Source organism: Prinia subflava, chromosome 9 (genome assembly GCF_021018805.1).
Source record: "Prinia subflava isolate CZ2003 ecotype Zambia chromosome 9, Cam_Psub_1.2, whole genome shotgun sequence".
Classification (NCBI taxonomy): Eukaryota; Metazoa; Chordata; class Aves; order Passeriformes; family Cisticolidae; genus Prinia; species Prinia subflava.
The window spans coordinates 16,255,679-16,327,767 of NC_086255.1; the positions used below are offsets into that span (position 1 = coordinate 16,255,679).

General features: G+C 39.6%; 1 protein-coding gene across 1 annotated transcript; it reads right to left on the bottom strand.

Annotated features, from left to right (window-relative positions):
• Positions 1-16,968: 16,968 nt before the first annotated feature.
• On the bottom strand, positions 16,969-51,020 carry HECTD2 (HECT domain E3 ubiquitin protein ligase 2). Its single transcript, XM_063405649.1, has 21 exons — positions 50,223-51,020; positions 45,874-46,003; positions 41,527-41,665; positions 40,003-40,105; positions 39,064-39,153; positions 38,451-38,515; positions 37,393-37,438; positions 36,224-36,333; positions 34,676-34,824; positions 33,179-33,302; positions 32,338-32,434; positions 31,366-31,473; positions 29,395-29,527; positions 26,450-26,538; positions 25,284-25,442; positions 24,922-24,996; positions 23,950-24,037; positions 23,595-23,701; positions 22,319-22,434; positions 21,559-21,702; positions 16,969-19,517 (listed from the first exon to the last, which is right to left on the bottom strand). Exons 1-21 carry the CDS (start codon positions 50,448-50,450, stop codon positions 19,397-19,399), a joined length of 2,421 nt encoding a protein of 806 aa, XP_063261719.1. The 5' UTR covers positions 50,451-51,020; the 3' UTR covers positions 16,969-19,396.
• Positions 51,021-72,089: the final 21,069 nt, after the last annotated feature.

Below are 72,089 nucleotides of genomic sequence, written 5' to 3' on the forward strand. Positions count from 1 at the left end.
TGCAAATGCACTTCAGTGATGATCTGCAAGATAGCAAAGATAATTACCTTTGTATCTTTATATAGCTACCCATTAAAGTCACCTGCAATGGGAATAAACATTGTCTTCTAAGTTCCCACAAACATATTTATGCTTCATAGCAGGAAATGAGTTACATTCAGGGCTAGATTTGTATCTTTAGTCATAGAATGTCAGCTGTGATGAAAGTATTAGGGATATTAGTACCCAATTGTCAGTCCCAATGTACCAGTGGATGTAACAGCCAGCTGTTCCTAGGTGGGAATTTAATGCCCTGCTAGGCTGACATAACCACAGTGTCCAGCTGCTGGGAAGGACAACTTTGGTACCTCTGTGCTTCTCTCAGAGAAGGCAGACACACAAAATGTACCAGAGCCTGAGTTTAAAATATGGTATAATTTTGTAAATTGTGTTATCCAGACTTATCATGCAGGTATCAGCTTTGAATTTAATCTCAGCATTAGTTGACTATTCCCCAGAGATGTACCTTGCCAAGAAGATGTACTTTCATTACTTTCCTATTTGGTTTTTATAATACTAATCCTGAGGCAAGCTTGAAAAAGCAGAACAGTGGTTAAAGCTCCCTCTGGTTTTGCAGAAAGTTTGTGGAGGTTGGAAAAAGGCTTAGGAAAGGATAATTTACAGCAGATAGATAGCTTTCAGATCACATTTAGCAACATGACAAGCCTTAGGGAAACAGGACAGGCCTTGCTGCTGAAATCCTTGAAGTTTTATTGCTGTCACCTTACAATGACCTTACAATTTGCATGAGATGCTGCCTCTTGTCATCGGCTGTTCAAGAGGCTGATGCTCTGCCCTCAGCAGTAACCTGGCACCAGAGGGGCGAGCAGGCTCCTATGACGTGCTGTGGCTCATGTGGAAGATAAACCATTTCCATTTGGTAATTAGTTGTTGTTGTGGTTGTTGATTATTATTTTTTTTCCTGGCACCTGATAGATGAGTTGGCTTTTGTAATCTTCTAAATCCTGTGATCACTCGTCTTACTGAACTGGTAACAACGCAGGACTTAGGAATGCATGGGGGAAGAAAAGGGGACTTCACCTTGTCTGCCATTTCCCTTTTTCTGTCTGTTCATGCTCAGAATTCTGACTACAGCAGAAAGAAGTGTGTGAGCCTTGGGGAGTGGGCTCAGCCAAATACCTTTGCTCGTGGAGGCTCGGGGCAGTTGCTGTCACAGACAAGGCCTAATGCAAACCTCAATTCACAAAGTCAGAATCTTTAGGTAAAAAGAACATCAACTCTGGTTTCTTTTGCTTCACTCCCCATCTCTTTGCAAGCTGCTGTGCTCACCTTTGAGAGAAGTGTCTGCAATGAGTCCTGACAGTGAGAGCACTGGAAAGGTGCTCAAGAATAGTCTGAAACGGCGTTTTTGCTTGCCTGAAGCATGCCTGTGATTGCCAAGGCACACTCACACATACCCCCAGAGCCTTGGTACTGAGAGGGCAGGCTGAAAGCCTTGGCACAAGGAGTTGTTCCTTCAGCTGCAAATCCAGTCCAGCTCACAGACTTTGGCTTCATCCTGGAGAGGCAGTGTTGGGTCCCTCCCCGTGGACTGTTACCAGGAAACTTGAAAGAGCACAAACAAGGGAAATTATCTCCTTCTCAAAATCAGCAATTTCACCCTTGAAGAAGAGAGAGCTCACGTTTTACAAAGCTAAATCAAGTAAAGGTAAATTAAATTCCAGTTCCATTTGAACAGTTTTGCAAAACTGTGGGTCTGGGACCGAAGGCACAGCCCTCTGCCAGGAGAAAGCTCCTGGTGATGAACCAGACCCCAGCAGGGCCAGAGCCCAAACCCAGATTTAAACAGTGAGTGCCAGACACCAGGTTACTCTGTTTCAGTAGTCTGATGTCCACAATGCACAAATCCCATGCAGAGATCCCAGCATTAGGTGAAAACTCTTCTGTTCCTCAAGAATGCATTATTATATTTAAAAGGTAGAGGAAAATAGGTGGTAAATTGGAATAAGATAAAGAAAACATTTCACAGTGGTTAAAAAATTTATAATGCAAGACTGGGTATGTTTCTGCAGAGGAAATACTCTCAGGATTTTGGGGCTTTTTTTTTTTTTTTTTTTTTTTTTTACATCTCTGAATTTCAACACTCTTTTGGACAAACGTTCCCTCACACTGAAGTGAGGATTTCTATGGAGATAAAGCCTAAGGGGCAGATTCCTGCCTAGTGTGAACTTGCATCTTTAGGATGGAGGATGGCTCTGCTTGTTGGAATAGATGTCTTTCTGCTAATAGCTTGGATCACAGCTCTTGGTGCTGACAATATACCTGATTCCAGCAAGCTCTCCTCATGAGCTCCATGCCAATTTATCAACAGCATTTCTTGCCTTGGACCAAGGCAAAGTTCTTCAACAAGTTTAGAGGACAACAGCTCACCTCCTATTGAAATAGAGGGAAAAACAGCAACAGATCAAGTGATTAGTGGAGAAACACCCAACTATTTCAGAATAAATAGAAAAACAGTTAAACTGGAAAAGCAGTCTTTTTTTGTTGTTTTAGAAGTGTTTCCAAAATGTGATTTTGATGAAGTTTAAGGTGATCAGTTATACAAACCCATGTTGAGACACCAATACAAACACCTGCAGAAATTGCAAAGGTTAAACATTCTGGATAATGATTTACTTTATTCATTCAGCCTCATCATTCCAAACCAAACATTCAAAAGTGGTCAACAATTTTACAAGAGAGTGTTTGTAGGAAGGCTCTGCCTGCAGATCAGTGCCAGGTCTGTGCCCCCTGCAGCAGCCACATCCCCAGGGCAACTGCACAGCAGCAATGCAGGGTCCTGGAAGGGAAGGGAATGGTCAAACACCTCAGGAACAATTTCATCTAGAGCAGGAGAGTTATACTGGAGTGTGAGTAGGCACAGTTAAGCCTAAACACAGAATTGGAGCAGCTAATTTATGATACTATTAATTCTCAACTGAATAGGACACATGCAAAAATGTTTAAATGTATGCTGCATAAATACCCATGGGAAACAGACACAAAATTGCTCATGCTGTTTTTCTTTTTTCTTCATAGTATATTCAGAACCACAGTGTTCCTGCAGCTGATTATGGTCTCTCCCACAGATTGGAGAGTTATAGGCCCATTTCAATCTATTTTCCTTGTCTTGAGAAAAATCAGTTCACTAAAAAATGAGAGGTTCCTTGAAAAATATGCAGAATACTTGGTTCAATAGTACTTCAAGGCAGAGGGGAAAACCTACAGGAATGCTATTTACCTGAAAACAAACACCTCCTCAATTAAAACTGAAAGTATTTGTGTTTCAAGGGTTTATAAGAAGTAATTTAATAATAAGGCAATTTAGGAATAAACAGAGGGGATAACAGCTTTATGTGGTTTTGGTGTGCTCTATGCTTTATATAAACATTCACAAAGCATCCAAGTTTGATAAAGGGGAGAAATATTAGAAAATAAAGATTGAAATATGCCTTTTCATTGTGCAGATTGCAATTCTATGCATAAAGTTATGATTTCCATAAATAAGGAGAGAAAGATGAAGTTGTTAAGTTTGGGGAACATATTTTGTAAACCACTGAGTATATAAATAGTTGTATTAAAGTCTTTGCCAATCAAGTTGTCAAATTGAAATTTCTACAGTCAAAACTTGAGTTCTGTAATGACAGCATTTTTACAGGTTGGCAAGTATGGGATTCATCCAAAGCCTTCTGAAATGAGTGAATATTTCCATGGGCTTGAATAAGCACTTTAACAGGATATGCTCCACAATGCAAACCAACAGCATTCTCAACACCTATCTCTGCAAAATTGCTCAAAGCTTTATAATAAAAATGGATTGTTTTCAGCTTAGAATTTTTCAGCATATTAAAATTCAAAGTCTCATTGAAGCTCCAAATGAATATTTTTCAATATAGTATTTTTCAATATAGTATTTTTCAAAGCTTTCCCTATTTTATTTACCCATATGAAAAAAACCCCGGCTAATGAGTAGAACAGAGAATCAACAGTCATGAAATCCAGGTTGGGTTCAAATCTAAATATGATTTTGTGCAAAACAGTCTATTCTTCAGTGATGAAAAGAGTTTCAAAGTGCCATGGGCATGCTCTCCACCAGCATTTGAAATGCAAAGATTTTTCTACTAACAAAATTTGCAAAAAACAATTAAACTTCTTCTGTTTTCAATTATCTGCAACACAGTAGAGAGTTTTGCAGAAAAAATGGCCGAGAAAGCATTTGTAAATTTTCACTGGCTGGTATGGCTCTTGCAAGTACCCACTAAAAATTATATATACAAATCTCTCCATATGTTATAGAAGTGGAATTTTTAGGATGTCTTAAATCTTGCTTGTTCACACAGAAATACTATCCAGTGTGGGATGTGGATTTGAGTATTGAAAAGTAAGTAAGAACTGGTGATAAGGCCTCTTTCTCTCACACAAGAAAACCAAATGGCATGAGGAAATAAATCCCTCAGCTGATGTGAAGGGTGGATGAGTGAGGGATGCAGAGGTTCCCTGCCTGCTCCACTTGGTGGCTATGGAGCTCACAGCCTGACCCAACACCAGAGCTCCCCCGAGAGAAGGCAGTTACTGACTCCAGAGAAAAGAATCCTTTCAGTGCTCCCAAGTCCAGGCTTGTTCAGAGCTTTATGAAGGCTTGAAGGCTAAAGGCAGCCCAAAAATTGTAGTGCTGATATAAGGATAAAACATGTAATTTTCAGAGTTTGATAATAAAAAATGAAGTTAGCAATAAGCTATGTAATAACTGGACAATTTTCCAGGATGGCTTTCACAGTATTCTCTGTAGTTTCAGCCAATAAGGTATTTCTGGCTTGTTATTTTTGCACATTGCTCACGAAAATTGCACACTCAGACATGAAGAAGAATGGCAATTTAGTTTTCAGACTTATCACACTTCCCAGAATATTTTCCCATTCTCAGTCCCTTTTGTCCATGGTTCACATCTGCCTTGTGAGTAGGAGGGAGGGTTTCAGGTATGACTCCTGAGCACAATTAATATTTTTGTTTCCCTAACAAATCATAAGATTTACAGGAAACAAAGATTGTTATCAAATCATAAAATCATAGAATGGCTTGGGTTGAAAGGACCTTAAAAATCATCTGGTTCCAAACCCCTTGACATGGGCAGGGACACTTTCCACCTTCCACTAGACCAGACCCATTTAGCCCAGTCTTGGACATCTCCAGGGATGGGGAGCCCACAACTTCTCTAGGCATCCCATTCCAGTGTCTCACCACCTTCACAGTAAAGAATTTCTCCCCAGTATCTAATTTTACCTTCCCTCCTTCAGCTTAAGGCCATTTCCTCTTGTCCCATCACCTCACACTTGTCAAAGGTCCCTCTCCATCTCTCTTGTAGCCCCTCAGGTACTGTAAGGTGCTGTAAGATCTTCTGGCACCTTCTCTTCTCCAGGCTGAACAGCCCCAACTCTCTCAGACTCTTCATAGCAGAGGTGCTCCAGACTTGAGATGAACTTAGTGGCCCTTCTCTGGGCTTGTTCCAACAGGCCAACACCCTTCCTGTGTTGGGACCCTCACACCTGGGCAAAGCACTCCAGCTGGGGTCCCAAGATAAACCAAAATTAAAGTGCAGTGGAGGCCATTTCATTTTCCTGAGGTGAGGAGGTAGAAAGCCATGGTTCCCACCGAAGCAGAAATGAAGCTTTTATTCCACTTGGAGATGTTTAACAAGAGCAACTGCAGAAGTTAAAAGCTCCTGCAGCACTCATGATGGTGGGAGAACCCTGTTCTCTGTGAGAGACTCAGTGTGCTCACCTGGAGGAGGAGAGGACCAGCCTCCCTCTGCTTGATTCAAACCACAGATTTAGGAACACAGGGGTTAAGGACAACAAAAATTCAGTTCCTGCCTTCAGAATGACAATTTCCCCCCTCACTGGTAAATGCTGTGACCACCTGAGTGTTGAATGGGACAGACAGAAAAGCATAACACCTTCCTCCCTTTGTATTTCTCCCTGCCAAGCTCATCAGTTGAAATTAGCTATTCAATTTTATCAGCAATTGTGGATCAAATGAAAACCTCCAGTAGAGTCTGAATGCACAAGAGATAATTACTAGAGGTTGGAATAGCTGCAAGTATGAAAAAGCCTGTAGCTGTATTTTATGGATGCTCTATTTATAAAATGTAATTTCTGATGTATATTGTATATATATCTGTATTTATCTTACTGCAGAAATCAGACATCTTTGCTACAAAAGTAAGCCATTGGTGAAATAAGCACTTACACTGCTGTCTAGAATTAATACTGAAAGTCAGCAGCAGTTACAAAGTAGAACATTGCCCTAGAGTTACCTCAGTGTTAAATTTCCTCCAGCCTGTGCTCTGCTTATGGCCAGTCTGGGAACCCCACCAATAAATCCACTGAAACAAGATCCAAATCCAAACCCTCTGCCCTTACATACATAAAAATGAACAAATCTTTCCTCTTGATATGCAAGTTGCCAACATGTGGTTTGGTATTTTCTGTAGTTCTGTCTTCACATTCTGCCTATGCTAAAATAGTGAGGGAGATGGGAAAGGCTGCTACCTAATTTTACAAGTTATGATGAACATATAATGCCCAGCATGTTAAGATAATATGAGACTACTTTATTTAACTGCTTTGGGCTGGTAACATTCAATAATTGTGATGAAGCTCTGATCTTAACAATAAATTTCTACAATATTTTTATATCACTGCATTTAGGTTTGATAAAAATGTGAAAAATTCTTTGCTATTACCAATAAAAAGCTCTATGATGGCGTTTGGTACAGATGGTTTGTCTTTTAATCTGCAATAATTCAGAAAAATGAAGAAATGATATCAATGTTGCACATTTCCAGAACTGTCTTGATTTAAAAAACTCAAGAAAAGGCACTAACCAGCTGGTTGACAACTTGGTGGTAGCACAAGCATCTTCTGCTTCCGGGTTTTCTCCTTTGACCCTTGGCATGAAAAGAAACTGGGGTTCAAATCGAGTAATCATAGAGATACCTATATGCACTAATCCTAATTAGGGAAGAATGCTAATGGCAGAAATTTAGCATACCAGGGTTTTGCATTTAGAGTATTTTACAGGACAGATCTGTGATCACATACTACAAAGCATGAGCAAGTGAAACCTAAAAAATGCAGATAGATTGTGGGTTTTTTAATAAGTATGTTCTTCAAAATATATGACTGGTATTTGATCTACTAATCCTATCAATTTGGTAACAAGCCTACATTTTAAACTTATTTGCTTACCTCCATTTATCAATGTCTACAAAACCTGTTTGAAAAAGATTGAGAAATCATGAATGGAGTACAGAGCCAAGAGACTCGGTGAGCCTTAGCTGTGATCTAGGCTTCCCTGATTGAGCGACACAAACAAGTGGGAATGGGTTCAAAGTGAGAAGCTGGGCAGCATTCTGAGCTGAGAGTGCTGCACTGCCAGACCCTGCTGCAGCCTCTCTGCTGGCTCAGCAAATGAGATCTCCCACCACCATTGGTCAGGCTGGCTTAAAAATGGACAGACTCCAGATAGATACTGTGAAACTCTTCAGCTTTCTACATATTGTTGAAAAGGATGGGATTTCACATGGTCCAAGACAAGTTTTGGCTTCTTTCTCACCTCCTAAATGGGGCTCATTTGCTCAATTCTGACTCTCAAAGCAGGGAAAATTCCTGACTAATAGAAATTAGGTAGACATGGGCTATGACAAGATCAGTAGGGAAAAAAGCAAACATCCCCAAGGTATTTCAGATAATAAGCTAGTGGCAACAAAAAGGAAGAGCAGAGTGAGTTACAATGACTGATCTGAAGCTTCTAGAGTAATCCCTCAGAGATTTTTGTCCCAGGATATATTTAATAAGTAGTGCCTGTCTACCTCCTTGAAAATGAGAGAACAGCACAGCAATCTTCTCCACCTCCCCCTGCCACGACCTGGAACCCATTGTTTTTAATCTGCCTTTCTTTTTTTTCTTAAGAGGCAGAGACACATTTACATGTTGCACCCTAGAGACAGGAGTCATTATCCTTTTGCAGCAGCTTTATCTATGTATTCTTCCTTAATATTAGAATCGCTCTGATTTATGAAAATGTGCTGCAAATAGAGGATTGACATTGCATGTAGCTAGGATAAGGACAGACAAGCCAAATAACTCATGAGTGCAGAGACAACTCAGTTCTAAAGTACCTGTCAAATTCTCCTAAGTTACCCTGTGTTTTGAGAAAATACAAAATATAATCTGATACCTAGTAAAGAAAAACCTAAAAACCTAGAAAAAATGGTCAGAAATAGCCAACAGGATGATTTTCTAATCAAAGAAAATTCAAAGTGAAAGCCTCTATTTCTTTATCATTCCACAATTACATATCTACTGCATTATGAATGACAGTAGATGTTGAACACGGTGAAAGGCAGCAGAACTACACAAAGAATGCAGATTGTTGCTATAAGTAATGACAGGAGAAATTAATCAAGGATTGGTTGTGCTGCATGAAAGTAGCAATTTCATCTTCCCAGTACACCTACAAGTATGAAATGCTAACTGAATGTATGATTAAGCATAGCAGCTGTGTTTATGTCATATGGAATTAATATACCCTACTAATAAAGCCAGCAACAAATAAATTGAGAAGAAGTTCAAGGGCAAAGGATAAACTGAGAATACCTTTGCACCATAAAATAGAAAAGCCTTGATGAGTCAAGGTGCCCTGAAGAGGGAAGAGAAGCACAGAAAGGTCATTTTTTTCTTTTGAACCATGATGTGAAAAATGATGCAAGCAATTACACCTTCAGATCCCCAGCTGCAGTGTGCCCACTGCCAGCAGTTACAAATGAAAACCACACACAACCACAGCTACCACACAGGGATGTAAGCAAAGAGATTAAAAAAATTCCAACACTATCACTTACACGTAAAAACTTACTCCTAATGCATCTCCCATGTTTTTGTTACGTGCCTACATCAGTTTACACAAAAACAACCAGGGAATGAGGAACAGAAGACACAGCTGTTGATGTTGCCTCAACACCTTAGATTATAGGATGATGTTTTACGTTTAAAATCCAGTCTAGGAAAATAAAACAGTTTCTAAACTAATTTCATTGAGAGTTTAGTTCTGTACCCGAGAGCTCTTGGACATCATTACAGACTGTTGAATAAAATGGGTATTAAATTCGTCAGTGTAAGAAATACATTAAAACATCCCCTGTAAGGGTGAGAAACCCCAGAAACTGGTCCAGCATGGGCTAGGAGATGATCAATAGGAAGAAAGCAAACATCCCTCTGGTAAATCAAACACAGCTTGGTTGTAATAGCCCAGGAGATTTCAGCCCCTATCTCCAACTAACAAAGCAATGTAAACAATTATTAATGGGAATTCTTTTCACATATTTGCAGTAACCTCCGGTGGTAGAAGGTACTGGAAAGAGTATTCATCTTCCATAATATGCCATTTCATGTAACAGCTTAATGCATTTCAACCAATGTGCAGAAATATGATATTGAATAGATTCTGGATCCTAAAACAAAACCACCCAAACCAAAATGCAACGAGCTTCTTTATATGCAACAGGAACAAATGTCTGTTATTACTTTAAAACTTTCAGTATGAATGCTGACTGCTTTCAATGCTTGGGAAAGCTTTTCTTTCATGGTAAAAATTGTCAGAAAAGTTGGAATTTCAAAGGAAAAATGATGAAAAACACTTTATTAATATCAGTACAACTAGACAATGCAATAAGCACTACACGGAGGTGCATGTAGGAAAATGTTATAGTTTACTCAAATTTTAGCTTTATCTAACACAGTTATTTGAATTCAAGAAAATAATTTTGGTTCTTAAACTCTTTAAGATATTCTACCCTACAAAAATTAAACCTCATCTGCTAAGGAAATAAAATTAGATTTCTCCAACTAAAAAGCAATTCCATCACAATGTTAAGGAAGTAAATTTTTTCTATTCTGCTACTGTGCTCATCTCTATTTTTCACAGGCCACATTTATCTGCTATGGTTAAATAAATTTTCTATTAATAAATGTCAAAGAATTACTATGCATTTAATTCACAAAACATTTCTAGTCAGGGTGTTCAAGTATCTGAGCAGGATACTTCTCCAAACTGGAATCTAGAAAGATTTGGGAAAAGATCCCTCTTGAAAGTAGATGGGCAAGATGACAAAATTAAATGCCTTCTTTGCTCAGTGTGGCACATTACCACTAATTAAGGCCAACTATTAAAGGCTCCAAGCAGTACATCTGCTGCCACCACAGTCTTTGGAAGCCAGGAATGTGAGGTTACATAAATTCACCAGGAGACAATCAAAACCAAGACCCAAATGTCTGATTTTAAACCCCATGGCTTTCAAAAATGACTGTGCTATAGCTATGCTAGATCCAGCTGGATTGATTTTTGCAGAGGACAAAACATAGTTTTTGATTTCCACAGTATTGCTACTGATACAAAACAAACAGCAAAAGAAATTAATGTTCTAGTTCTCTGCCAGAGCAGAGATTAAATGCACACTGAGTAAACTCACCCATTGACAAGATGTTTGAATTACATAACTATCACCGTGGAGGCCCAACCAGGAACACAGACTGGGGACACAGGTCTGGGTGCAACAACAGCAGCAGGGCAGAAGACCCTGCCCTTAGTTTATTTTTCCATTATATACCTGTGGCAAGGTGACCATGGATTGGAGAAGGGTATCGCCACCTCTCCTGTCACATTGGTCCAGGAGGCTGTCATTCAACCTCCCCTTCTCTTGGAGAAAGTATTCATAACATTGCCAATATTTACAAAACATGGTCCTGTGTTTACAATTCACCAGCGTGAGAAACTGCACGTTTCTCCTTTAATATGAACGCTCAGCAAACCAGGAAAATTCATGGCAACATCTCACCCTTTTAAGTATATTAAAAAGAAAACAGAAAAAGAAAAATGAACAATTCTATGACAGGAAAAAAGAAAGAGAAAAAAAACCTGTATAAAGTTCACCGACCTTCATTTAGGTGACGGTGTGAGGGCTACATGTTGGTCTGATTCTGCCTTTGCTACCCAGGGTTTCACCCTGAACCCCTTGCAATAACCTGCTCAAAATATCTCGAGCATAGTCTAACATAATTCAACCAACACCCTCATATTTTTAAATTTTTATAAGATACAAGGGAATATACGGTGCAAAAGGCAGGAGCATTCCAAGAAAAATTTTTCTACTCAATTGAAAATTCTGAACCTCAAAATTCTGTCCCAAAACCACAACCCCCAAACAACGTGCACTTTCCCCACAGAGGTCACAATGGCTACCATACATAAAACTGAGCCGTAGCAAACAATTCCTCTGAGTCCATGATTAACAGTCCGCTGGCTCTCAGCATCACACTGCTTCAGTCAGTCCTTGTCCAGCAGCTCCACAGGATCCAAAGTCTCTATGGAGGCCATATAGGAAAAGAGAAGATGCCAGTCCGTGTCCCTGTTAATCAGATCTCGAAGAGGCTTCTGTGATGGGTGGCACTAGGGTGGCACAGGGTGCACAAGGTTTCAGGATCAAACAGGATCAGTCCAATGCACCTGAGGCAGCTCAGCAGACTTTCAGCGGCCACCTCCATGGCAAAGATCCCAGAACCTGAGGATAGAGAACTTAAAAAACACAAATTGAGCAATTAACTTTTTCTCAAAGAATGCATGCAACATAGGATGTGGACGTAGAAACCCACTGCAAGGTCCAAGGAAAACTGACCATAGCTATGTGGCAACATCAACACTTCCTACACTTGAGATGATGGCTGTACACCAGCCAGAGAATTTTGCTCTTGTTCTAGAGCTTGGGAAACTGTTTCGTCCCCCTGACGTCTTCGTCTTTTTCTTCGCCTCCGAGTTTTCGGGCTTGGCGTGGGCTCAGCATGACCCACTGCTTTACAAGTTTCTGCAGTATGGTCTGGACCCACACCTTGTGCGCAGAAAAACAAGGGAGTCACTTTCTGTGCCTCCTTTTCCTGTTCTCCACTAGGCTGAATATCTGCCTGTGTCTCATGTCCATCATTCTGCCTCTTTTCTGCCGGCTGTGAAGCAGCCGTTGGGGTCATCACCATAGAATCACAGGTGTTCAGAACTGCACAGGTCTGGACCATCTCCAGGATATTAGAAGTCTCCGGAATGGTTTCCAGGAGCCTCTGGCAAGCAGAATTAGCATGGCTTCTTGCTAATTGCTCCAAAATTATCATTGTCAAAGTTATATCCTTGACTCTCGTCTTTAAAAAATGCATCAGACGCGATATAAATTCATTAAAAGCTTCCTCTGGCTTCTGTGCTATGTCTAAGAAGTCTTCCTTTGGGGAGAAGGATAACTTGGTTTTTATCAATGCAGATATCCCTATGTATCTGCACGAATCTAAAACAATGAAAGAAAGGCCAGCTTGCACATCAGGGCAAGCATATTGACTCCTCCCCATAAGTAGGTCAGCTCCGACCCCAAACAAGGGATCATCTCGAGGCAGGTGGCTATTTTTGACAGCCATTTGTCCAGCTAGGAATTTCCAATTTCTTTCAAAGGTAGAAACCTGTTGAGGTTCAAGCATCATTGTTGCAAGACCTCTTATTACAAAAGGAAAGATCAGATTCTCAAATTCTGCACTGATCCATTGAATTGCCTCAGTGAAGCTTATATTATCTTCTGCTACGTCCCTTGATAAGGGAAGCGGGACTGCCCATGATGGGTCATCATGGCTATGATGCTGTGGACCCACGTCCACAGCTCCCTGAACTGGCTCGGGCAAAGCTGCATCTTCAGGCAGCAGCTCTCTTAGGTCAGCAGCCTGGTTCACCTGCGGACTAAAAGCCTCATCCGATTTCATGACAGGAAAAGCGTGCACATCAGACAACGCTTTTGCCCCGTTATCATCTCCCACAGCCGACCCGGCCCCGTAGGGGGGGTGGGCGGGGGACAGTGGCTCGCTCAGACTCCTCTCTGAGCGGGGGGGCGATTGTCGCGCTGGGCAGGGAGGCGTGGCCGACGGGCCACAGCCTTCAGCTCCTGCCCGGCCAGCCGATGGGTCGGTGGCCAGGTCGGCGGCAGCAGCGGCAGCCGAGAGCCCCTCCCGCTCGGTGCGGGGGGGCATTCCCCGAGCGGCAGGGAGGGGACGCGCGGCGGTGCCGCGCGGCGGCGCGGGGGGGCTGTCCAGAGCGGGTGGCCCCGCAGCAGCGGGCAGCGTTGCGCCCAGCCCTCCCCCCGCGGCGCCGGACCGGCACCGGACGCGTGGGGCGGGGCGCGGCGCGGTGGGCGGCGGCGGCGGCTCCGCTGCGGGCACCGCACAGACCGCCGGCGGCGGCGACCCCGCGCACAGCATTTGGCGCGGCGGGGGGACGGGGCAAGGAGGGGCCGTCCCCGCCGCTCTCGCCTGCCGAATCCTGCGCGGAGCAGGTCGCGGCGGGGCGAGGCGGGCCGGGGAGGCGGCGCACGGCGGCCCCCCCGGCTCCCCGCAGGGGGCCCGAGGCGGCGCGGCTCCGCGCGGCAGCTGCAGGGCGGACCCCGCAGCGGTGGCGGGCAGCGGGGGGGGCGCCGCGGCACGGCGGCCCGGGGCGGCGCGGGCGATCCCCCGCGCTCGGCGTGGGACCCGATGCCGAGCGCTCCGCCCCCTCGGCACCCCAGCTCCCCGCCCGGCAAACCGCGCGGGGAGCGGACCGAAAAAAGCTTCCCCGCCCTTCCAAAAACCCCGCTGGGCGCGCCCAACCCCCGACATGGGGGTGGGGGTCTCCTGCATCGGCTCTAACCCTGCATAAGAGCGATCCTGGTCAGAAGCGACGGAGCTCGCAGGGGAGCTTCTGCTCTGTGTCGAAAACCCAGAATCAACTTCAAAGTCCTCCCCAGCCTCTTTTAGAAGTGGGAAGACTGTTGTCCATGCCCGTAAAAGAGTGCCTGCCTTAGAGTTTCCGTCAAGGACGGCAGAGAAAAGGCTTTTTCCCAGGGTTCTCCATGGGCCAATATAAAGTGCCTTTTCAGCAGTATAAAAAATTCCAAGTTTCTTTCCCCAGCTAAATAGTTCTCTCACGTGTTTCCTGGTTAAGTCAGCGTCACAGGACAACAAAAAGGAGTGGAGCAGTTCCATCATCAATCGTTCCTCTGAGAACATCGTGGGTTTCTTCTTTTTGCAGCTGTAGAAGGCAGATTTTTTTTTTTTCTTTCTTCTTTTTTCTTTCCTCACTAGCTTGCAACTTGACCACGTTGGGCGCCAGTTATCACCGTGGAGGCCCAACCAGGAACACAGACTGGGGACACAGGTCTGGGTGCAACAACAGCAGCAGGGCAGAAGACCCTGCCCTTAGTTTATTTTTCCATTATATACCTGTGGCAAGGTGACCATGGATTGGAGAAGGGTATCGCCACCTCTCCTGTCACATTGGTCCAGGAGGCTGTCATTCAACCTCCCCTTCTCTTGGAGAAAGTATTCATAACATTGCCAATATTTACAAAACATGGTCCTGTGTTTACAATTCACCAGCGTGAGAAACTGCACGTTTCTCCTTTAATATGAACGCTCAGCAAACCAGGAAAATTCATGGCAACACATAACGTAGCTACAAATAGTTCTGTTCTGGTAACGCCAGTGGAGACTGGATTGTTTTTATCCATAGCATGGCAGCAGCCAGAGATGCTGTGTGAAGATAACTAACAGCTCTGTGAGAACAGATTCATCTCTCCTGGTTAATAAGAAATCATGTTATAGAGTGAAAATAGTAAATAAACAAGGAGCCCTTAAATTAAACCTGAACATCATACATCTACAGAATCTAGGGTGACTCTCATGGGAAGAAAATCCTGCATCAAAAACTAAAAGTCACTCACTAACTATAAGTACCAAATCATTAAAGTGATGCCAAAAAGAAAAATGCTAGACGAAGCCTTGCTCTAACAGAACACAAAACATACAAGATATTCCCTGATATATCCTTTTATTGTGCATATAGGTATTACTTAACTCTAGTACTGCCAAAGAGTCCAGAACTGAACTTAGTTTGCCCAAGTAATGTGAACTTCTCCCACCTCTCTACAGTCTAATGAGCAACTGCTTCACCAGACCATCAGAAAAAAAATCTCCCAATTTTCCTTGACCTGTTGTGTTTTACATTGGGGTTCAAAAAATTCAAAGTACGAATTTAATTAACAATATGAAAGGTGCAGGTCACTGGGGGCCATTTTTGCTCATTAATTTAACAACAAACCTTACTTCGCTATTAATTAGAATATTTCTAACACAAGTGAAACAGCTGTGGCAGTCCAGGCCATCTCATTATTATTTTCTTATACACATGAATATTTAAAAGTGCAAGTAACTTCAACAACACATAGACCAGTACAGGCCCTGAAAAAATAGAAATAGGCTGAAAAACAAACAAATTTACTGGAAGAAAACTAGGGGCTCTAGAAGCAAAACACATTATTATTTGACAGTCAGGACATGAAACCAGAGGCTTTAAAGGACCTTTCAGATATTTTCATTTTTTTAAAGAGTTCTGAAAGAACATTAAATACCACAGCTATGAAGATTAACAATGGGTATAACATTTGCTTCTGGAGCAAGTCAACCAGTACCAACACCAACTACCACTGCAGAGAAGGAATCTCACTACTTTTGGTCAAAAAAATCAAAAGGAAATACTGCATTTCAATTTTAAGCCCCAGTGCCAGCCATCTGACCCCCAGCTGAAACAGGACAAGACAAGCCAGGCTTTCTAAACTCTGTCCAAATCTCAGTTTGAGCCTATTGACTGGTCAGAGATCAGGTATAACCAATCTCCTCTCTGAGGTTGTGGCAGAGTCTTTCAATGGCCTCAAAACCACATTAGGAACTCTTAATGGAAAGAGAGGACACTTTCAAAAGCCAGCACCAGATCCAAGAAGCTGCTTCTCCTTTCTCCATATTTGTCTGCTAAACGTCAATTTATATATTGCTGACTTTGCAAATCTGCAATTAGTTGTGATATAAATTTTAAAACATGACTTTTTTCTTCATTATGTGCATTTATAATATCTACTGTTACCTAAGAAGAAAGCCTGACCTCTAATTAAATTGCTTCAATCTTCATCTTTGCTGCCATCTGTAGGTAACTTGAGTGGTACAAAGGGAACAGTTCTGTGGTCAGGACCTGTCCGTGAGAAAGCAAGATGGTCTTGTAACCCGTGCCTCCTGATTTTAATGTGAAAATTAGGCAGGAAAACATCCAAGATCAAACACACATCAACTTGTGGCTTTGTCTCTTCTTGCACCTCCAAATAATCTTCTAACTGAGGTAGTAAAAAAAATATAGAAATTAAGTTAGAGTCATAGAATGGTTTGGGTGGGAAGGGGCCTCAAAGATCTCCTGGTTCCAAACGCCCGGCCATGGGCAGGGATGCCATTCACCAGGTCAGGCTGCATTCTGCCTGGCCTTGAACACTTCCAGGGATGGGGCAGCCACAGCTTCTCTGGACAACCTGTTCCAGGGCCTACCCATCCTCTGAACAAAGAACTTCTTTCTAACATCTCATCTAAACCTGCCCCCTTTCAGTTTCAAACCATTTCTCCCTCTCCCTCCTTTCCATGAGCCCCTTCAGGTCCTGGAGGGCTGCAACTGCCTGTCCCCAAAGCCTTCTCTTCTCCCCTTGGAACAACCCCAGTTTTTGGATCCATGATGAGGATCTCTGCTATTTTGCAGCATTATCACACCATGGGATGCACCAGAACACCTGTAATTTTGACAATAAATACGAAATATAGGTCTTGGTGTACGTTTGGTTGTTGAAACTTCGTTTCTTTTCAGTGAGCCATGCAATGTTTTAGCAGAACTGTTATGGTAAAGAAAACTTCTCAAAAGAAAAAGACTCCAAAAGAAGAGGGGTTGATCATAATTTTAAACCAATTATGACCAATTTTGAAAATCTGAAATTATACAAGTGAGGTCAGCATTTGAAATATTTGATTTAATGACTGGACAATTTTGATACATAAAAATAGATACTTAGTAATGAACAAGTTTATACAAATCAGATTTCTTTTGTACAGTACAAAACAATGATGGAGATAAAAAAAGATTTGCTGGGTTACAGGGCAAGACACAAGAACAACAAAACACTGAATAATTTTTTTTAAATTATCAGATGCTTATTTCATAAATACAGTGTAATGTTTTCATTTAACAAATACAAAATTTACTATTTAATTTATCAACATCAGGAAATATATAAAATGTCTTTGAATGACAATCTGATTTAAAAACTGATGCAAATACAATAGCATTTGTAGAATTCTGAGGTAATATTACACATTATCTCAAAAAAAGCTTCAATAAATAAAACTAAACAGAAGGCAAAGTGCAATTCAGTGAAAAGGTGAAAAGATAAAGCTTTTATTTTAACAATAGTAGATAAATAGTTATTAAAAGCGGGTTTAAGCCTTAAAAAAATATTTTGGCTAATTTGCCATGTTTTCAGATAAACTGTATAGCTATTTATTCATAAGCCAACCTTCCATCAATCCAATTCTACAAAGAGAGGAAAGGCAGCAGGTCTTTGTTTCCTACTTTGTTTCTTACTTACATCCATATTCAGGTGTTAGAAATTCAACATTGCTTGCAGCTATCTAGTTCATTCAGTGCAACAGTGAAAGCTTAATTTATTTCTCAACATCTGAAATCCTGCAAGTTAAAATTTATTTTAAAAACTCCATTTGGGAGATACAATGTAAAAATACAAAATTTTTCAGTGCTGCTTTTAGCAGTCTTTGTGCTAACCTAGTACAGTTCCAGGCTAAAGCCAATAGAAATTTTATTACTGGTTTCAATGACAACACTAAGAATACAGTGTCAAATATTCTAAAATATCCTAATATTTATCTCTGCCTTAATAAAACAGTAAAATCACCAGTAAATTTTCAAGGAGAAATAAAAAAATAAAATTTACACTTAGCTATTGAAGAATATCCAGAACAGCTTTGAAAGCATGAATTGGACAGATTAATTTGCTCATCATTTGTAAATCTGTTGATTGTATGTAAATAATACAGAGAAAGAGAGAAGACTAATAGTATTTGAGTACAGACACTACAAGATAGTTATGCATCCATGCCCCAGCAGAAGTCAATGGGGAAAGCTGACAAATTAGATGCCAAAGTGTCTCCAATGATCTGGGCTTTATTCAGCTGAAAGAAAAATTTACAGAACACACAGTAGCTGTTCATATTTAAAAATACTATACTGCATGCTGATAAATTATTTCCATGTAATGAATAAAACCCAGACTTACAATTATGTCATTATTTTAGAACCATTTCTTCCCCAGCTGCTAATTTACTAACTCAGAGCAGACATACCAAGAATTCTTTTCACAGGGTTAGTGCAGTGAAAAACACAAAACATTTTTAAATGCTGGTCTCCAAGTTAATGAAAGTTGCAACATTCTTCAGAAATGTTATTATATTCACTTTTGTCACAGCTTATTTATGACTTTCAACAAAGTTGCTGCAAAAAATGATAGCATGATATCAGTTTTCCACCTGTTGTGGATATAATTCCCTTCCTAGAGCATTTCACCAGACGTGGAATTTATTTTAAATATCTAGTTTTGTTTACTACAATGCTACAGTAGATCTGGCTAGTTTGCTGTTAAGAATGAACATACAAATTCCTTAACACCTGTAGCTTGAACTTGAATCCCCTCAAGCTGAAAAAATACCTTTTAACACTCTTGTACAGTCAAGTGTAAAAGCTGAATATACAACATCTAAAACCTCTTATTCATAAAAAATAATTTTTTAGCAGTAAATGGCACTATCAAAACCCTATTTCTTCACAGGCAGTTATTTACATACTTCTTAGACAGCTGGTTTCACTGCAAAGGAAAACCAAAATAATAAACTTACATCTATGTTATAAAGACTAAAATTCCTATTTGCCTTTGTGAAAAAAATGGCTACATGCTGATGTTATATTTTTTCTATTATTAATGTTAATTTAAAATGATCTGCCACTGGGATTAATTAATAGAGAAATATTTTGTATATTATCTCCCAGTGAGATACCTTCATGTAAAAGAATTATGATTAATGATAAAGTGCTATTAAGAAAAACCTAAAACTTGGGAATTGTCTTAGCTGGGTTTTGTTTACCAAACAGACGAGCTTTTTGTACAAGGAAATCTACTTTCTGTGACAAAGCAAGCAGCAAATGTATTGCCATTCAGGAAGAAAAACATACACTTAATATTTAATCTAAAAAATTATCTAAATGCAGTAAAACTGGCACAGTATCAAGAGACATAACAACGAAAAGCTTAAAGGCACAATCAGAAGAGAGTGAATGCTACATAAAAATGCTGTTCTTGGAGTATTTAATCTTATTCCAGACCAAACCCCTCTGCATTTGAAATTCCAATGATTAACTTTTGCTTCAGTTCTTTCTTGTTCTTGTAAGGAGGGAGACAAAGCTGGTTGAAGCAGGTGTGGGCCACAGGTAACCTAAAATAATATCAAAAATACCCAGAAAAACACATTTAAGAATAATGCAACAGAACTAGAATACTGCCAGTTGCCTATACATTTTCAGTCAAACATTTCTTAAATAAGAAATCCTACAAAAGGAACGTTTATCCCAAGGTTGGTTCAAGTTCTTTTGAAGAAAGTAACATCACTGCTGTTCATAAGCACCTCAGATGAATTTGTTAGCCTGCAACTCCCTCCTCCACCTTTATTTTTTTTTTCAAGTTGGAAACATCTCCTTCCAGATTTTGGAAACTCCAGGTACCACATGACTTCTCTAAACACAAAATCTGGGTATAGTCAGAATCCACAACCTGGAAAAGACAGGTGGGTCCTGCAGTAGGTACAGACACACCTAGAAGAACAGAGTTATGTGTCTGTGAGGATACAGAACTCAGGGTCCAGCCTGGTAAAACAGGTCCTTACATCAGTGGGGAGCTCTGGAGAACTGACTGAAATGCTGGAAAAACAACAGTTCACAAATTCTGGTCTCAGCTTCACTTCACGCACCAACACTTCCAGCTCCAAGTTTCTTCTGAGAGAGAGAGCTTGAATATATGTATTGCAGATATGGCTACGAAATGCCTGGCTGAAACACTGGAAACTTTGTTTCTCACTAGAATGGATTCATTTGATGAGCCACAGGTAATAAAAAGCTCCAGGAACTTCTTGCCATTTAAATTCTCAAGTGACATGGAGGACAACCTGAGGATACAGACTTGTCCTCCAAGCTGATAACTTGGGGGGAGACAGGAGAAAGACAATGAACTGAAACTCAACCTGCCATTTGGAAAACACACTCAAAAATCTATTGCATTAGGACACACATATTTTATTATGTGACTCAGAAGTCCTCTAGGTCTCTTTTCATTTCATCCCTCAGTCTTTTGAATGGCACCAACTTGGCCTTTGATCATTTGCAAACATGCTCAAATGGGGGTGGAAGCCCTAGATCTGGAAAGTTACCTTCCCTTCCCTGTCCTTTAAATGATCAGCAAGGATCTGTTAATTGGACTGGAGTCATGGCTTCAGAATTGGGAAAATAGAGAAGCTTTTATTAATTTGCCAATTCTTATTGCTATTACATTCTTTGATCCGACTGCATGAGCAAAATGATGATGGTGCCTACATCTGTCCCTGTGCAGGCAGGCTGACAGCAACAATTATCTTGCAAAACATGGACCTACAGCAGTTTAAAATGCACTCTATTTCAAAATACATTTTCTCATCTTTAGGAGAACAATTTACAGAAGGAATATAAAAAGTGACTCAATGTTGATTGATTTTTCTTCATTTTTCATCTGATCTTCATGTTCCTTTAATGTTACTGGAACCAGTTATTACCTCATTGAGAAAAGCATTAGAAATATCATAATAATGAGATAAATTAAATTTAAAACAACCCCAAAATTTATTACATTTTTGCCTTTAGCTCAGCTCTTAACAGAAAACCCAGCAAAATTCAGACTTTGAAAAGTACAGTTCCATTTAAGTATTTTGATTACCGTAAGTGTTTGAGTAATCTGGGTAAAGCCAGTAATTACTGCTTCACAGTGAGCTTCAGAGCAACAAGTTTTTCTATACAGCTTTCAAATTATTTATACTGATTTTCTCCAGTCTTAAAAATTAAAAAAATACTAACCGCGTTGCTATAAATAATGCTATCAAGGTAAAAAAATTCAGAAAAATTCATGGCAGTTCAAAGTATATTTTCATTACGTCAGCTGTCATGTTTAGGAATGATTAAATAAATAATTTATTTGGATTGAAAACATGTCAATAATCCTTATAACTAATTACCAGCCTCAAATGTAAATACTGACTGGAAAAACAATTCCCTTGGTTTTTAAATTTAGGCAGTCAATAAATGGGTGATAGATTTTGAAGGCAAACTAAAGGAGTCCATGCAGTTTTTTCACTGTACATTTGTTTGCTCTTCTGAAAGATATTCAAGACCAATAAGGACTCTTGGGAAAAAAATTAATGAAAAAAATTTTGAAAAATCCAAAACATTACTTACCAATTAGTGGGCGTTTCACTCTTTGAAATCTTGAAATTCAGATCAGCCATTCCTCCCACAGGTACTCTATCACTTCCTGTAGCAAAATGTAGCAGCTTCTTTTGAAGGTCCAGAGAAAATCCAAGTACTACATCCCAGAAATATCTATGCTCAGGGCAGATGGAGAAGAAAATGTGGCAAGATGCAGCATTGTAAAATAAGTAGTATGAAGATGATAATAAAACTACAAGTAGTACCTGATGAGTATCACTTACTGAGAGTTTAATTAATATAATATATAGGATATCAGCAGTACCCCAATATACAGGGTTAAATTCCCAAGGAATTGACAAGTACAATATTTTATTAATTTTGGAATGATGTCTTGCCAAACGATGCCCCAACCCACTTATCTATACAAATAACAAATGCCTTTCACTCAGTAATATTAATGTCCTTAGTATCAAAGAGAATTGAGTAAGAAAAGTATTTTTAGAAGACTGGATAATAAAAATACTGAGATATGCAGGTTTTGGAGCTTTTCTTTTCAAACTACTCCACTTCAGTGTGGTCATAATCTTTTAAGGATATTCAGTAAACACATACCATTAGGGATCTAATTCTTCCTACTTATGACAATTTAGTAGTGTCTTTGTCTCATTTAGAAATAGGTTTCTAAAACTTCAGTCATTCTCAGATTATCCTTGAAGAGATTACTGCTGGAAGTCTAACATTCCATGATGTTTTAAACTCAGTAATTAGAATACAAGCCCAGGCCTACCGTATGGTCAGATCAGTTTTTTGGTAGCCCTCGTATTGGGTACTTCTCTGTAAAGCAGACATGTCCAACTCAGGACTGCCACAGACGAGAATTTCAACCTCCTCTGGACGAAGCAGCTGCCATAAATCAAGAACAAAATATTTAATTTCTTAAAAAAGATGAGAAATGATGCTACTAGATTAAGATTAAATTTTTGTCAATATAGAAAAATTAACAGAATATCATTCAATGTAATTCTCTACCTTGGATACATCCTGATTATAGAAAAGTGAATCCCTCAGCACTTTGAAGAATCTCTTACTGCCGTACATAGTACAAAGTTAATTACAGGATAACACAATATTTCAGCATATTTTGCTTTTCACTTCTTCATTGTTCTTACATTTATTACACTGACTTGCCTATCACGTGATCAGACTACAAACGGGTCAGGAAGAAAATTAAGTTTGTACAAATGGAAATCTGAGGGAGGGTCTTGATGTCAATTTTGATTTTAGCTTCCATTTCATGTGCACTGACAAGTCCCTGTCACTGACTAAGCTGTACACACTGCTGTGCAAAGGAAATACTTATAACAATAAGCCATGTTTAATATCCACTAAACTTGCACCTGCAGAACCCACTTATTCATTTACTACAGCATCAAGTGGCATGGAAGTATGCCATGGCATTTCAATGGATTCTCACTGTCCTTCCAGAACCTTCCCTGCAGCTGGGCACACCTCACTTTGCTACAAGGTGTCCCAGTTCACCAATTTCACTGGAATTTAGAAAATCCCAGGCAAAAAGAAACTGTCTCTTCTTTCTCAATGCAGAAAGGATGCTGTAAGATAAAAAAAGTCATCCCAACAGCCAAACAGGACTGAAAACAGAAGAATGTTTAATCTCAACCTCACTGAGTGTTTTTCCTGCAAAAACCAATAAATGTTTTCAGAGAAATCACACAGGAGCACTCAGACACAGTTGTCCTGCAGTTCCTAAATGCAGGGAATACACAGAAACCTTGTAAACATTCACAGGAGAGCCTGGGATGTGTCTGTGAATACATACTGATAAATCTATCTTCTGGAGTTTTATTTATCTCTTTTCAATGAAACACTACAGAGAACAGTTGATTACCTGAATAATTTCTTCTACTTACATTGGGTTAATCAAGTCTAATGATCAGTCAAGATTCTTTCCAACTCTTAAAATCCTCCAGTGCAACTTAATTTAGACAAGTCATTGTCAAATACTTGAAATAAAACTCAAGAGCTATGTTTCACTTTATTCTTACCAGTAATGCGTATGAAGCACAGACACTATGAAATCCATAATAGAAAGCTGCAAATTGTTTGTAGATCGATTTATTGAGAAGAAAATCAACATAAAGCTGCACGTATTCTAAACAAGAAAGAAAAAAATTGTTACATTATAATAATTTTAATCAATCACTTGTTCTACCCTCTAAAATTGTAGTGAATATGAAAAATGAATGCATTTAATTTTAGATACCATTAAATTGGTAGGCATACCAGAAAACTACAGCCATTTCATGTTCACATTTTGTTAATGAAAGTATAGGCTTATAGAAAGGAGAAAAAGGATGAACTTTAATCTGCAGTTTGTGTAGTTAATATACATTGAAGTACCTTTCCTGTTCCGATTTGTGACTGGAATTTTATCTCCATTTGGCTTTAAGTTGTAAGATTTTATAACACCAAATTCTTCCTGAAAAACCTACAGAAAAAGGGGTGTCAAGGTCAGCACTGGAAAATAAATTCATATACTTACAAATGACAAAGCTTATATTATGTCACGTATTCCCTCTCTTTAGCACATGCTATAATTCTGAGGGTTGTGATGTTTTTACAAGTTAAATACTACAATTTTCAACAAATTGCTCAGAAAATTAATATTCAAAGAACAAAAATCGACCTTGTTACATAGTGGCATGTCAAACTGACCTGCAGGCTCTAGAGCCAGAGAGCTTTTCATACAAAAGAACATTATAGGAGCAGCAAATACAATTAAGAAGGTATTTGTTCTGCTGTAGTTCACCTAGGAACTAAGCCCCTCCGAAATGAAATTTCATTAACTAGTATGTGAGTTCTGAAACAATGAGTAACTGAAAAACACTTTCCTGACTGAAACAGCAGTTACAACAACAGTCAGGCAAAACTCTAAAAACTTGAACAGGCTACTGCTGAAGTGAGATTTCCTGGACAAAATGCATAAAATAACAAAGCAAACTCTGACGATCTTCTGGGTTAGACAGAAAGCGATTGTCTTGCAGCCAGCTGAATTTCACAAGGCAGGTCACTGACTGCAAGGTGGTGGTGTCAAGGAAAGCCAAGAGCTGGAAATGGCCCAGCAGCTGGCCTGGTGGTGAGCACTGGGATCCAGCTGCACTGCCAGGGAACAGCAGCTCGGAGTGTGACCGTGGAGCCAAGGCTGAACGCCCCGCGGCACCGGCAGCGCGGCTGGGGCCAGCTCCGATCCCGTGCAGGTATACTCCAAACAATCAGCAACCACACAGCAATAACCCACTCCACTGCCATTCTAACACCGGGAAATATCACTGAACAAGGTCCAGAACCACTCATAGCTGTGCATTTAATGACCTGAAAGGTTGAGTAAAAATCCTCTTCGACATTGCCTTCGTAGGATAGAAGTTCACTTAGTCCATGCGCCAGTTCCTACAATATGAGTAAAAACTTTTTAGTAAATCTACAAAACTAAGTGATGCACTTTGCAAGGCTATGTCAGAATCATTGTTTTATACAGAAAGTATCTTGGAAAAAGCTGTATTTTTAAAATGCATGCTGTGCTAGAAATCACAGATTTTCGTTTTTCATCGGAAGGAGACTTTATCAACCTGTGCTGAAAAAAAGCTGTTCTCAAACAGTTCATAACTCAAGCATTAAATATAAATAAACCAGGTTCTATATCAGTAATTTTGCCTCTTAGGAAATGTAATACTTACAGGCATAATCTGAAACAGGTCATCTAATGTGACACCACAGATGCCTACAAGTGTGTTATGATCACAGGGAACAATGGGAGGACTCAATAATTTCTTGTAACAGCAAGGAGGGAAACGAATATCCAAGGTGATGCTGTTATATACAGCAAGTCCCATAAGCTGTATATGTCAAAAGTTAAGGGCAAATCTGACACATCCTTATTACAGTTAATATTTTTGTACCTTGGAAAAAATATTTTAAGATTCATGCTCAACAAAGAGAAGGAATGTAAATGATTTCATTGTTTCCGGACTGACAATTTTAAACGCAGTTTTTCATAACAATTAAGCAATGGTTAACATGGTCAAATGATGAACATTGACAGAATGTTTGAGAATCTTCTTCATAACATTCTATAAAAACATTTCTACAATAAATTTTCCATAGTATTGTTATGAAAAAGAGAAAGATAAATATGTATTTTCTAGTGAGAGATCAATAGAGCAATGTTTCTTTTAAATAAATCTAAAAGCATTAAGACAAACCTGGTACTACACCATTTAAGTGTGTCCCATGAAACAAATTAAACTATCCCAATTCAGCTTCTCACAAGAATAGAATAGATCTGTTAGAAAAGACCTACTACCATCATCTGATCCAACTGCAATTAGTAAATGGACACTATTACCTTATCTCAGTGGTGTTATAAGCATAGACTATCATAAATTGTTTTTCTGAGATCTTCATTTATGAGCACAATAGATAACCTAGAAAATAAACTTGTGCTCAAAACAGCATGTGGCTTCCATTTTGTAATAAAAAAGGCAAAAAGCCACATACTGCTCAATGTGGACTTAAATGAAATATTAATGGACACAGGCACATTGATGTTTACTGAAAGAAACTCAGAGACTGAAGTACATAAAAAATTACAAGTTACACACAAAAAAGTTGCATGTTTAATATTGCCTTAGCATTTTCTGGCTGTAAAATATACCACGTACCCACACTCCACCATTTTCTTCCTATTTTTAGTTCACTTGCTTGAATGATATTAAAAAAATACATTTAAAATGGAACACAGGTGTATGTACAACCCTGGAAGGAGCTTGAGCCAGTGCCTTGTTTCATCCCCACACCGGCTCAGCGAACGGTTTGGAACATTCTAGCGGACAGAAAAGGATACGGCTCCAACCAGTCGGAATTCCGAGTAGTTGTCGCATTTAAAGCTGCTGAACCAATGGCACTGCGAGTCCTTGTGGTAGGTGAACATGCCTGCAGAACGGCAACGGGGCCCTTAAAACGCCTGAGCTTTGGAAGGATCCATACAAAGCCTCATCTTTCCTACCCGTGCGCCCGGATCGCTCCTGGGGGTGCCCCATGCCTGTTCTCAGGACCCCGTTCCACCCACGGCAGGAGCCCGCGGGCAGTGCTTGGCAAGGAGCACGAAGGGCAGTGCAAGCCTCAAGCAGGCTCAAGCCCACCAGCCCTGCTTGGTGCAAGGTGTTCTTCAGGGCCTCCAGTTGTGGATATTTTGCACTGTCCTATGCAATCTGTTTCTTCACTGCGTGCACTCCAGCACCACTATTGCCATAAACTTTAACTGTCTAACCAAAACTTTTCCTACTGCAATATAAACCCTCTTATTTCCTCCTTTCTTTCTAGGTCAATAGCAGATGAAAATCCCTAAAAATGATGGCATGAATCCCATGATACAAATACCATAAGCTTTACCTTCTTAGAATAGAAAACTGTAAATGGTTTATGTTATACAGACACACTACCAGCAAAATGATATGCTTCATATTTTCTCTCAAAAAACTATGCCAGAAAAGTTAAAAAAGCCCCAAACCACATGTACCCTAAAAATGCCATTCATGGGTCTGTCTAAATGATAAGCTAGATCCTACTGAAATCATGAGTATAGATGAGTTTGACTGCTATTTGCGTCAGATACAGAACATTCTGTTTTAAAGAGTGACAGAAAATAAAAACCTACATAATGAAAGCAGATAACAGCTCTAAAATGCCTAAGGAGTATTGCTTAGAGAGGCAAGACACACTCCACATAAGCATGCTCTAATGCAGAAATAAACTGAATAAAATGTGATGGCCTTTTTGAACTTTTTGGGATTACCAGGCCACGTTTATTATTGTTGCCATGGTCTGTACAAACCAAAGCACTGACTAGTTCTAAGCACATCTTATATGCAACAGCTCACTGTGTCTCTGCTTGAAGATAAAGTTGGTGAAAACTAATATTTAAATGAGAAAAAAAAAATCAAAGTCCTTTTGACTTAAAAAACCCCTTGTCTCAGGGACATCTAGTTCTTAGATAAATTACAGGCAAAAAGCTGCCTTCACGTTTTCCCCCCACTCTCCTGAACAATTTATCTTTTGAACTCCAGCTCAAAAAGGTGCTCATCACAAAAGGTTTAGTCACTGCCATTATACATTGCCAGAAGCAACAGAACAGCTGCATGTAAGGCAGAGCAAGGTTCACATACTAAAAGAACATAAGGATGTTGGAACAAAGTAAGTTCTGAATCCTATTTGTTAATTGTCCACACCAAGATAAAGAAAGCATTGCAAAACATACAGGTAGGCAGACACCTGAGTTAATGAAGACTTTTTAAATTCCAGGAGTTAAACCTGAAGAATCAGTAAACCTGGAAAGGGTAATAACAGTGATATTCCCCCTTCCAAGCTTCTGACATGTTATTTGCATCTTAAACATTAAAGACAGCAGAGGATACAGTCCCTTTCCAGGGGACAAGAATATTTCTGAACTCCTCCCACACTTGGCTGATAGTCGTAACAATGAAAGAATTTGCACTTTAAAGTAAGGAAGCCTGCCAGAGATAGTGAAAAAATAAATTACTCTGAATGTTTCCAAACTCATCAGTTACCAAGCTCTGCTGACAGCATTTTTACTAACAGAACTGTCAAACTTACAGAATGTTTTCTGCAGGATAAATTGTTTCCTATTAAGGTTGCTATCACCAATGTCACGTCTTCACACAGACCCCTTTTTACTAGAAAAAGGGCTACAGGCAATAATCTCAGCAGATATGATGACATACTCATGACTCAAAATTCTGTATCTTTAGAAGTAGTCCTATAAACAACAAAGGACCATGATTTCAAGGGACATGAACACTTCCAGGCAAAGACAGGTAAGCTCAATGACTATGAGGTGTTATGCTCAAGTCCCTGGAAATCAATTCAAAAGCCATCCTGGCAACACTTTAACACACCAAGTCATCAGTAATGTATCCATGCCCAGAGGAAATCTCATTAGAGTGGTGAATAAAACTTAACCCAGATCCATCTACATCAGTATAAAACCAGTGGATGGAACTGTTTGTTTATGACTGCTCATTCATGTTTTACAATCTCCAATTTAATCAAAAGGTCTCATTTTTTTTCCCTTGGGCATGAAATGCCCTTACAGGCTGACAGGTCCTGGTAAAAGCAGAGGCAGACTTTTTCACTCAGGCTCACCCCTGACTATATATACTGTCTCTGTTCCTGACTGAAGGACCTTTCTTTTCTGAGATTACCCCAGACCCCTTTAATAGAGGCCACATAGATACCAAAAACAGAACCTATGACGACAAAGATTCAAGTAAAAACTAACCTCTACCTAGGCTAGTCACAGAAATAGTACCAGAATGTGCAGGCACTCTCCGTGCAACCAGCTATCAGCACCAAAAAAACCCATTGAAACATGGGAGACCAAGGCTGGCAATTTGCCAGAACTCAGCACAGTAACAGCATCCAACTGCAGCTACTGACAAAACCCAGAAAAACCCCCTCCCCAAACTAGTAGTATGAAGACAACTGAGGGCAGAAGAGAAGATGCAGCATGTGAAGAAATAGGGAAGGACGGTAAATGATAAACCAACACATTTGGCCTTATCTCCACTTGAATATTTGCTAAACCATTGTGCTGTGTTAGGCTGAGATAATTTCCTTCAGAGCTAATAGCTAAGCTATTAGCAAGGCTATGTTTTGGATTTGTGCTAAAACAGTGTTTATAATGCAAAGAATTTTCCATTATTGCTGAGCACTGCTTACACAGAGCCTGAACAAATTTTCACATTGTACTGAAGAATTATGAGGACTCACCATAATCTGGGTGAAAAATCTGTCGAATCAGAAGAAGAAACCACTCTTTTGTCAGGCCACCCATATCAAGACCAGCTTCCCCCACAAATGTGACTTTTAACTTCTTTTTCAGATCTGCCTTCTTCCTTGCTAGCTATTGTGAAATAGGTAAGGCAGAAGAAAAAGGAGATTTAACATATTATCACTACACCAGCCATAGAGAACACACCTCAGCCTCTGTGCTCTTGCTCTGCTTAAGCCATTAATTTGCATAATTTTCTACTAATAGGTCAAAACTATATTAAAACAATGACTGAACTGCAGAAGCAAGACAATTATGACTACTGACACCATCAACTACGTTGCACATGGTGTCTCTCTCTGGGCTTGACAAGAAGTTAGGTGGTGTACAAATAGACTTAATAAGCAAATAGATACAATTAACTGAGTTTGTCTAGAATATTTCAGACCTATGTAATTTTTTACCTTTTACAGAAGATGTGCTACCAGGAGGAAATGACAAATTAAAAAAGTACTCAGACATAGTTTGGAAATATTTAGAAATAAGGAAGTAAGCTAACACTTTCAATATTTGGACACCATTTGGTTCTGTGTAAGATGCCTGCCAGCAAATACCAACTGCTTTTTACAACTGTTTTTCAAACAATCATTGCTTTGTCCTAAGAGACAGCATTTCATGCAGGTACACAGAAAACTTGCAAAGAATTAGATTACAGCCTTTTACAGTTAACAGTGATCTTCCAGACTGAGTCTCTATACAAGCTTTCTTTAACCCATTAATTACTGTCCAGCCCCAGAGAAAGTGCTTATTGTTTAGACCAGTCAAGAATGTGCACATGCTAAAATAATCTCCATGTTGTTAGTTGCTCAAATAAATTCCTATTACATAAATGTTATAACTATAGGTATTTGTGTTATTTAAAACAACCTATTTATTAGCTGAAGTTATTTTCCTTTGCAAATTATTTTTTAAAATTTGAAATACTGTATCCCCTGTATATAGCCCCTGTATCCCCTTTCCACCTGCCGTTCCCCATAAATTTGAGAATATGAATATATAATACATTCTTACTCATCTCTGCGATGGGTAGAGGAAAACATTGGAAATAAATAGGAGAATATTTTGACTATAAAAACTTTGGGATTTGCTCTTGGTCATTTTACTGTAGTAAAAAACCCCTACAATTCCTGAGAGAAAGCAGTATTACCAATCATGTTTCTTTTGTCTTAGGAAAAAAGGCCAAAAATAGACAGGTTTTAATATAGGAAAATAAAGTTTAAACTTACATTTTATGACAAGAGTAATCAGAATTTGTTTGATGTTGTTTTCACTACCTGGACTTATTTTTCAGTATCATCAGGCTGTTCTCAATGTTGAGAAAGAGAGGGAACTAAATTTCATTAAATAATGTTAATTAGCAAGGTTCATTGGATACTGAAGAATTGCCTACTTTAATGGACACATCTGTTTCATTTCTAAAAAAAGGAAAAATTACATTGAAGTATGTGAGGAATTAGTTGAAAGAATTTAAGAAATGAAAGCCCAAAATTATTCTTATAGGACAGAGAAGGAAAATAATAAATTTTTTCCAAGAATTAGAACAGAACAATGTCAATAGTGATTAGTCACATACTATTCATGCTGGAATCAGGTCCTACAGAAACTGATAATGGTGCACTGTGTTTTTGACACAAAAATTACAAATACAAATACAGAACATGTGCAAGCATGTATGTTTGTTACGGGCTTAGCTATGGAGCAGTATGAGCACAGGAAATGAATTTCAGAATGTCTAATCCAATCTGTTCTGCAGTGCTGCAATTTTGACAGTAATTAAATTATCTTTATTTAGTATCATGTAGTTATATTCCCAATCTCTTAGTGCAAAAGATTTAAATATAACTTATCAAATTGAAATCTAACAATAGCTGCTCTACAGTAACACACAATTTAATTATATTTTTTGTTACCTCATCAAGTGAATCACTAACAAGGTGTGTCCTCCTCACTTTCACATTTAGGAATAACATATTCATGTCAGGCTTCTGTCTGCGAGAGACTTTATCCACAAGGCTTTGCTATTTGAATGAAAAAGAAACATCACACTGCAGTATCTTCATTTAAAAAAGGTGTCACACTTGTTAACTGTAGAAAGTTCTCAGTATCGTGTATTAAAGCATTTTCCTAACATCGTAGCTGCTTCAGTATCTTCTAGGATACTGAAATTTCTTTCCTATTGCAGATACCATTTACACTACATTTGAACCAACTTCTTGGGAGGTTTAACAAGAAGGTGGCACTTCCCAAATTGTTAAAAATATATCCGTAAGATTCTGGAAAGTGGCTTGTGCTTTAATTAACTATTGACAAGGTAAATCCAGTAAGACAGGAATGGATAGGTGGTGGTGCTGCCACACAGAGCACTGAGGAAAACAGTATCACCTGTAGAAAAGTACCACTGAGGGAGCCAGACAATGCCTCTTCCCAAACACAAGAGGCTTCCCAGAAGCAGAACCCTTCCATGACCTGGAAGGATACCACTGAATCCTGGTCCTCCATGACAACACACCTCCACAGAATAAAATACAAAACAGTCCAAAATTCTCATGGAATTTTTCTTCTTTAATCATCATGTTAATTTAACATGCTAGCATGTTATGCTGGTTTCTCAAAAGAGGAAAAAAAGTAAGTCAAGTACTATAACTTTCTCTAAAACACTGCCATCTATAAGGATCCTGAAACTAAGTACACGAAAAGGAAAAAATACTGAGAGAACCCAGAATGGGCATTTGTAGACTACTCATAGCAAAATGGTTTAAGTTCTTTTTCAGGGTAATCAGAAATACCAGAAGTTATAACAAAATGTCATAAATAATATCAGTCTAATAAATACTCATAAAATACCAATGGATGAGACAAACATTTATTATTGAGGGACTTACCCGTGCAATATTTATCATTTGTTGTTCTGAGTCCCTTTGAATAATAACTTTTTTTGCTGCTATAGAAATAATAAATGGGTATTGACAGAAAGAAAACCTAACAAGAGAAAAGAAGATTAAATATTTTCTTTCTAGCATCTAGCATACTATTTTCATTTTAAGAATAAGAAGGAGTGAATTATCATTCAGAAACTAATTCCTCCACCGACAATAATTTGCAAATAGCTGCTGTTTTTTTCACTTTGTATATAGTGATACTTGACTCAGTGGAACAAACTGTTATTTGCAAATACTGCTAGAAACTGAAATTAACAATACTGATCTTTTGTCATTTGGGGTTTTTGTGGTTTATTTAGTTGGTTTTTTTCCTTCTCAAGTGGAGTATCAGGTATCAGACAGAAGAGTAGCCTGAGATATCTGATTCAGTGGAGCAAATTATGGTCTCCAAGTTTTCCCAAACTGCTTCTGCAGGCAAGGAAAATGCCTGTGAAGGTACTGGAGGTTAAAATATGTCTGTAGTAAGACACAGCCAGAAGTCTATGCCGATAATTAATAAATTTACTTTATTATCATCCCTAATCTACATATTTTCTCTAGTTTGCAAAGACAGAACAAGATTTATTCCAGTCAACCTCACATCCATGCAGTAGCAAGTAAGTAGTAGCTATAAGGTTTTTCCAATAAAATAATACAGCATTTAATGTGGATCTATATCCACATAAATGGCATGCACACCATATACAGACACTATATCTCCACTACATTTAATAAAGATATACATAGCATAGATACAATGCTTTTCAGTACTACTCAACAAGAAACAACCAGTTATTCCTCTTACCTGTGAGAATTCCCATAGCATTGCCAGTTATGATATTCCTCCATAAGATCAATATGATCAAGTGTAGAATTATAGAAATCCGTATATGAAATAATAGGAGGGCTAATCAGACTATTTGCAGCATCTACAAAGGAAACACAAAAGTCCTTTAAAATAATGTCTGGATTTAGCACATCTCATTTCTTGGCATCATCAGCAACAGTGATCTCAAAAACTTTAAGCCTAAATTTAAGCCTAACTTTAAGTCTAAAATAATACAAAAAATTAAAAACTTAGCTACAAAATTTAGCTCTGTCTTAGCTCCAGAACTATAGCTACAATATAACACTACATGATATCACATTAATTGCTGCAGGAAGCAGTAAATCTGGTTTCCTTACTGGCATACACTAAATTAGGTTTCATGGATGAAGAGTGCTATGTTCTGCTGAAATTCATGAAAAAGCAGTTTGATAAATGAAAGTGTTCAAGAAATCCATATAGTTTCAAGCAGCTATGGCTAGAAAATCTACATTTTTTCCAGTATACCATCTAGACTTGCACAAAAATTAAGTACTTGGCCAAAGAAAGAAAGACCATTCATATTCAAGCTATCTCATTATATGATGACCTTCATAAAATGTCAAACAGCTAGAAAGTTTTCTCTATTTACACTTCAGCATAATTTAACTTTGGTCAGTCAGACACAAAGTAGTGTCTTTTCACTGACTAAATAGCTCTTTTCCCAGAATTCAGGAACAAGCAACTCTTTCATAGATGACTATAAACACATTTTAGGTTTAGATACAGGTGTGCTAATGTGCCTAAATCTGAACAGGCAAGACTGTGCAGAATACTTTTATTTAAGTAAAAGGTTTAAGTTGACAGTGAAAACATCTTAATTCCAATTTTAATTTTCATTTGGTGATTTTGGCTTCTCCTAAAGAGGAGAAAGTAAGTGTTCTAATCACCATTTGGCAGCAGTTGAGAAGGTTTACAATTGCAGTAGTCAAATTGGCTGTGCTCTATGTTGAAGTGAGCAGGGAGTCACTTTAGTTAAGGTGTTCTTTAGGATGTCAGAGGCACATGCATTGCCTACCCTCCTTCAGATGTTAAATAGTTCTGTGGGGGTAGGTGAGTTACAGAAGAAATTCTGGCAGCTACAAGTTTAAGACAGTTTCTTTTATAAATCTAAGGGAAACCTTAACCATTGGTCACCTCTGTGGATTTCTGCTTGAACAATCTTCAGCTGTCACAGGAAAACTCTGCATAGAAATTATCCTCTACTGGAAAGCAAGTAGGAAGACTCACCAACAGAAGACTCTTGTTTGCTACATTTGAGCATTTTATTGTCGTTTATACCATGCCACCATCATTATTACTGTCCTCTAGAAGAGGAGCACTAAAAACTATCCACTTCCACTAAGTGTGTGTATATATAAAACAGACCCTATATACACACATAAATATACATATAAAAACATGAATATGCCTGCACAGTTCAAGAAAAATACCTACTAAATAAAGCCAGGACTTTTGTTGCTGATGGAATCCACCAGGTACATTTCACCATAGGTGGAAACTCTTCAGGTTTTGCAGGAAACAGCCGTAAAGAAATAAATTGCAGTAACCTGTCCACCACCTGCTTGAACCTCTTCTGTGATATCCTAAAACAAACATGCTGCACTTACTCTCATGTGATCACTGTCTACACTAGAGTTTGTTATCAAATCAAGGCTTTTTTAAATACCCCCTTCATTAAAATTTTTAAATTCAACTTTAATTGTTTAAATTATTTTTAAATGCTTTTGTCCTGTACATAAAACAAAATTCCAAATATAAAGTTTGAAGAAGCATGCTTTTAAATATGGACACATGGTAATTCTCTTCAGTGCACCCCTAACTATGCTCTTTAAGTCTGTGGAATAATAAAAAAAGAGCAACAGAATCATTATCTGTTCTTGACATTCAGTAAACAAAACAGAAATCCTTATCTATTTCACTCTATACTCTGAATACTGAGGATTTCTGATTTATTTTCAGATACATGGTCCTTTTAAATAAAAAGTGGTATATGCTTCAGATGCTTTTTCCATGTGCACATTTTAAATTACATGCTGCACCACTTCCATAATAGCAGAATACACATATGTGTAGGCATGTTAAAACAGCCTTTTCTAAACAAGAGGTCTCCTATTTTAATAGTTTCCATTTTTAATACATGCTTTGAGGCTAAAAACATTGATATGTCTATTGCATTCTTAACCAAAAGTGGAAAGCTTATTCGTAAATGTAGTTCCAATAAAGTAATATTTTACCACAATTGTAAGCAAATCTGGACATAGGGAGGGGGAGGGAAATTAAATTACCATCTCTCCAGAGAAGAAAATCCTTAATTAAGATTTCCTAGGAGATTTGGAAATTGCAAATGTGGCCAAACTTGGTTTTTACCTCAAACTGAAATTTTTGCTCAGTCAGTTCATGGAAGGCAATCTGCACAGTAACTCAGGACCTGCTCTTTGGGCAGTTACCCCATACGACTTTTCTAGTGAGGTGCTATTAGAGTTATTTCAATTAATTACAAATCCAATGCCCTAACCACACTTTCTCACCACCTCTATTGCACTAGGAAGCCAGGCCTCTAGTTCCTTTTTGGCTTCCATACACTACAGCAACTTTACAGTATCTTTTGCAAGTAATGCAAGACAAAACTTTATTTAAACAAAGATCATAAAGATGTTTAAGAATATCATGTAACATATAACTAAAAATTTACACACAAGTTATTTTACATGTGCTATCAAAAATAACTCTGATAAGTCATTTTGCAATTAAGGCTTTTTTGCATAAATAATTCTTATGCATTATACACATTTTGCATCTATAAATCAGTATCACTTAGTGGACTATGACCACATGTATTTGAAAGCAACAAAACCGATCTCTTCAGTCAATTAAATAAACTTCCATATAATTTATTAAACAGTCAACATCATTGGAAATACAGTAACAATTGTAATCCTAGAAATGGAATTTGTAATGTGGGGTTTTGGGTTTTTTTTTTACTTTTTAGACCAGTGCACTAGGAAATGATGGTCAGCTTCTGTTAAGGCTGCTATCTGTCTTAGCAAGTGAGCATAGATGACATAAGTAGAAGTGTTACTAAATTGAGGATTCTGAAAAAGATTAAAAAAAGGTGTTAGGTTAATAAACTGCATAAAGGGAAAAAAGTCATTAGGATTTCTTATGTTTGTTGTTGCCAGTACAATTACACAGGAAAGAAGTTCACAAAATAGCTGTGACAGTGGCAGAACTATGGGAAAAAACAACTCACAACTTCTAGCCAAATAAAAAATACACAACTGCTGTATTGTAAAAGTATGATTTTTTTCCCCAAAAGAAAGCCCACAGGCAGTGCTCAATATTCTGGATTATTCTTTACATTGTAACTCAAACTACACTCCTCTAAGCGATGTGCTTCTCATATCAGTAATATGAATTCTTATAGCTTCTGTCTATCCCACATCAATCCAAACTGATTTTCCCTCTATTCCATGTGTTCACTCATTCCCTTGTTTCAGCAGGAGATATTCTTTTAAATTCACAACTAGTATATACCACCCCAGAGAAGAAAACTATTGTCTCAATAAATGAAATTGCCATTTGATATTCTCAACAGCAGAAACTGCTCCTTGTGTGCAGAGGTTTTAGGAAAATATTCAGCAAAATATAAAAGGGAAATCTGCAACAAATGCAAGCCAACTATAGCAGCAAAGGTAAGAGGTGATCACAGACAGAAATCAGACATTGTAACCAGTCAGATAGACTGGATAAAATACAGCACTGGAGAGTTACAGCAATATCAGAAAATGCATATACTGAAATTTTCAGAGTCACAGCAGCCTTATAAAGCAAATCTGGGAATAAGAACAACGTAAGAACAAATAAGTAGGTAAAATATTTATTCTTTCAACCCAGAATATAAAAGGAAACAATTACTTGTCTATTAGTGCATAGTTTTAATCTATGCAACCTTTCCCCATCAACTGTCTTCCCTTAGACTCCCATTCCCATCATGCATTACACTTTTTCCATATTTTAATACATTCTTACAACAGGAAATTGGATGTGAAGTATCTCAGCTATACAAACTATCATGTTTGCACAGTATACTGGTTTATAGATTATAAATTAAGCAGACACATACTTACGTAAAAATACTGTATTTTTCTTACCTGTAAAAGTATACAATATGCTCTAAGATCATCTTTTGTTCGTGGCCTATGAGCAAATGAAATAATAAACAGAACCATATGGATCCATAATTTGCAGAATTAAGTCATGAAATAATGGATAATTTTATTTTGCTTTGCTAATATGTATAGAATACCATATTTAAGAATCTTCCCTGTTCTCAAAAACTGAAAAGGACATTTACAAATTCTGGCAATTCTCTAAAGGCAGCACACAATTTATTATCTGTCTTTTTAAAACATGACAGAAGGCCAAAAAAGGTCAGAACTGAAGAGTCAGAGGTGTTCCAAAGAGGGAATTCTGCATTATTGTCTATTTCAAGTGACACCATAAAGGAGTTTATTTGCTCTTTGATGTTTTTTGCAAGAATTCTCCATACACTTCTACCACTGCAGCCTCTGCATTTCTTCATATTTATCAAGGCTTTTACATAACCACAAATACAGGCAGCAACAGCACAAAGATGAGTATAAGTTGGAGAAAGGGGTAGCCAAGACCTGGGTCACATGTGAGTTACAACAAGCCACTGTCTCTTACTACACCTTTTTATGAATTACACTATGCATTCTCACTTCATGCTAAGATGCTGTCATCTCCAAAAACCTTCCTGCTTTTGGGTTATCCCCTTCTGCATCCTGCCCTGCTCTTTCTGTGGTGCTGCCACACATGAACAGGATTGTGGAGCAAACTGTGGATCAGGGAATTGTCCTAGTGGCTATTGGGGTGGTGGACAGTGAGAGTAAGTTTTGCCCTAGTTAAATTCCGTAACTCATCTCACAATTTAGATGTCCAAAGAAATGCCCTGGCAACAAGCAGCTGAGATTTAGTGATGGAATGCACGGCTGGGTATGGATCTGCCTCTCAGAGGTTCAATACCAGCTTACAGAGTTCAAGATGTAGTTCAGCAGATTTGCCAAAAATAATTAAGTTCTTATGTATCAAGTAAGTTACATCACATTTTCTTTTTTTGCCTAAACCAATAAAGATAAAACACATAACAGATTTAAGTGCTGGCACAGCAAACATTTATTGTAATTACCCTGTCCATTCTTGTAGTAGACCATTAATTATTCCTTTTAGGACTGACTTCTGAACATCTTGAGGCTATGAAAAAAAGGACAGAAAAAATCATATCTGAAGTAATCATATTCAATACAAAATATTGTATAAACAAGCAAGTTTGCTTTGCTTGCATTTCAAGACAGCTAAGAAATCTTTTGTGTTATGATGCTGATCCTAAAAATATTCCTCACAGATATACTAGCTGAGTGTGGGGTTGTGCCAATTGTGCCTTTCAACGCTTAAACCCTATAAATATAATTTCTAAACTATTCCTGTATTTGTATACAGGACCTAGTTTTTTACTATCCCCATCCTCACATTTTCTTTATTTCCCACCACACAGTCCCATCACAGCCATGTAATCTCTCTAAGACATCTCTAAGGTAGTTCCTAAGAACTATCACAATATAAACTATGCTTTACTAGCAGGAAGAAATTCCCTCCTCTTTTACTAGAGCAGCTGTCGTGATTCTATGACAATTCTCATGGGATCATTTAAAGTATGTTTTGAGAGATTCTTCAGAAATCATGCCTATCTAGGAAAAACCTGGTATAAATGGTATAAAACATGAATCCTTTTTTCTACTTACAGTATTTAATAAGGCATCATAGACAACATTGACAAAATTTGCATCAATTCCAGAGTCCTCAATGGTATTAAATGGAGAAGTGGTATCTTTCTGTAAGTTAGATAAGACATGAAGCATTTTGAATATTTTATAGCTATCTTTGAAACTGTAAGTTTAACAGCAAGCTTTGGAAAACATGTTCAGATATAAGTATTTTCTTATCAAAACATAAGAATATAAGTTTCCTTAATTAGTGTGCTGAAGACAGAGGAAAACAATAGTAATCATACACATATTTAAGTTGTCATTTTATTTTAAAAATGTAAGAGGGTTTCAAATAATCAACTACATTAAAAAGGCGTCTTTCATCTTTGTTGTTGTTCCATTTCCAGACTAAGGCAAAACTTTAAGCATTCAATATTTGTTAAATAACTAGAGGTCACAGGTTATTTCATCCAGGCTCAGGGCCTTTCATCCACATTAAATATCATAAGTACATTTTGCTTTATAATAGGCAGGAATTAATAATTTAGCATGAACTCAGAAACACAAATACAACTATTCCCCAGGAAAACCAAGTCAGCACAGCACATGAACAGCTATCAGACAGCCCATACCATACCTTTTTTTAGGGATAGGGAATTTCTGTTTCCAGATTTGCCTAGGCCTCCACATTAGCTTGGAGATTTTAAAACTGTCATTTGTGAAGAAAGTACCTACACAGTCACAGTATCACACACACAAACTAAATACTGGAATTTTAAAGCTCCACAAACTTGAAATATAATTGTATAAACTAGAATCAATAAATCAATGCAGTTAACAAAAAGGCAGGTGAGATCATGACAAAATGATCTTAGTGGCCTTGAACACCTGGCTGAAAGCCTTTAACAGATATTTGAGGAAACATTTTGAAGATACAAAGCACTGTAATAAATAGTACTAGGAATTATTTTATACCTTAAATGCAGCATTTATCTCCAAGAAAGAATCAAAAGTTGTAGAATAAAAATTATGTACAGCTTTCCAATCTCCCGATGCTTTCGACTTCTCCATATCATCCCTAGAAAAAACACATTCAAATACTGGTAAGGGTTTGATCTTTCCAGCCACTTAGACTTTAAAATGCACTGTAACTTTAAGCTTTTCTCACTAAGCACACTTAGAAGACAGACAAGTATAATATCCCCATCTTTCTAACCTCTTCCTTGTCATTTAAAGATCATGGTATTATAAGAGAACAAAAGCATAGTTTGTGTTTGATACACCTGAGCAATGTCTTTTATTCAAAATGTTAATTCACAATGTCACAGTTCAGTGTGTTAGGACAAATAATTAGCAGAACAGAATTAAGCTGCAGCTACACTGACATGATAAAGATTCTTAGAGTAATATAGGTATGAGGGCTCCTAAACTACTCAAATTCACTAGAATTTGTTCAAAATTTTACTTATTTTTAAATGTTTCAAATAGGATTTAATCTTGGGCACATGAAAAGGTGGTCACTGGTGACAGTCAACGTGGCTTCCCTGAGGGCAAATTGTGCCTGACAAATTTGGTGGCCTTCTACAGTAGGGTTACAGTGCTGGTGGAAGAATGGCATCATCTACCTGGACTTGTGCAAGGCCTTCCCCTGGAGCTGCTTCCTCTCACTTGGCTGCAGGCTGTGCTAGAAATCCTCAGCATGGGGAAATCCAAACTCAGCTCAGCAGCTCCAGATCCAACTGAGAGGACCCAGCCCTGCCTGGAGGATGGCAGCCCAAGAGGGGAAATGGAGAGGTGGTAGGGGCTCGCAGCTGGGGGTTCAAATGGGCAGGACAAAGGCTAATGGCTTTAACCTGCAGCAGGGTTTATTTAGATTAGACATAATGAAGGAGTTTTTTACAAACACTGCCACTGGTTATCTAGAACCACTGGCAGTTATCTATAGTCAATAGATACAAAAATCTGAATGTGGAAAAAAATTCAGCTCTTTGGATCACCTGAATACCAGCAAGGGATCACCTCTTTGTAAATTTTCCTTTATACCTCTTTTTCTTTCCCACCAAATACACCCAAATACACATTTTTGAATAATCAAAAAGCATTCCTTCTCCTCCCTGGAAGCCCACCATTTCAAATGGGGAAGAGAGAACTAATTGCCAGTATAACCAAAACACCTAAGACTGCAAGGGTTTTGCTAGCCTACAATGAGCCATGCACATTCTTTTCCAAAACTAAACGTTCACTGCATTTCTAATTCTAAAGTATATATTTTGCCATTTTTTGTGTGGGACAACATTTCAAGCTAGAAAAAATATTGTGATAATTTTCACAGTAACAGAGTTATCAAACTCATCATACTCAGACTAACTCCTTGCCACTCTTACTGAAACTGTTTCCTCATTTGAGATTAACAAAATCAAATGTACGAATTAGGTCAAAATGAAGAGAATTCCAAAGAAGGGAAGAAAGCACACTTCCAGGAACACCAGAATGACTTACTGAAAATCTTTCACAGTTTTGGTTCGAACTGGAAGGGAGGGTTCAGGAGGAAATGGTGCTTTCAGCTCTTGGGGTAATGCATCCACAGACATGCGCTGCTTTTGCCGTACATCGAGGCAAAGAGGAGGCAGGTCTCTCCCTTAAGAGAAAGGTAAAGAACACTAAGTACAATGCATCCAACACAAATCAGTTGATACCAGGAAAAAAAGGAAATTCTGAGTGTTTGAATCTAATTCTTTAAAAAAGTATTTTTCTTACCATGTGCACATGTGGACATGATGGAAAATTTGACTAACTAATAAAAATAGCAGTGTTGCCCATTATTGTATTTCCAATATAAATTGTAAATATTTAATATACAAATTGCAACACTGGTGCTCCTTACAGCTAAGAAAAATCTCACACACAACGATACCAAAGTCCAACTATCATACAAGGACAACACTTAAATCTATTTTTCTACACTGTGATACAGAATTTTAACTAGAGATGACTTAGATCATCTACAGCTTCCATAAAGAATCTCTCCAAAAAACTAAATGGGAAAGGCAAATTTTTTTGTCTGACAGAGAATTAGTGGTGAAACAGAAGCATCTTTGAACACTTCTCAATGAATCTGGCTGCCTATTCTAGTACAACTGGCAGTGCTTTGCCAAAGGTCTTTCTATTCCACTCCTTCCTTTCTATTTGATCTGAGAATATTTGATCAGATGAGTGTGGCAGGACTTGGCAACAGTACAGCAACTGTGAGAGGAGAGATGAGGCTGCCTGTGTGTCTGACAGCTCCAAACACACCCACCACAGGCCAAAGCTGAGACCAGCACACCAGGCCCAGTGACACTGGTAGCACCTTTGTGACAATATATTTAGGAAGGGGTAAAAAAACCCTGCACAAGTAGCTGAGAGAGAGGAGGGATTACAAAAAGGAAGAAAAAAAAAAAAAAAAGAAAGAAAGAAACTACCCTTCATTCACCCATGTGAGTGGAAAAGGAGGAGGAGGTGCCCCAGGGTCTGGAGCAGAGATTCCCCTGCAGCCAGTGGAGAGCCCATGTCTGATCAGGCTGCTGGCAGAACTGAGAGAAGCTGAGAACAGGGAAGGGGAAGGTGTTTTGAGTTTTGTTTCTGTTTTGTTTTGTGGCAGTAAATCAATATCCTCAAGTCTGTTCTGCCTATGACAATAATTGGAAAGTGTAGTCCCAGTCTTAACCCATGAGCTTTTTCATCTTATTTTCTCCCCATGCCCTGTTGAGGAGGGGAAGCCACAGAGAAGCTTGGTGGCTATCTCATAGTCAGCCAAGATAAGCCCACCCAAAACATGAAAAAACATTTTCATTGCATTTCCAACACTCACTTTGACAGTGTCTTCACAAACATCCTCAAACTCTCTTACAGGCTGATTTATGCTGCTCATTTTTAAAAGCATTTACATGAATTGTGACATACATTTGGGATAAAAGACACTATATAAAAACGTCCTCAAAAGTCATACATATTTAATGAAAATCCTCTACGCATTGTCTAAGACCCCCCCTAAGCCTTTCTGAAGATTTGTGGGGTTTTTAATTAACTAAACATCAAAGTAGTATCACTACACTGCTGCCTACTCCATTTATCACAGCAGGGAAACAGATTCTAAAAAAGTGCCATGAATCCAAAAACAGATTCTTTTCACTCATGCTCATGACAGAGACACTGTCACTGTGACTTAACTCAGCCACCATTCATGAGACAACAGGTCAGAACTGCCCTCAATCCCCTGAGGATGGCATCAATTGCTGATAAGGAACTTTGTCCATTCTCACCGCTGGAACTTTAACTACTTTAAGATAAGAGCAGTAACTGAAAAAAACAAAGCGGACACACAGACAATAGATTAATCCAAGCCAAGGTACCAAACAATCCAACCATGCAAACGTTCTCCTATTGGACATCACTCTCTGAAAGCAGGATGGACTGATTTTAAGGAATCTAAGATTTTGTCTTCTTTTTATACTCTGAGAATAACAAGATTTCTGATTTAATTCTCATTCTGTCTCCTCAATTTTAAATGGATTAAACATTGAGCTGCAACCAGCTAAACACACTGAAATGACGAAAATATTCTTTCTACATCTGTAGAAGAGGCATCTGCCTGCAGATGCTGCTTTTTAATTCAGTAAATTGAGGCTGCAGATGCTAAGCTGGTAACTTTCACCCTGTCAGCAATGGAATTTTCTTTGAAATATATGCAGTTTAATTTACATATACTAAAACTGATTTTTAATAGTATCTTCAACACATATGGTCAACTTCAGAATGTTTTGTCATTATTCAAGTTTATTTGTACATAGATTTATTTGCTCTTCTGCCAGTAAAGACTACTAATTAAGATTACTAATGAAACTCACTTGAGTTTCATTGAGTAGAAATGGGAGACTATGTTGAGTTGATAAACAGCAATAACACAATATTACAAGACAAGAAAAGCCAGCACTTTCTGGCTTCTTGCCCAGCTATATCAAGTAAAAAGATTCAGCAATGCATGAGTGCTTAAGGAATGACCAAAAACTTTCGTGAAGAAAATCTCAATGATGCAAAGCAGAGTTGGGTAGTCCAGGGAAAATCAGGATACACAAATACTGCAATTATTTTCATCGTGAACAACACAGCTGCTGGCCAATGAAGATTTTCAAAGATAAAGCAAACAAAACTTACTGTATTTGTAACATTAGAAAATAACTAGAACAATCTATTTAGGATAATAATTTCATACCAGATCATTGTTACATTAGAGGACTCATTGTATGTGGCAGCTATGTAGCACACAAACATCCCCCTACTTTTCAGGCTGTTTTTACCAGCATTAGCTTTTCTACACCTTTGCTTTTGATGAAATTAATGTTCTTTGAACCTGAAGTATTACCAGTGTATGCTCCTATAGATGTACACATGTGTTCAGACACAGCACACAGGTAGATAAAATACAAAAAAACCTCAAACACGAGAACACCAATCAAGCATTATTCTTAGGAAAAGGAGCATTTTAAACTGATAAATTTGTTTAAATAATAAATATTGCCACATATTAGTGTGGGGAATATTAACAACTAAATACTTATGAGGCAGTAATTATAACTGGGACAGAACTATTTGCAGCAAAATTGAGGGCACTTCAAGAAGGGGGTGTTTAGAGTTTATCATTCTTGTCAGGTACCAAAAAAAAAAGAAGGTGGGGGTCAGGGGAGAAGCAGGTTTTTGGTATGTTATGCCACAGTGGGAGAATTCTTTCCTGGCCATCTCCAGCCACTGTGTTTTCCTTTGTGTAGTACAAAATGATTTGAACTAAGCAAAAAATCCTGTCTGAAGTTATCACTCAAACCTTTTGTGTTTCAGTGATTGCCCTTGTTTTAGAAATAGAAAGCATCTTTTTACCCCATAACAAAAACCTGCTTAAAAAAAATGTCTTGCACTGATGTTCAGTTTTGCAGTATAGCTAATAGGAGTAACAAAATATTATCAAAGTCACACTGCTGAGATCTCCCAGTGCAGAGCCTTTCCTGCCTCAAATTCACTGAGTGCTAGAAAGACTCAGTGAATCACAGCACCACAAGCCTGAAAAGGATTTGCTCAGAGACAAGATCAATACAAACCTGACAAATGTTTGTACAGTCTTTCATGAGAAGTTCCAAATTACTGAAATTCCTAGCCCAAAAGCCTAATAAAAACCCCAGGTCTAACCACAACATCATCTCATTTAGGCTTCTTGATTCTAGCCTACCATACTGAATACAGAGCTACTACACTTTCTATCTTTTCATCAAGTATTGTTACCTCATCACAGCACAACAACCTTCCTTCTCACTTATAAAGCTCTCCAGAACTTACCAATTGTTGTCTGTGAATTTTATTTTTTGCCATCACTGGCCTTCATCTCCACTGAAAACCATCTCTCAGCAACAGTCTCCCTTAAAAGCCTTTTGCTTTCCTCATTCCCACCATCCTTCAGATGGCAATAAAACAATTTTCTCCAGAGTTCTGACAGTTTCTAGAGACACTGCCTGATTGCAGCTAGACAAAGAATATCTGCAGATAGACTGCCAAATCAGTACCTTTCTTTAAAACTTCAGTTGGTTATTTCATCCTCCAGGTCTATTTGTTTTTTCTTATCCAACTTGTCTCTATGACATGACCTCTGTTGAGGATGGGCTATCATACACATCACTGCCTGTACAATGTACAACATAGCATAATTTAATGAAATCTACATTTCTAGATTTTCTGGCAATACTACAACAATACAAATACTGGCAGAAAACTGAGCACCTTCTAAATTTGGTAACTAAGTAACACAGGGTTTTTTTCTCTTACCATTTTTGATGCTGGGTATAACAAGTTGTGTAGGTGAATTTCTGTTTCCGATGCCTTCTTTCTTTTGGTTGATAGTTGTGATGAAATCGCTGAAAGTGGAAAACTGATTTTTGGCTCCTTCCTCCAATCCCTGTAATTAAGATGACAGTATGCTCTAAAGGGCTAATACATTACTGCTAGAGTGATCTTCCTAGTGAGGTATTACACAGAATTCCTAAATACCTTTTATCTTGAAATTAGACTGGTAATAACCGAATAAGACATAAATAATGATTCTGCAAGTTTGTTTCAAATTGATTCAGGAGAGGTACCATAAAATTCCTTTCCATTACATTAAAAAACCTCAAGTATTCATTTGCAGGACATGAAGAAATCCTTGGATTACTGTGAGGAAAACAATACAATTAGGATGCTGTCAATGATATTCTACCTTTCTGCGTCTCCTATATCTACTTTTATACTTCTCACTACATCTAGCTCAGCTTAAACAGGTAAGTGTCACATATTTCTTTTCCAAATAGCCCTAATATATTCAAATAGTTTAGATAAATTTCTCAGTACTCAAAATGTGGGGCCAAAAATTCAAACCTGCTAAAAAATTTCAGTACTGACTACCTGGGTAAAGCTCCCTGATGATTCAAAATGGTCTGCATCTGCTGCCATTGAAGAAAGGCTGAGCAACAAACATTGCTTAACAAAGTGCTAAAAGACTCCCTGCTTGAGCACCTGTTCATGCTGTCACCAAGGTGCCTGCACAAGTCTCTGCTGGGAAGTGTTGAGTGCTAAGTGTTTTAACAGCAAACAGAAGTGAAATCACAGATCTGACTTCCAAAGGATTGTGCCAATTAGTCTGTTTGGCTAATCAGTGCTCGGTGCTATTAGATATAGTTATTTACTACAGAATTTGCAAAGCATAGGTGGGGCTAGGAGGCTTGCCCAAGATGACAGAAGTCTCATGATTAATATTTTAATCTCCATCTCAGTTCCAATCATCAATTGATATCAGGAGAAGGTAGATCAATTAAAAAAAAAAATACATACACGCTTCCTGCACATCATGATTTTCAACCTCACAGTAACCTAAAGACTCATTTTCCTGATATTTGGCATCTGTGCTCTCAGTTAGAAAAATGTTTCCATACAAATCATAACTTTTAATTCTGCAACTGAGAATACACATTCTAGAATAATTCATGTAATATCTTATCAAAATTTTTGAACCAGTACATTTCCCTTTCCCCTTAACAGAAATACATTTGGACTAAGGCATGCAGTCAGAGTTCTAAGAAAAGCACTTCACTTCCACCACAACATCCTGAAAAACCAGCACAAGAGTAATAACACAGCCCATAAACCTACCACACCACAGGGTACACAAGCTGGTACACTGCCAGGAATTTTAAACAACTGTGGCACATACAGCTATTTTTCCGTGGCTCATAACTCACTAAACTGTAAATTCAAACAATCATCAGGACTTCTGGCTTTAAAAATATCAAATTGCAATTTCTAAAATTGGTTTTTACCAAATTTCAATTTCTAGTTCCAAATTCCTTATATGTAAAAAACATTCCAAAATAAAATGTAATTACCAGCATAATTTTCAGATTAACATTTCCTTTTAGTCTATAACCTTTGAAATATCATAAGATGATTCATAAAAATCACCAGCCTTTGTGATTGGAGAAGAACAGACCCTGGACAAACATTAGTGACTGAAAAAGAACTGTTAAACAAACCCAGATCTGAGGTTAATCTGCTCTGTCACAAAATGTGTGCTCCAGGCAGAAAAGCTCTGAAGCACAGACTAGTCTAATTATGATTAATAGGGAATAGATAGCACAGATAATTGAAAAAAGGAGTTTGTGTTAAATAAATTATTGTGACAGCCTTTATGACTGACTTAGCTTTCTAGGTTTTACTTCACGCGTGTCACTGAAATACTATAGGTGCACAGTTTTTAAAAAACTTTCTCCTTACTGCCACGTCCCTCAGCAGTGATCATAAAGAACAAAACTGCATGCCCTCTTTACCTTCATCATCCTGTTTCAAGTACAATTCCAACAGTACTAGACAAACACATGGACAAAGGCTTTTTTTGGGAGGTTCTGGAGGGAAACTTCATGCTTATTAATGAGAAACTCTGACAACCCCTGGGGGAGTAATCTAGGGCAAGTGCACAGCACCATGTCATACTTAAACATTTTGTAGATCACTGAGCTTTTAGAGCCTAAGACTCTCAAGCACACTGCCAACAGAAAATTGAACATCCACTGTTCCCCTCTGACCCACCAAAAGGAATGAACATGCTTAGCTGGAGTAAGTGGATCAAAGTAATCTTTAGTCCTGTTTTAAGATCATATTAATAACCCACAACTCTGCTGGTTTCTTAATGGAAATTTTCCAAAGCATTAAGCCTTCCATAAGACTGGAGAGGTACTAGCATTATACTTTATGAAACTGTATTTTTCATTATTGAAGCTACGTGGAATGGTGGAAACAAGTGAAAATGTTTGCCAGGAGCACATACAGACTGCTTTCTTGGAAGGGACAAAAGATCATTTAGAAGAGTTTCTTGAAAATCCTGTGCTAGCCTAACATTGCTTACTCAAGACCCTTATGTATATGGCAAGCAAAGACTAGTGAGGACAAAAAGATTTTCTTCCCTGTGCAAGAAGACATGGAGGACACTCAGATTTCCAAATGGCATCTGACAGTTCAACAGGCTGCACAAGAAGCAGGATTTTCCCTCCCATTCATAGCTTGAAAGGTCTAACTTTGGACTGTTTTTCCTTTACAGAATTCTCTAATTGTTCCTGTTTATTAGGGAGCAAATTACTTCACTTTGCACAAATTTCCAGAATCTGAATTCTGACACCCAAACTATCACCCTTTGGTGACAGTTTATAACATCTCTCCACAAAACTCCCTCTCTCCCCCACTGTACCATCCTACTGAAGCCCACATAGGCTCGCTGGTGAATTCAAACCCCGCCCTGCACTTGACACAGCCACACCCAGGCAGGGGTGAGCTCCCTGCAGCAGGGCCAGGAGACAGCTTTTGCCTCTGGGCGACACCTCACAGCCACATGACGGGTGTCCAGCTACAAAGAAGCTCTCCTGAGTCTTTAAGGTAGTTGGAATTCTACATGGCCATCCAGGGACACACATTTTTCATTCGCTGAGCTAAACCTGACGCATTTTAGGCCAGCATTTGTATCTTTATTCTACGGGACAGGCATTTGCCATTCAAAGTCTAAGGTGGAGATATTTAAAGGTAAAAATAACTCCCGGGCACTCATCCATTACAGAATTCTCCCACCAAATCGGTATTTGAATCACAAGAATAAACATATTCTTGCACATTCTGACAGATTTACAAAGCTGATAATCTGTCACAAAATGTGACTTTCAGAAGATTGGAACGTTTAGGCAAAACACAAAATTGGCAGAATTGCTCCAAAGAGTTCGCAGTTTGCATACAATTACTTAGTTTAACATCACAATTATTTCCTGACACTCATAAATATTATATGCGTAATCTTTTAAATTCAAATTATGAATTTAAATAAATGATGATTTAAATGATAATTTCTAATAAGTCAGGTGCTTATCAGAACTGCTGAACTAAAATCTCCTAAGTTTATTACTACAGGATTAGTAACATTTTTGTTCTGTTGTTGGACTGAAGTAACTTACCACAAGTTCAAATGTTAAGGTATATAAGATACCTAACTCATGCCAGGAAAATTTTATGATCTGTAATATTGTATGGTCAACAGAAAGTAAAGTGCAACTCTGGTGTAATTAAAAACCTGAAAAATGGTTTCTGAAATTAAATTATTCTGGCAAATATCCTTTCCCGATTTTTCTCCCTGCATTAATTCATTCACCATTTCATCAAAATGTTCTGTGATCTTTGCTTCAACACAAAAAAACCCGGAAATATTTTAAAAGAAAAAGTTAAAAATACAGAAGTATTTCCCAGCTACCTCTCTTGCCATTAAGTGTATTAGAGCTGAAACCCTCCACCCCCGAGAACCCTTAATGAACATTCCCAGTGCTGCAAACCCTCAGTCATGACTAACCCGCCAGAGCAGACCGTTGTAAAATGTTAACTATAAGCGGATGGAGAATTTATAGCTTCATTATGTCATTGCTTACAGATGCACTTGTTATTTTTAAGAAACTTGAATGAAAGCCTCTCAACGGGAAGGAACATGAACGAAAATGAAGACGATGCTTCCCCCTTGCCGTTCTCCTCCCAAACAAAGCGGCAAACACAGCAAACGAACGCGGAGTGGCACGGGCGGGCCCGCGGGAGGCTGCCCGGGCGCTGACGGGACCTACCCCGGCAGCCGCGGTGGACGCCGACGGGATGGGCGGCAATTTCTCTCCCTCCTTTTCCTTTTCTTTTTCCTTTTCCTTCTCCCCTTCCTCCTCTTCTTCCTCCTCCTCGCCGCCGTCCTCGGCTGACGGGGCCTCGGCGCTGCCCGGGCTCAGCTCGGCGCCCGGCGGATGCCCCTCGCCGGGGCCGGGGGGCAGCTCGGCGGCAGCGGGCGGGCTCTGCAGCGCCATGGTCCCGCTCCCGGCCGCCCCTCTGCTCGCGGCAGCCTCTCGGTGCCGTCGGCACCCGCGACCCCGCGCCCTCCCTTCTCCTCCCTGCGAGGAGCCCCGCGGGCACCCGCAGCTCCGCCGCTCCGCTCGGCCGCCGCGGCACTGCAGCAGCCGCGCTGCTCCCGGGCGCCCAGACACCCCCGCACGGCGGGGCGGAGCGCAGCGCAGCCCGGCCCGGCCGCCCCCGCCGCGGCCCCGGCGAGCAGGGGGAGCGCGGGACGCGGCGCGGCGGAGGCGCCGCCGGAGCCGCTGCCCGGGAGCGCCCTCGGCCGCCGCGCCACCTACAGAGCGCGGGCAGCAGCAGGGGCCGCCGCCGCCGCCGCCGCCATGCTGCCCGTGGGCGGCGGTGGAAACGCGCCCGGCGGCCGGGGCGCGGCGCGGGGGGAGCGCGGGACACGGCGGCGGAAACTCCGCGGCGCAGGAACCGGCGCGGGGCCGCGGCTCCCGCGCAGCCGCCTTGGCAAGGGGTGCGGGCCGGGTGTGGGGCACGGACGGGACCCGGGAGCGGTGACGAGGAAATAGACGAGTAATAAATATAAATATATATTAAAATATATAAATATATAAAATATACATAAATATACAGCTGTGTGAAAGGTCCTCGGGGCTGATGCTGCTAGGCACGGCCGCACCTCCGTCACGCCGGGTGTTGCTCCCCCGGCACAGGCCGTGCTGCCGGTGACATCTGTCACACCGCCCCGAGGCCGTGCTGCCTATGCCACCTCTCACACCGGCCCGGGGCCGTGCTGTCGGTGACACCTCTCACACCGGCACAGGCCGTGCTGCCGGTGACATCTCTCACACCTCGCTACCGCCCCCCGGGCACACTCCTTGCTGCTTCGGGTCACGCTCCAACAAGAAAAAACAGAAATCGTCGAATCATTAAAGTTGAAAAAGCCTTTCGAGATGATCAAGTCCAACCTTCGACCAAATAAGGCCGTGCCCACTATACCATATCGTGGAGTCAATCCTTACTGTGAAGGACCGCACTGTATCATGAGGAGTGAACGTGTGATGAATGTGAGCATGGCCCATTTCTCTGACGGCACAGCCGGAGCCGTGCCAGGGCTGCGCACCGCGGGCCCCCGCTCGGGCAGGCCCGGGCAGCCGGAGGCGGTACCCGCTGTCTGAGCCTCTCCGGCTGGGCTGGAGCTTGGCTGGGTGTGAAGGAAAACCATCTTCAGAAGACGCGCTGTGTTGAACTGCTAGCAATGCAAGATCTAGACCAGATGTAACACATACTGCCTGTGAGGTACTGACCTGCCACTTGGCTTGGTGTGTGCAGCTGCAGGAGCCCTGCTGCGTGAGAGGGGGACAAGGTTGTGTACCCCGACCTGCATCCAGTTTAAGCTCTTCAAACCACCCGCTGCCAGGAAACAAGTTTCTGTCAGACCACTCTAATTTTGTGTCTGAAGAAGAGTTTTTCTCCAGTTTCAGGAAACAAGTGTGAATAGCATTACGGACTACTTGAAACAAGTCTTCAAAATTGTTTTTCAGGTGGAGGAAAACCATGTGATGGCTTTTCTGAGCATTGGCACTACACAAGTAGCTCCTGCAGGAGCTGTGGGAAAGATTTCTGTAAGAGTCATAAAAGCAACGACACAATAGGTAGTGCAGTGTTAATCATTGAAAAAGGCTTTTCCTTTCTGAAGGAACTGGCAGACCTGGAGTTTTTTAAGTTTCATTTCATTAGATTTGGTTTTCCAAGAAGTTCGCTTGCCTCACTGTGCTTACTTCCCAGTGGCTTTCAGCAGTTTGAGTGAATAAGCGGCCTGTTGCACTTAAACAAAGCCCCCAAACACTCACTCATCTTTTTCCTTTCCATGCCAAGAAATAACATAATGATAGTAATTTCAACACTTCAGTACAAGCAGCTTTACACCCAGTGGCAGTCCCCAGCTAGAAATAATTGGCACAACTGTTTTGTAGAGCTGTGCCAGCTTGAAACATGGAAGGATTTGCTCCCTTGATGAAATAAAGAAAAAATTAAATTAAAATTAAAAAAATTAAATGTAGAAAGGCAAGTATAGAAACGAATTAATTTTCTTTCAGTTCCATTGAGCTATAAAGGCCTGATTTTTGAGTGTCAAAAACACTGAAATAGTTTTCTACCAAGATAATCTCACAAAGAAGCTAATGCAGCATCAAAGGCTTCAACTTCTATTGTTCATGCTCTCCTGTGCTATTTGAAGCTGAAGTGCTCAATTGAACTAAACTAATTCAGGTGAATATTTTGACTCTTGACAATTATGAAAATAGGCACAAAAAATTCTACCTATTTTTATAAGAGAGCAAAATGACTATATACTGAACAAGCAAACACATTTTCTTACTTCAAACTAATGTAGCATACATATGGTGCCCAGGGTTTGAAATTAAAAGTATTTAAATATTAAAAGTATTTCAATATCATTCATAGATCAAGGCAGTCAAAGACATAACCACAGCTGGGAAAGACCTGTCTAAATTGGATTTCAGTTTTCTAGCATGGATGGATGCTAGCTGGGAGCAGCAGTGCTGCATGTAATGAGGTGATGCATGTAGACCCTGCAGTAATTTGTTGCTAAAGTGATGAACGGGGTAGTGGGCAATGGAGCAGTCAGGAAACAGGATAAAGACATTCTAGCAGTGAGATTTGTGGGATATACCACATACACAATTTTCAGAACTAAACAAAAGTATGCAACTGCCATTCTACAGACTTCATCAATTTGTTGGCCAGATGGCTTGGGAGCCTTGACAAAGGGCCAAACAAACTCAAGATCAAAGGACACTTTCCTTGATTTTTTACGTATCTTGTGAGCTGCTTAAAAATCTTAAATCACATGGTGCTAGCTACTGCAATGAATTGTTTGGTGAAAGAGGCAAAGGTAAAGTTCAACTGAAAACTCTTGCTCACACCCAAGTTCACATTGCCTGGGTCTACAGTTCTTGCTGTTCCCGGAGGAGCTGGCAGTCTCACTCGACCCCATGCTGGCACACCCTGCTGCTGGCTCAGAAAAACGTGTGTACACTGCAGCATCACCCCTGAAAAACTGTGGGATGATGGCAGGCAGGCAGGGTGTGACCCTGAACAGATTTTCTTGTACTTATGGAAGAACAGTCCTGCTTTAGCAGGATGTTGACCCTTTCAACTGGTATAGGACCCTCTTGACACCTTATTTTAAAATGCTTCACAAATATTTCTCTTCTATCCAAAGAGTTTGAATTGTCAGGAAGGGGAGAAAGTTACTGGCACATTTCTGTGCAGTGACGTGGCCAGGCACAGACTGCCACTAGGAATGACAGATGGAACCAAATCAAATGCTAGCATTTGGTCACAAGTGATTACTAAATGCTTACAAGTAATAGATACACAGAGACTGGCATTTGGGAGTGACACACAAATGTAAAAAATAAAAAGGGCTAAATTTCCTGTCTAATATCATCATGACAAATACTGATTGGATCTTACATTTTTCTCTACAGTCAGAAGTTAAATTCAACTATAGCCAAAATCACCCCTGATTTAATTCAGTGATATTAGGGGAGAGGTTTGGGCTGTTACAGGATTTTTCCTGATCCTCAAATGGTTTACTAGTGTTTACAATCAAATGGTGTCAAACATCTCTGGTTCAAACTGGTATTTCAGGAATCAAAATGACACACGTCCTTCAGAAAAGGTAGGCTGAATTTTCCCATTCAATTGTTGATGTACTCCTATCACACATCTGTACTGTGTCTGTCTTATTGAATAGTACTGTTTCCTTCTCTTTATACCTTTTGAAGAGCTCATACACTTCCCAGTAGAAAATATTTGGGCCATTTAAGAGATGTGTGCTTTGTGAGATGACTCTGAGTGGGCACAAGGGGAAGCACAGGATGGCTGAAACATCAAAAGAGGAAGCAAAGGCTGGAGGCAACCCATTTCCTCTCTATGGGAGTAGGAGAGAAAGAAATGCTTGGGAGTTTTCCAACACAACAGGTTTTCAGCAAAACATTCTGTTTCAACAGAAAATCTGATTCATTGAAATGGAAATGTTTTACAAAGAAGCATCTTTCACAATGACCTTTTAGCAGAATTCAGGCAGGATGCCACCGAAATCCACCTGTTACTCTGCCGACTCAGCTGGAGAGCTCACCACTCTTGCCATGTGAATCACAAAAATTAGAGACACTGTAACTTCTGGACTCCCTGGCCCGCTAACTCCTGCGCCACCTGCTCACATCCTCCTCTAGAGAAGATGGAAGTTCATGTCTGCTCGCAAGTCATGACTGTTCTGAGTCTGCACAACCTCAGAGCTACTAATGGATGACAAGTCTTGTCTAACCGCCCATTTTTGCAGCCAACTGTTTTCCTTGAAGTTGGACTAAGGTATAAATTTGAAGAATTTTGCCCAAAAGAGTCCAAATAATTTTGAATCCATTTACCATTGCTAACAAGCTAGTCCATTTATATTTGTTATTCTAGCTGCAAATTTGAAAATACGTCAGCCTTGAGCTTGGCTTACTGTTTTAGTCCCTGTATCATATACCCTCATTTGCAAGAGAGAAAAGCTCCTTTTATTCTAGGAGCAAGGTGCACTCAAACCCTCCTAAGCTAAGTCTATGTTATTTCCCTTATGACTAACATTAGATGAATCTATTGCTCTTGCTTCCTGGCTATCCTCCAGTACTTGAAAAGTCTCATTTAAAAAACAAAACTATAAACATTCATACAAAAATGTTGCGAAAGAACTTGGATAATCATCTGAAGCACTTACACGCAAGTTGGATTGTCTTGGCAGACAATTATATCTTTCTCTTTGGCAAATTGTAAACATTTGATTGAAGGTACATCACCAGATGGGATGCATCCAACTTGGGCATTCCTAGTACAGAGAAGGAAGATGCAATCAGAAGTTCTGTCTTACTGGCATTATTATGTTTTCACTTTGGGTTCCTTGTCATCACTGACTGGTGCAGTATAACATCTGTTCCAGCCAATTGAAAAAGACTTATGGACTCTGATGCCTAAGTTATAGATTGTCCTCTAGGTTAGTGATTAACTCATTTTTGTCTGCCTGAATAAAGTGAATATTATATTACCTCTTGCCATGGAACAGGGCCTTTGGGTTGAAGGAAATAATTAGTCTCTCTTTTAGAAATGCAATGGCTTTTTCAGAGGGAGTTTATCTGTGATAATGTGGTTTATACAAACATTGGAAGAAAGATATGGCAAGAAAAAACTCACCAAGTGAAGAGCATTCACTTAGTGACCTCTCAGCTTTACTAAGCTTTCCATTTCTTCTCTCCAGAAAGTTGGTGTTGGTTACTCAATCTAAATTTCAGTTAATTTCACTTAACTGTACAGAATGTAGCAGTAGCATGGTCTTCCCCAAGGTATAGCAAGGGACAGACGTTAGGGCTGGGAGACAGCCCACTCCTTTTGTCATGGCTGACCTGGAATTTATTTTTAAATGAGATACAGGCAGATATTAGGCACAGAATTTTATTCAATTTCTATTCAAACTGGAAATAAGAAACACATATGCCATGCTAAAGAAGGTTCAAATGAGATGGCAGTAATAATGTTTAATTCAGAAAGTAGCTTCTGTACTTTTGTCATATGACCTATAAAATTGTGAACCACTGTCAGAATTAACATTTGTTTAGCATGGCTTTGCAAATCTCCGCTTACTTAGTGGGTAACAAACGAGTCTGATTTCTTTAAAAAGACAGCGTTCTTGAACTGAAGCGACAGCGAGAGATGCAATTGAAATGATTTCAGTATGCTCATCCCCTTTGTTTGGGGGGAGCTGGAGGAGCGAACGGAGTGTGCCGGGGAGCGAGCGGAGTGTGCCGGGGAGAGAACGGAGGGTGCCGGCGGAGGCGGCGGTAGCCGGGGCTGCAGCTCCCTCCAGCGCCCGCTCGGCGGCTTTTCCTGGGAAGGGGCGGCCTCGCTGAGGAAGCATCGCACTCGGGGCTCCCTTTCCAGAAGTACCAGAAGCGCTTAGGGATGGGGGCCAAGGGCATCCCTGTGCTGTGTGATGTGGATGCCACTCAAACACCCTGCACCACTGGCACACGGCTACAGGCAGTGCTCGGTGCAGGTTGCATAACTGTATTCACCGAGTGCCTTTAAACAAAAGCACAAGTGTAAGTAAATAAGATCAAGATATGTTTTAAGGATACTGTCTAGCTTCTTTTACTCATACTCTCTCAAAACTTGTTCCTTCCTAGACAGTGTCTATTCTAGTAAAACCTCCTTGTCTGCCAAAAAGCACAAAAAACTCTCCATGGTTTTTGTGGGATAAAAGGAACGATGCAAACACAACTAATGTAACGGTGACTAAATTTACCTAATGAAGGAACAAATAATGCTGTTTTGGTTCTCTCACCTTCAGAGAAAATGTGCATCAAGTGCTTAATAATCCGTCCTCTGTCCTTGCCCCACACAGTATCTGAGTATTAAGAAAACTCCACCACCATGCTTGACTGTAGGGGCAGAAATGTTATAAAAGGAAATAATTGGTCTAGATAATAGGGTTCATATATCTGACTCTCTCCTGAATTATCTTTCAATAAATGCTTTCCCTTTAAAATTTCCCTTCATTTATTCTCCTTAAAACATAAGTATTTTGATATTTTTGCAAAAGCCTTCCACTTCAGTGGAGTTCCTGTGCAGTAAGGCAGTAGAGAATCCTGGAGTTACAAAACCCTATTCAAATATAAATAAGAGATAATAAACAGCTGTACCAGTTCCCTGTATAAATTGTAATACTTCTTGAAAATCCTCTCTCTGAGAAGCAGCAGAAAGAGTGTGTGATGAACTGACTGTAACTCCCTTTCCCTGACTCCTCTGTTCCACTGCTGGGGAGGGGGTGGAGCTGGGAACGAGGGAGGGGTGGGGACGGTGTTTTGAAGGTCTTATTTTGTTTCTCATTATCCTGCTGTGATGCTGTTAGTAATAAATTCAATTAATATCTTTAATTTGGTTCTGTTTTGCCCATGACGGCGTTTGATAAGCGTCTCTCTCTGTCCTTATCTTCAACCCATGAACCCTTTGTTATATTCTCTGTCTCCTGTCCAGCTGTGGAGGGGAGTGATAGAGGCTTTGGTGGGTGTCTGGCCTCCAGCCAGGTTCAACCCAATACACACAGTCTCCCACATTTTCAGCTGATATTGCAGAATTTACTGTTAATGAGTGTAGAGGTTCCTGATTTGCTGGAGAGCATTGCAGGAGTACAGGCTCCTTCCCAAGACAGTGATGCCAAATTATAATGTCACTTGTATTTATCCAAGTAGTTCTATTTATAATAATCTTTCAGGTGACCCAATTGTACACTTGGTAAAGCATGTCTAAAGAAGATTAGTTTCTATCTTTCAGAGTATGAAGTAGTGTACTATATAAATACTGCAGCTTAGCTACTGTCTATTTTGAATGTCAGTTAGGATCAGGTAGTGTTTATGTGCTCCTGAGATTTAGCAGTTTTTATTCAGGATTTCTCAAATTTGCATCAAGCTGAAACTTGGCATGTAAGCTGTCAGCATAGATGCTAGTTTTATTCCAAAAATAGAGGAAGTTGAAGCTTTTAAAGGTGTCAAGTGGCTTATTTATGCAGTCATTGCAGATCCTTTAGTTTTCTGTCTCTTTCAAGTATACAGAAGCTTACTCTGTAACCTTCCTCCAGCATTACAGTCCTGAGCAGTGAGGAATAAGAAGGTAAGAGATCACACAAGAGTGATAATCCAAGGATGGCGTGCCCTGGAAACACGTGTAAATAATGGTAATTTTTGGTGAAACAGAATACCTTCATGGAGTCACCATAAACAAAAGTAATTGAGAAAACATCTGAAATGCTACCCAAAATGCTAACATATTGCTTGATAGCACACTGAAATGACAGGCAAAATCCCCAGCACTGTGAAGGTTTCCTTACACTCCCATTTAGACAAGGAAGGGCCTTCTTTCAGAGATCACTGAAACCTCCTCCTCCAGGAATCATTGCAGGGTACAGCTCTACCTCCACCATGGTATTTATTGAGTATGGGTATTAAAGTCTAAGGCCTAATGACTCAGAAAACTTGTAGGAGTATGGATCACTCATGTTTAGTGATCTACAGCAGTGATCTTCTACTCTATGATTTGAGTAGTAACAAACTGCCCCTCAGAGAATACATCAACCCAAATATCTACAACTACAAGTGGACCCTTTGCTTTATTTTGTGCAGCCAAAGAAATAAAAGCCATAACTAAAACTCTAGAACTCAGACTAGAAAACAAACTAGGAGATTGTAAAGCACAGGAGCTTCCTTGCAGAGTGTCCTGCCAACAGCTGCAGGAGAGGGCAGATCCATGTAAACATGACATGCACCCTGTCCCCTTTCCTTTCGAAGAACCCTGAAAGACAGGATGGGGAAGGTAAAGCCAGGGAGGACCTGCCTCGTCAGAGATCTGTCTGCAGCTCAAGTTTCCATTTGCAACAAGTGGAGGCAATATCCAATTATTTGCAATCATTTTGATATATAAATAAATGATATGTAGGTTTTTGTTAATTTTGTCCATTTTAAGAATACCTACAGGTTGCAAGGACTGTGACCAGTTTTCAACTGAATTTAGTCATTTAACACAACCTTCAAATTCATAGCTGTATTTTTTTCCAGTGAACAATTTACTCCTCATAAAAGCACTTGTGCCAGTAAAACTTAGTGTGTGTGATTTCTTTATTCTACTCTTCTTGGGGAGACATCCCCTATCTGTTTAAAAAACAAAGAGGTCACAGTGGTTGCAGAAAAATATTTTTAAGTTTAGACCCTTTCATTCTACTGAATGAAACTAGACCCAAATATGAATAAAGACCTGTCATAAGATCATAAGCTTGAAGCATTTGCTCATATGTAATACATATTCAGTGCTCAATAATTTTATACTCTTTGAGTAATGGTAGAATTTCAACAGTCACTGATTAAACCTCTTTTTGGAGGTCTTCAGCAATAGTTTCTCTTCTAAACTCTACTCCATAAAATGTTCAGCTGTATCAAAACAGTAGAGGAGACCATATCAAGCTCTATTTAGTGGCCAAGATTTGCACACCTACAATACTCATGACATGCAAACATTTTAGTCTTTCCTGACAGAATGAAGCAATGTGAAAAACCTGAGCTAATTTATTTGGGCTTTAGACAGCTGTGGATGAGAACTAATTTCTGGTTAGGATTTGAAATCATGCCAGCAGGAGCTTAGTCTTAAACAGATGCTCCAGAATTCTATTAGGAAGGTCACATATGTCATCATTTGATGGGTACCTGGTCAGAAGTCTCTTCCCTTCCTGCTACAGCTGTCCCTGTGAAACAGCAAACATTTTCTAGTCATTGTCTGCTCTGTGAATCATTTCTCTAAAAGGTTATTTACAGAAAAGTCAGGGTCTATTTTCTTAACTCTAAAAACATGGGGGTTAAACCAATTCTTGTTTGTTAAAAATCCTTTAACTCTCAGTGTGGTACAATTCTGATATTTTTAAATAATTTCAAAATGTTAAAATAATTTTACAGATTTAAAAAAAAGCCCCAAACCCACAAGGGATTCTTCTTTATCAATCATTTGGTTTTGAAAATAAATATATAAAAATTTAGAGACTGTATTTTTCTCTAGTGAGCATAAAAATGAGACAGCCCAAAAATATAAAGGCAGAAGACTGCATGGAATGCACCTTGTCTAGATGCTTTTTGTGTCTCTTAAACCTCCATGAACATTGGAGGTCTCATTGCAATGTTTCCCCTCAGAAAACATCAAGGTTTATGCCAGAGATTTCTGTCTCCCAAGAGTTCCATCTGTGCCTGTCTTCAAGCAAGACGAGTACAAGGTAGGTATTTTGGCAGGTTGCTTATGCTGTTGATAGTCAGCAGTGCCTGTAGTTTTATGAATGCTTTCAGTGCTGGTGTGTTCAGTTCTGGTTTTGCAAGAAAGGATCTGTCCATCCTGTCCCACCCTACAGCTGCCTGCTGTCATCCTACCTTCCGCTGTGTTTGCAGGAGACTTTGTGTGGTCTGGTGGAGCTCTGGTTGTGCTTAAGCCAGGGAAAAACTCAGAAGGGTTGGTACATCATCCTTGAAAAGATGGTGAGGGCCAGGAGCAGTGTCTGGGCTCAGCAGTGGCTCAGTGCTGTACCTGAAGCTCCAAGGCTGAAACTCACCAACTGATGTAGGTGCTGTGCAGGAAAGGGAGACTAAATCAGCCCCTGGGAGAGACTCAAACAGGGCACCCCTGGGATTCAGAGCCCAAGTTCACTTCTGGTGCCTGCCTGCCTACACATGCCCAGAAGGGGAACATGCACGTAGGTTATATTTTGTAAGAACTGCCCAAAAAAGGTACAGTGAATATTTTTTGCCTGTGGTGTGATTTGACACATGACATGCCACAGCAACCTTCCAGGGCACAGAATGTGATCCTACTTTGTATCTGATATAATTAAGGATGTATGACTTAAGTACCAGCTCATGGCTGTAGCCTGAAGTGATAGCATTGGACTGAGATACAACATTGTGGTTTTGGTTTCCATCTAGGGAATTGTAATATGGTCTAAAAATACTGTTTGGCATGTGGAAATGCAGAGTGTTATCTCATGCAGAGTGGGACATGGAATGTCAATCCCTGTAGAAGTCACCACAGCAGAGGGAAAATGGACCTTTTAAGGAAGCCTTCTTTTGTTGCCAGCAAGATAAGCTGGGGCTGGGTTGATATTCTCTGTCCCTCTCTCCACTCTGTCCCTTGCAGGATGAGGAATGATCTGTTCAGAAGTGAGTCATGGCTAAATAAAACATGCATAGGTAATCATTTGCACCATATTAGGCATCCATTTTCCATCACACATTGTATCTGTGTAGCTACCAGAAACGTTGTTTTCTTCCCTGTGTTTTTTCATGGGAAGACGCATTTATTTTTAAGCTGTATTTAAAGTCACTCATCTCTAGGGAAACATGGAGGAGATACTTGACAGGAAAGGACCTCATCCTTTCTTCAAAGCCATCCTGTGCCCAGGCTCTACTATCCCAACTCTGGGTGGCACACCATGACTGTGGTTTAAGAGAGCTTCCTGGAGAGAAGACTTGTTGTGACAGCCTCTTTAGAAAAAGTGTCCATGATCCTGTCTGAAATTATGGTTACAGACAGCAGCATCTGCTGAATTATTTAAATTGATACCCTCAGGTTCTATAATTATAGAATCAGAAAGGGAGGGAGCAGAGAAATGTATACACTAAGTTACTTGTGAAGGGCAAAAAGATAATAAACAAAATGTTCTGAATAAATAACAAATTAAGCAAAGTGATTGAATTTCAGCCTTAGAGAGCTGTAGAGACAAGTCCTGCCCATTTTACCCATGTGAGTAGTTTCATTAACAACAATCTACTTCTTAGTAAATTGCCAGTTAAAATAAAAACAAATAACTTGTTCTTTTGTTTCTCCGCTGCTATGCATTTTAAAAATTCCAGAGGAACTCATTAAAACTGGTGCTTTTATACTCACATGATGTAAAACACTCTTGCATTACTGTTAGACCACTCCATCTCCCTTTTCTGTCTGAGCATCAATATAGCCACAGAAGAGGCAGAGGAAAATAAAATCCTCGAGAACAGCTGCAAGAGCAGGATGATGCAACTGTCTGCTCACTGCCCACAGGAGCAGTGTGGCACCTCAGGGCTGGGAGCACCGATCCAGAAAGTGGCTCTGGGTGAATTCCATGCCAAAATGTTGACAACATCTGATATGTGCAAGAGGGCCACTGAGTGCACAGAACTGCGTGTCCAGCGGAACACGACACCATGCAGACACCACTGGGGTTAGATTTGCACACAGTAATCATTTATGTGCTATAAAAACCAGATGTGCCTTATAATTGCATCTAAAAGGTGCACTGCCAAAATTAACAGTCAACCTGTGTGAAGATAAAACCTTTATCACCTTTATAATTCATTTAATAAAGTTGTTCTCAATTTTCTTATGCTATAAGTACCAATTTTAATAAAGTACTGAGTGATGTCTATGTTAGAGGTTTTAAAATATTTTTTACTTTGTTGCATTTTTATGTTTATATTGACTGTATACTATGAGGAAAAAGGGGTGACAGAGCACCAGGTTTGCTTTAAAAGCATTGCTGTTCTTTCATATTTTCATGAAGTACTTAAGGCTATTCAGGAGAATCATGATGTTTAATATGCATGTGTACAATACTTAGTCCGCAAAAACAGGTTGGCAGACATTTGCATGGAGCTGTTGGTAACATCTCTTTCCTAAGCAATGGTGAATTTAGGACTCTGTTGGCAGTTTTTTATTCTGACCATGAGAAGTGACAACCCAAAAGGCTCACTTTGTGCCCATTCTTCTCAGGAGTTTTACTGAGAGGGCAACTGGCTCAGCACTGCAGCAACTTTGGAGGGAGAGATTTCATTCTATTGCCCCTGTGAATGGGGAAAACTGAGATAAAATAATATGAATTTGGATTTCAGTCCACACTTCCAAGAGCTACATTTCAGAAGCTAGTGGAGTACTGTACAGACATGATTCATCTCTGTTTCTGAAGCCCCTGAATCTCTCATGCTCAGTGTTGTTCAGAACTGGAATAGAAAGACAGGCCCAAAGACAGCTGGCAATCTGTGTATGATACAACAGATCAATGAGTGCTAATAGATGGAAATAGGGAAATAACTGTAATGGGCTGCTCAGCCTTTTGAAAAATTGGTATATCGGGAAGGTGGGAGAGGGTAAAAACATACTGTTTTCTAGAAAAGAAAGTTGTTTCCAAATAGAAGGACTACTCAGTGTCTTTTTCCGGTCTATCTGAAGATTCATCTTAATGCTGATGGGTATCTAGTGAGTTTGAAGTATTTCCTTTTACATTTTGAGCATTTTTAATGAATTATTGTGGAACACTGCTGGATGGCTACAAAGTTGTGATCTCTGGGTTAAGGAGATCTTAACCTTAGGGAACTGTCCTGTGGTTGAAACTGCTCCCACCAGAGTTCAGCACTGCAGGATGCTCTGCAGACAGAAATCCAGCACCTCTGGCTCTCAGGTAGATTTATCAAGAGAATAAAACAGAGACCAGCACGTTGCCAGTGTCCACAGGTCATGGCAAACACATTTCAAGTGGAAAAAAAATCACTTGACTCTGTATTGCATCAAGGATAACACAGTCCCAACCCAAACAAGTAAGAATTATTAATGGTAACAGAGAGCTGGAAACACAGGTCAAGGACAGAAGACGTCCCTGCCTCAGTAGTTTTCCATTTGCTCACGATGCAAAGTGATCACCTGACTGTTCTCCTGGCTTCTTGTAGTCTCCTGGGCACAGCACTAAGTGTGATGAACTCGGGGTTCATGTGAGCCCAGCTCACATGGTAAGTCAGGCTCCACACTCCCAGTCTGTGGGTGAAACTCCTCTGATGGCATTTCCTTTAAAGGCAGTTCCTTTCCTGTAGCACTGTGCTCTTTATCTCTGCTGCATAAGCTTGGGCCCATTTAATCAAAAGCATCCTGCTTAAAACTGGTTGGCATAGTGGAGTTTCTGCCTAAAGATGATTGAAAAAAGAGAACTGAGTGATTGGAAGTGAAACCAAACTATAAGTGGTGTGAACCTTGTTTTCCTTTTTGAAGTAGAACTAAATGTATGTGATTTAATTTAAAATAAAATATGTCTGTAAAATGTTTCATTTTAGTAAGAAGAAATGCTTAAAATCTTTTTATTACCAAGCAGATGTGGATGACGTTGGCTGGCAACACAATAGTACAATGGGAATTTTTTTAAACATTGCCACAGTACATGCTTTTTTTTTTTCTGTTGAGCCCTCACTGCTATAATGCCAGCCAACTTAGAAGAATTTCTCATGTTTTGGATGGTAATAAATCTTCCACTAAGTGTAAACCAACACCTTGGGCAGTTTTTCTGGTTGATACTACTCTAGATCCCACATTACAAGTTGCTGAAACAGGAGAAGGGGCTTAAGTACACATTTCAAACATTTCCTTCCTAGTTTTGGTTAGCATTATGTGACCACAAGAGTGAAATAGCAAGGGATTAATCAATAATAGTGGTAAACTACAGCTCAGGCTTTGAGTTAACCAAAACAACTTTTCCACCCTCATTCCCCCTCCTTATTCCCATCTAACAGTTCAACAGACTTTGTAAGAAGTCTTGCAATAATTTTTATTTTCAATGCTTCTAATGTAATTGACTTACTAGAAATGAATATTTCATAACATTACAGGACTCTCCAAAGCTTCATCTCTTTAGTGCTAATTATTTCAATAGGACCTCTACAAAAGGCAAAGACTGCTTTTTTCTAAATGGTCTGCATTAACACTATAGAACTATCTTCATTTGACAGGTAAAGTTCTCATTTCTGTATTTCCTCATTTTTACTTTTTAGTGTCTTCCACAGAAAGTGACACAGTTTGAAGTGTCATGGGGTTAACCCTGCAGTCAACCAATTATGTCCTCATTAGTGAAAAAGATGCAAGACTGCTAACACTTAATCCTTAGTTTTCTTTCTCTTCAAGCCAAACCCACCTTCAATTTCCATACTGGAAATTCTCACAGCAGTACCCCTAAACAAAGTTTAATCCTCCAGGTCAGTTTGACACAGTATCCATTGCCTGAGCAAGGAAGCAAGGTCTACTTAGGCACCCACATGTTTGGAGCTAAGAACGTTTCCACTTTGGAGTAAATAGTTTCCGCTAGACCTCACTTCTCTTGTAGAAAAAAAAAAAAAACAAACCAAAGCCAACAAACCCAAAATAAATCAACTTTCCATCTGCATTCCTTTCGCATTCTGATGGGCACAAACAAAATAAGATAACCTCCAAAACTTATGTCATTTGATCAAATGGAAGGACATGCAGTATGAAGCTGGAAATCTTTGCCATGTACTTTAGCCAAGGTCAGGACAACTCTGTGTACAACCTGTTGCCTGGGGTGTCAGCATTTCAGATGTGCTTTCAGAAGCTCTTACCACAGTTCTTTCATGCAACATCCACACTGAGGAAAACAACCTGCAAGTTCAGGCTCTTCACCCTTTGAAGTTCCCTGCTGTTCCTTTACTCATACCCAACTTTCAGCAGCCCATCTCTCATTAGGTACAATTTGCAATGAGAGTCTTCCTCTGTTCTGGTTTCTGCCTGACTCTTGAAGTCTGGCTGAGCGTCCAGGGAGACGCTCACACTGAGAACTCGAATAACAAAAGCCTGGGAAGGGACTACAAGAGATCAGCACGGGGCTCACAGTGGCTTCTGCCTGCCCCTGGGGGGTGAAATCCCCCAGGTGATGCCAGAGCATAAAGCAAGAACAGTGCAGCCAAAGTGAGTGAGTGCTTTGAGCACACGGCAATAATTTCTCCAGCCTACTCTGTGTCATTGAGCAGCCCAAAGGTGGGGAAAAGCCTCAAAGGAGGAAAGAACCAAAGTCTCAGACTTCCACTTCTCATCCTCCAACTTCTGAACTGAATGACCTAGAAAATTTGACTTTCTAAAATCAGTATTCACAAGTGTGGCACTTCACTGCTCTAAATACTCCGGGTAGCTTTTCCCTTGATACCTCCATATGGCCTTTTGTCACCCACGCTAAGTTTTCTGATGGAGAAAGAGAAGAGCTGGGTGGCTTTGCATGCCCTTGCCCATTTCCACAGCCAGTCTCCTGAGCACCCAGCATCCTTGTTCACAGTAATCAGATACATGAATCTAACAATGCAACTCCAGTTTTATGAAGAGCAGATCTCTGTAAAGATGGAGTTATTACCACAAAAGAACCTGATGCTTATTGGCAGACCCTATAGGTTTTGACAAGTTTATTAGTTTTAGATGTGGATCTGACTAATTTCCATTCTTTGGGTATTACAAGACTTTGACCTCTTAAACATTTAACAAACACGATAAAATATTAAACTAGATGAAATTAAATGTTGTGGAATTAGCTCTACATTTGAATAGCACTTTTATTGTGTCATTTAGCAACCAAAAGGATAAGCTTGTAAAGTTTTTGAAACAGCCAAACAAGTAAGATGATTTGGAGACACATGGTGTAAGTAGGATGAAGATGATTTTTTCTTATGAAGGAAAATCCTTCATGGCATTGTAGTTGAATTAAGCCAAGGCATAATAATTTCCATTTTTCCAGACAAGCTACTGGCACGATTTCTGCAATAGAGCTGCAGATGGTGATTGGGGTGCAAAGTTAATGTTTTTATGAATGCAGGATCCTGGCATGCACAGGTGATCTTTAAATGCCAAGGATTGCCTCTGTCTTTTGCATCACAAAACATCTGCACCAGTCCTACAGCATTCAGCAACACCATTCATGATCAAGAGCCAGACTGTGATATTTGTCTTCACAGCTATTTAGCTTTTACCCTAGATTCCCTTCCCAAAATTTCCTTCATTTTGTCCCGCTTCTGTTTGGCTTGTAACCATATAAATGAAATGAACAATTGTATTTCTGTCAGGCTAGTCACCCTGTTGGAACTGCCAGAATCTCACTGGGCTGGTAAATCAGTTTGGTAGCTGCTGCCAGATATAACAAGGACATCCACTGATGTCCAGGAAGCTATTTGGGAAGCAAGACATTGCTCAGAGGGAATATGGGTAACTCACAGGTGATCTGCTGGCTAGGAATATGAGAGTAAGGGTAGCAAAACCAGGCAGAAATATTAAAAAGCCCTTTTTATGGTTTAATACTTGCTTTGGGATTGCAAAATACAGGAAAATAGGGAACATAAATATATTAATCCAACAAAAACTAGATCAATGAAAAAGGTTCCTCCAATAAAAGCTGAAGCACATGATGAACAAGTATATATTCCAGCAAAAACTCCATTACTATTTACTTCTCTCTATTACTACAATCATAGCTTAATCCGAATCCTACATAAAACTGAACTGGAAATGTGAATAATCTGTTTTGCAACTGTTAAAAATAATTGAATGTGATGTTAAGTTCACCACAGGTTTTGTCAGCAAGTCCTTGCTCCTTTAAACTCCTATGTACAGGCTTTCTACTCTTTTGGAGTGGGGACGTAAAAAAGTCATTAAATTGGCTTAGTTTGCCTGGGAATTACACAATCTGGACAATATGGAGAGCAGCATTTGAAAGACATTGTTTGCAAGGTTGTTCTGGGTGACAGCAGCATTTCCATCTGGCAAATGACTGAAATGTGTGCTCAGTGTGGGAAAACTGGAATAAAAGAGGAAAATAAGGTGATACTGGCCTTGCCTGGAATGTGGCAGAGATTTTGGGCAGGCTCAGAGTATACCAGTATTGTACAACAACAGAAATCAGAATTAATTCTTACTTTACTGCAGTGCTTAGCAAACAAGTTTCACTAAGTTTTCTTTAATCAGATTTGTAACTAAAATATTCCTTGCTTTAGTGCAACTGGAATAAAGACTGTTCTAAAAGCATGACCAACTGATAAGACATGAATAAAATTACTTCCATGTGTATGAGAGTAATATAAACGGGACTTCTCTTTTCAACAAAGAACACTGTAAACAAATACATGATCTGGTTTATTAACTGAGATTGGCTGGATTACAGTTTGAAAATAAGATACACATGTTGGCAATTATCACACTTCATTGTAGTGAAGGCATACATCATGTGTTTTTTCCTGTGGAAATTGTAGTTTCTTAGCTTGCCTTACTGGAAGATTTTGAGAAGTATCTTTTCAAAGTGTGTATACAAGCCTGATTTCTGAATCCATGTTCAGACTTAGAGGGGCTTTGGCAGCTGGATCCAGCCCTCAAGTACTGTACAGTCTAGATGGGACCAGTAAACCAGTGTTACAGGTCAGTGACGGAGACTGGGGAACTGCTCCTGAGACAGACCCTCCATCACATGCCAAGAACTGCAGCAATGGAAGGAGAGAAACATTCATCTTACTACCTAGAAGGTATTAAGTCTGTGCTTCGCACAGTAAGAAAGTTATTATCACCAGCAAGTCCCTTTTTCTCAGATGTAAAATCTGCAAAGCTATGAAGACAGGTGTCTGATAATGTGGAAATCACATGAGATATCAACACCATCAAAACTGTTTCTAATTGCCATCCTGGAGGGGCTTTCAAATTTTAAAGTGATTGTTTAGGGAAAACAGCTGAGTTTTCAGGTGACAGTAAGGTTACCTAAAATAGAATTTAGAGTTTGGATGCTTAGTACAAAAATTAACAGATAGGATCATAAATCTATGTTATGATGCCTTTCTGTATTATTCAGGGACCCCTAGATTTTAATTTTTACATTTTCTAATGCTTGACTTGCATTCTGGCAGGAATGATATTGCTGTAGTTTGGTCAACTAGCCATTACTTTCAATAAAACCAATGGAAACAAGATTGAATGCAAACCCATTTACAGCAAAGCCAACTAACCCAAACAAACCTCAAAATCTGTAATTTATAAAGCACTTCCTCTGATGCAGCTCATGCCCAGCTCCATGGGAACCACAAGGGAGTATATTAATTCCTCTGTGAGGCCAAAGAAGGCAAGTATCAGATAGAAGACACTTTAGAGTAGATTTACTCTAAGTCATTCAAACTTCAGTACTTGTTTGAGAGAACTTCTCGTTCTCTGACTATACTCTGTTCTTTACGGAGCAAACATGAGAGTTCTCAAATCAAAACACTTTTCTAAACAACATTGAAAAGCATTACAAAAAAAACCCAGAAACTTTTCTCCCTTACAGTGTTAAGGGAAAGCTCCAACAAGTAACCGAAAATCAGTATGCTGCTTTTATACAGAATTTCCAAGAAAACAGGAGTTGGGAAGCAAGTACAGTGAATAGCCAAGGAATGGTCTTTAAGAAGGATGAAACATTAGAGAGTTTCCAAGCTTATCCTTAGCAGATACCATTGTAAAAGTAGCTATAAAGAGCTTTTGTTGGTGTTACAAGTGTAAATAGAAGTAGAATTCTGTTACAGTAATAAAGCTGCTACTGCAAATATTTTACAATGGAGAAATAAGATTTTTTGTAGCTAGTAAAAACATATCTATTTAAAGAAAGGGTGCATTATCCAGGTCAGCATTGTTTCACCTCCAATTTCCTTTTTTCCACACCCTCATGCTTCTTCCTCATCAAAAGACTATACTCCTTAAAGAGGAGGTAGTCATGCTCTGCACAAGCATGTCTAAACACAGATTGGGATTTCCTACAGATTGAGACCTGAGAATTTAGTGATTTACAGAACACCTCTGATTGAGGCCTTCTTTCAGCTTTTATTAATAAGGGTACATGTCTTTGATACAGAGTCTCCCAGAGGCCAGAGGCATTGCATTCTCAGGTATATTTAACACAGAGCAATGTGAGGGATGCAGTTCAGGGTTCTACACTGCTCATGTCTTTGCTAGCATAAATTTAGAAAGTGTTAAAAGGTCTAATGCCTATAAAAGTTAAGCATGTTGCAGCAAGCCAAGAAAGGGGAGGTGATGCATTCTCTCAGGAATCTCTCTGAGGAAGTTATGGGTGTAGCTGCTGCGCTCTTTGGCTTTGGTGAAAGTCTAGAGCAGGAAGTGTGGGATGGCCCTGGCAAAATTTACAGAAACAACAGCTCTAAAGTAAGTGGGAAATTTAGATAAGAGAACTGATATAAATCCTTAGGACAAATGAACCTCCTATTGAGAGTCCAGAAGAGTAATATCTTCCTCCTGGAATTTAATTTATTGCAGAAAAATGAACAAAATGCTATAGCAATAAGTTATTCCCCCAGAGTGGTCACTGGGACTCCTCACTTGGAGAAGAAATGAGAGGAATTTTCTTTTTATATTCTGCTATTTCATTAGTTATGGTTGTAACAGGAATTTAGATGACAGAAAAAGATTCTAAACCATTTGGGGAACTTGCCAACATTTTGTGATTTATACAAAATGAGTGGGACTCCATGCAGTGGGACTCCAAATCTTCACCACTGACCTCAGAGCTGCTCCTAACGTGGTGCTGTAAAAGCCTACACTTACTACTGGAAAAAGCCATTACTGACAAATGTCATCTCAGAAAATGTTCAAAGGAGTCATGTGAGTGACTTATTTTCCTAAAAGCAGAAGTTACCCTCATTAAGTCTGTTCTGGAACAATGCTGTCAGTTGTTTTCTGAGTATTAAGAAAGTCCTGTTTTGTTTGCAAAATTAGAGCAGAGAACAAACAAGAGTAAATTGTCAGCTCCAGCAAATCCATCTATTTGAAGCTGGAGGCAAATATCAGGATACCCTGTTGCCTGAACATTTTGGGCCAGACTACATCAAATGATGAAAATCTGAGTCAAGTTCAACAATGCTATCCTGCCCATTCCCAGTAACAAAGGGACTCCTTGCTGAGCTGTCCCATTGCCAGCCCCCAGCACTTCACCCAGACCTGCACGAGTGCCCAGCTGCCCTGCAGATGTTGATGTAGCTTCAGTGTCTGCAAATGGAGACCAATGCCTTCACTTATAGAATGCACAGGCTCTGCTCAGTGGTGAAAAGAACCATGTTTAGCATGCTGTGATTCTTTAGGGAAATGGGTGAATAGAATTACCCTCCTTGAAACTGTTTTTTTCTGCTGCAGCAGCTTTGTAAAGTAAAAAAAATTATTGGTGTAAAAACCCAGCCATATTCTTAATTACTAAATAATGCCAAATGCCAGTGCCCTGCCCCTGTTTTCTATCTGTGTTTACTTCACAGCACCATTCAAACCCCGGTCCAAGTAGTCTTAATAGTAATTGCTTTTTAATATTAAAGTAGTTCCTCAGGAAGTAACCACATGAAAAAAACATTGCTGACAGATTGGGAAGGGAAGAGGTTCAGGCAGAAATTCCTCCTTCTGCACCAGCACTATGGGATTTGCTGTGAACCTAAACATGTGCGGGATACAGCTTTCACCCACAGATGGCAGTGAACACAGCCTGTGCTTCCCAAGATAGAAGACCGCAGATTTCAGAGAAATGCCAACGTACAGCTTAAAGAGAGGGGCTCCAGTTTGTGTTAAAAGAGGATAACCAGTCTGGCATGAAAAAGGTGAGAGTCAGTGTCGGTGTCCGCCCGTTCCTCAGGCTCTGGGCAAGCCAGGGAGGTGCAGGCTCAGAAGAAAACAGGCTCAGAAGAAAACTGCCTCATCCTAATAAGGCAGAGCTGCCTGGCAGTGGCACGGTCCGGATGCCTTCTGCATGAACTCATGCAGGGCACCGAGGAGCCGCCGCCGTGTCATCTTTCCATCAGCAGCAACGCGGGATCACCTCGGCAGGGTTACTGGGCTGGGTGGAACACAAACGCTGTGCTCGCCTGTGTGAGCAGGAAAATCTCATGTTACAAGAAAAGCCACTTACCCATGTCCCAGGTTACCCTCTGCACCTCTCCAACATGAAAGCCCAGGGAAAAGAAAACAGCCATCATGACTGACTAGCAAGCATTTTTTTCTGCACAGGGGATATAAAATTAAAGCAAGTATTTTTAAAATTTATTTGACTTTGTATTAAAATGATACTGCTTCTTTGCTTGACTTGTCAAGACCTTCCTTTGTTTAGATTTAACTTGATATGACTGAATCCTTTAGAAATAATGGATTTAAAATGGAAGGCAACAGCTCAGAAGAGGGGCATCTATGCCAACAGCCATGTTTCTGCCTACTGC

Bases quoted from the DNA above. Each gene is read 5' to 3' on its own strand.
- HECTD2 (XM_063405649.1), bottom strand. From the start codon at position 50,450: ATGGCGCTGCAGAGCCCGCCCGCTGCCGCCGAGCTGCCCCCCGGCCCC. The intron at 46,004-50,222 runs GTAGGTCCCGTC...TCTTAATTACAG, and splicing joins CGTCCACCGCGGCTGCCGGG to GGATTGGAGGAAGGAGCCAA. The intron at 25,443-26,449 runs GTATCCTTTTCT...TGACATATACAG, and splicing joins AATTCCGACTGGTTGGAGCC to CTTATGGGACTTGCTGTATA.